General features: G+C 37.6%; 7 protein-coding genes across 9 annotated transcripts; 3 read left to right on the top strand and 4 right to left on the bottom strand.

Annotated features, from left to right (window-relative positions):
• The first annotated feature begins 4,444 nt into the window (after positions 1–4,444).
• Positions 4,445–8,985, top strand: LOC126793615 (probable glycosyltransferase At5g03795). Its single transcript, XM_050520188.1, has 3 exons — positions 4,445–4,679; positions 4,862–5,420; positions 8,463–8,985. The coding sequence occupies exons 1-3, from the start codon at positions 4,451–4,453 to the stop codon at positions 8,983–8,985; spliced, it is 1,311 nt and encodes a 436-aa protein (XP_050376145.1). The 5' UTR covers positions 4,445–4,450.
• Positions 8,986–18,148: 9,163 nt separating this feature from the next.
• LOC126782388 (lysine-specific demethylase JMJ25-like) lies at positions 18,149–26,293 on the top strand. Its single transcript, XM_050507627.1, has 13 exons — positions 18,149–18,814; positions 18,903–19,018; positions 19,344–19,443; positions 19,539–19,680; positions 19,974–20,037; positions 20,127–20,892; positions 21,839–22,168; positions 22,946–23,305; positions 23,521–23,593; positions 23,710–23,795; positions 24,541–24,660; positions 25,167–25,226; positions 26,242–26,293. Exons 1-13 carry the CDS (start codon positions 18,242–18,244, stop codon positions 26,245–26,247), a joined length of 2,796 nt encoding a protein of 931 aa, XP_050363584.1. The 5' UTR covers positions 18,149–18,241; the 3' UTR covers positions 26,248–26,293.
• A 2,712-nt stretch (positions 26,294–29,005) lies between these two features.
• Positions 29,006–36,255, bottom strand: LOC126788451 (protein EMBRYO SAC DEVELOPMENT ARREST 30). The gene is made up of 11 exons (XM_050514450.1): positions 36,243–36,255; positions 35,956–36,145; positions 35,798–35,882; positions 35,652–35,722; positions 35,476–35,564; positions 35,124–35,367; positions 34,234–34,346; positions 32,610–32,700; positions 32,414–32,542; positions 30,897–31,450; positions 29,006–29,913 (listed from the first exon to the last, which is right to left on the bottom strand). The coding sequence occupies exons 2-11, from the start codon at positions 36,124–36,126 to the stop codon at positions 29,466–29,468; spliced, it is 1,995 nt and encodes a 664-aa protein (XP_050370407.1). The 5' UTR covers positions 36,127–36,145; positions 36,243–36,255; the 3' UTR covers positions 29,006–29,465.
• A 1,321-nt stretch (positions 36,256–37,576) lies between these two features.
• On the bottom strand, positions 37,577–39,889 carry LOC126788575 (uncharacterized). Of its 2 annotated transcripts, none has more exons than XM_050514580.1 (2): positions 39,775–39,889; positions 37,577–39,244 (listed from the first exon to the last, which is right to left on the bottom strand). In XM_050514580.1, exon 2 carries the CDS (start codon positions 39,202–39,204, stop codon positions 37,798–37,800), a length of 1,407 nt encoding a protein of 468 aa, XP_050370537.1. In that variant the 5' UTR covers positions 39,205–39,244; positions 39,775–39,889; the 3' UTR covers positions 37,577–37,797. The 2 variants fall into 2 exon arrangements, with proteins under 2 accessions (XP_050370537.1, XP_050370545.1); XM_050514588.1 differs by having other exon boundaries at positions 37,577–39,234; positions 39,775–39,888.
• A 3,206-nt stretch (positions 39,890–43,095) lies between these two features.
• LOC126788730 (syntaxin-132) lies at positions 43,096–48,743 on the top strand. The gene is made up of 13 exons (XM_050514748.1): positions 43,096–43,404; positions 43,987–44,097; positions 44,206–44,262; positions 44,876–44,924; positions 45,686–45,774; positions 45,851–45,924; positions 46,522–46,564; positions 46,650–46,710; positions 46,802–46,827; positions 46,909–46,986; positions 47,211–47,291; positions 47,965–48,030; positions 48,157–48,743. The coding sequence occupies exons 1-13, from the start codon at positions 43,387–43,389 to the stop codon at positions 48,328–48,330; spliced, it is 927 nt and encodes a 308-aa protein (XP_050370705.1). The 5' UTR covers positions 43,096–43,386; the 3' UTR covers positions 48,331–48,743.
• A 2,128-nt stretch (positions 48,744–50,871) lies between these two features.
• On the bottom strand, positions 50,872–54,533 carry LOC126788459 (uncharacterized). Its single transcript, XM_050514459.1, has 10 exons — positions 54,395–54,533; positions 54,007–54,259; positions 53,721–53,925; positions 53,516–53,606; positions 53,251–53,399; positions 52,370–52,613; positions 52,188–52,292; positions 51,848–52,030; positions 51,551–51,755; positions 50,872–51,459 (listed from the first exon to the last, which is right to left on the bottom strand). The coding sequence occupies exons 2-10, from the start codon at positions 54,254–54,256 to the stop codon at positions 50,972–50,974; spliced, it is 1,920 nt and encodes a 639-aa protein (XP_050370416.1). The 5' UTR covers positions 54,257–54,259; positions 54,395–54,533; the 3' UTR covers positions 50,872–50,971.
• A 1,678-nt stretch (positions 54,534–56,211) lies between these two features.
• On the bottom strand, positions 56,212–64,922 carry LOC126788363 (uncharacterized). Of its 2 annotated transcripts, none has more exons than XM_050514339.1 (11): positions 64,761–64,922; positions 63,775–64,326; positions 62,885–63,062; positions 62,527–62,755; positions 61,921–62,060; positions 60,831–61,120; positions 60,450–60,662; positions 59,884–60,369; positions 57,888–58,535; positions 56,984–57,517; positions 56,212–56,772 (listed from the first exon to the last, which is right to left on the bottom strand). In XM_050514339.1, exons 2-11 carry the CDS (start codon positions 64,042–64,044, stop codon positions 56,542–56,544), a joined length of 3,219 nt encoding a protein of 1,072 aa, XP_050370296.1. In that variant the 5' UTR covers positions 64,045–64,326; positions 64,761–64,922; the 3' UTR covers positions 56,212–56,541. The 2 variants fall into 2 exon arrangements, with proteins under 2 accessions (XP_050370296.1, XP_050370307.1); XM_050514350.1 differs by having other exon boundaries at positions 56,212–56,769.
• Positions 64,923–69,921: the final 4,999 nt, after the last annotated feature.

The following is a 69,921-nucleotide window of genomic DNA, read 5'->3' as shown; positions in this document are numbered from 1 at the left end:
CAAAGCTGAGTTATTTTTTTTGATGACATTTTGATTTATAGTCCGGATTTTGAGTTACATGTAATACTCCTTGATAAGGTTTTACACATATTACAATCTCACCGGCTTTATGTCAAGCTCTCCAAATGTCAATTTGCTCAGCCCTTTGTCCAGTATTTGGGCCATGTTGTTTCAGCCCAAGTAGTTGCGATGGACCGGGAGAAAGTGAGCTTTATTGTTCAATGGCCCAAGCCCAAAACCATCAAAGCCTTACGAGGATTTCTGGGACTCACTGGGTATTACAGATGTTTTGTGCGTAACATCGGTATTATTTCTCGGCCTCTCACCGATTTACTCAAGAAAGATGGTTTCTCTTGGTCTACGGCAGCCGACGATGCCTTTCTTGCTCTAAAGACTGCAATTACTTCTGCCCCTGTCCTAGCACTCCCCAATTTCGAAGATGAGTTTTACATTGAGACTGACGCCAATGGTCAAGGCATCGGCGCCGTTCTTTCACAGAGCAAGCACCCCATTGAGTTTCTCAGTAAGACTCTCTCTCCTCGCAATCAATTGCTTTCCACCTATGAGAAAGAGATGCTCGCTGTCCTTCAGGCAACCTCAAAGTGGCGACAATATCTGTTGGGTCATCACTTCACCATTGTTACCGACCACCAGCCGTTGGTTCACATGTTCCAACAATGAATCAATACACTTGCGCAACAAAAATGGATTGCCAAACTCTTGGGCTTTGACTTCACACTGAAGTACCGCGCTGGGCAATTGAACACCGTGATCGACACTTTGTCCAGGTATCATGAATTTTTGAGAATTCAAGGTGTTTCTTCCCCAATTTTTTATTCTCTTGATGCAATAGATCGAGCTTGTCGCTCGAACCCGGATTCCAGTGATGTTCTTGATGCTATAGCTAACGGGGGTATTGTTAAGAATGGATTTTCGGTCTAAGATGGTCGGCTTCTGTACAAAGGCCGCATCTTTGTGCCTGCAACTTTGGATTAGCGCTCTAAAATTCTATTTGAGTTCCATTCCTCTCTCCTTGCTGGTCATTTTGGTTTCCTTCGAACCCTCAAACGCCTTACTCGCAATTTTGCGTGGCCGGGTGTTCATCACGATGTCAAGAGATATGTTGCTTCATGTGATTACTGTCAGCGGGTTAACTATGAGACTACACAGCCCCTTGGCTTGTTACAGCCGCTCCCTGTTCCCGATCGTCCTTGGCTTGACATTGCAATGGATTTTATAGATGGGCTACCCTCCTTCGATGGCAAGACTTCGATTTTGGTCGTGGTTGATCGACTCTCGAAGTATGGACATTTCATTGCGGTCACTCATCCCTACACAGCTGCTCAAATTGCTGAGGTGTTCACTAGAGAGGTCTTTCGTCTCCATGGAATGCCTAAGTCCATTGTAAGTGACCGCGACCGAGTATTCATTTCGAATTTCTGGGAGAATTTCTTCAAATTGCAGGGTACCAAGCTTTGTCGCAGCTCGGCTTATCACCCACAAACCGATGGTCAGTCGGAGGTGTTGAATCTGACACTTGAGCACTACTTACATTGCTTCATTAGTGACAAGCCTGCGACATGGTCCACCTTGCTGCATTGGGCCGAATAGTGGTATAATTCCACCTTCCATTCTGCTCAAATGACCCCATTCCAAGTTGTGTACGGTTTTCCTCCTCCCTGTATTTCCAACTACATGCCAGGCACTACTACCAACAATGCAGTTGATGAAGCACTCAAGGATCGTGACTCTTTGTTGAAGGACCTCAAGGACCATTTGGTTTTGGCACAAAACCGTATGAAATAGCAAGCAGACAAGGGTCGCACTGAACGCACCTTTGAGGTTGATGATTGGGTGTTTCTCAAACTTCACCCATACCGACAACAATCCTTGGTTCGTCGGCCTTCTCAGAAACTTGCTCCTCGTTTCTATGGTCCATTCCACATTGCTGCCAAGATTGGAAAAGTGGCTTACAAACTTCATCTTCCAGCCAAGTGCAGGCTGCATCCCATCTTTTCATGTCTCGCTGCTTAAACGCCGTGTAGGTACTCATGAGCCTATCACTGCCACACTACCCCAATATGATCAAGATGGTATCCTGGAACTGCTCCCGGACCGTGTGCTGGACATGGCCGTTTTCAGAGAGCGTCATCGAGACATTACCAAATGGCTTATTGCTTGGCAAGGCCTGCCTGTGGACGACGCTACTTGGGAAGAGGCTGCAGCTATTGTGCGTCGCTTTCCTGACTTCCAAGCTTGAGGGCAAGCTTGTTCTCTAGGAGGGGATGACTTGTTAATACCAACCAATTTACCTCAGCCCATATCCTCTATCAGCCCACTAATCTCAGCCACAGGCATCATCTGCAAATCTGCACCGGAAGTACAATTACTCAACACACCCATGGCTCTTATCCGACCAGTGCTATTGTCCTCATCTCCATCATTCAGTTGCTGCAGTTTGTCTCCTTTGTTAGTTACTGTTAGCTTGTCATTTTCTCTTCAGGGCGGTCCCAAGATCCTTGCTCCCACTTTCCCTTGTATGGTTGAGCAGTAGTAGTATATATTGTAATTCCAAGACCTCATTTGGGGCATGAATGAATTCAGTAGTGTTTTAATTCCTATTTCTCTAGCCTAGCTTAGTGTTGGTACCTATTACATAGGCACTCCAATGGGATTGGTCAAGGCTCGACCTCGTCCTTGAAGATACTCCATAGAGAAGTAGTAATCAAAACAACCATCATAACCTAACGCCGTCCACTGGGGTTTACAAAAAAAGTCTACCGCTTTGTCCACACAGCAGTTTCAAAGGTCACGATACCCCGAGTATAAACAATAAGTTTCGGCGTCATTGTTATCAATGTTATGTAACACATTATGTGCCGATTTTTTAGAGTTATTTATTGTGAAATTATCGATGAAATGAGATTTGTTTACTCAAAGTTTTATTTTCTCTTGTAACAAAAAAAAATTGTATTTTCTCTTAGTATCATACTATCAAATGATATATACCATGAATAGACAGAAAAAAAAAGTCATTTTGTTTTAGAGAGAAGTAGTTAGAGAATCGTGCATGGAGCAATGGAAGGTAAAATGCGAGAGCGCTTCTTAGAGTCTAGGGGGCCGATCTTTGTTGTGTCGATCGTGGTTGTAGTAGAGGTAGAAGGAGATCCTATTTAGGGCTCAATCCAGTTGATAACTACATCTTGGAGAAAAAAAACTTATCTGACCAATAAAAAATGGGTGTTGAAATTTGCATACCTTTTTTTACATTCCACACACCCTCTTCTTTTTATAATTATTTTTTTGGTCTCTTTATATTTGTTTCCCACATTACCCTTGTCAAATCTTGAACTAGTTTGAAAGAGGAACAACCCAGAATAATCAACACTATAATCCAAATGGGTATGACTACACCAGTTAACCAAACAAAGTCAAGGCAGGACAAATCGGGAAGTTCATACCTTGAAAAGAAATGAACTGGAATTTACAGTACTAGAGATCATGAAACAGAGATAAAATTTCTTACATATAATTATTCAATTTCTACTGGAAAGTTGCTAATTAAACCCTAAACCCTACTGAAGTTAAACATCTATATCCAAATTTTGGCCATATGTCTGGGTTCTAATCTATCGAGTTCCATAGAGAGATTAGAGAGCTGGGAAAGTAAAGTAACCGACTAGGGTAAAAGAGGAGAGATGAGGACAGTCACTTATGATGAGATAATGTGGGAAACAAACATTAGGGGAATAAAAGAAATCATTAAATGAAGAAAAGGGTATGTGGAATGTAAACAAGGGTGTGCAAATTTCAGCACCCTAAAAAATTTGACATGCATGTCTTCTCCTCATAGGCTTGTGTTTAGCTCTAGCTAACCAACATAGGTCAGCCAAGTTCTTCTTGTCTTTCTTGCTGCTTGGCGGATCTGGTTACAATGTGATGAGCCCGAGTCTAGCTCGATTATATTGGGCCCAAGACTAATGGGCCGCATGATGAGCCTGGTGATCTGTTCGGGTTATAGACTTGCAGATCTTTTTAAAACCTCTGATTAAGGAATCCTCCCTTTTTATTCCCTTCTGAGTATTATTTAGCTGTACACTAGATGAGGTAAAAGACAACTCTGATCATACCTTCACTGGTAATACCTTCTAATAAGATGCGCTGTTTAGGGTTGTAATCAGTAATTTGCAAATTTTTTATCAGTAATTTAGTTGCTTAATTGTCATCATCTTTGATTATTGGCCTCAAGGCATTATAAATTGCCACGCGTCCTCTATTCATGGATAAATCAATAAAAATGGAGTAATTATGTAATAGGAATTTGTAGCAATATTTGACGAAGATTCCAAAGTCAGAGCTATTTCTTGTTCCCCTGTTCTCTTATCTTCTACTAGTTCACTTGTGCACTTCTTCTTCTTCTTCTGATCTTCTTCGAGAGAGACCCACTTCCATGGCTTCAATGGTGTTCTTCTATTTGTCTCGGTGGCGTCTTCCCAGAAGCTTTTTCTTCATACCCACCACCTTAGCCCTCGCCACCTCTCTTCTCATTCTCTTCTACATTTCCATAACCTCCAATCTCTTCCCTCACCACCCTCCTCAATCCAATCTCTCTTCCTTTTCTCATCATCTTTTCCACCCATCTCTAAGTCAACGCTCACTCCCAGCTACCTCCGCCCCAAGTAAAAATGGTACTTCTCTTTCTTTACTGCTATAAAATAATATAATGCTGTTAATTAATTAGTTACAACTTGTTCTTGATGTATTATATGCAATCCAATCCCTCAACATTGATGCATTTCTAGGCATTGGCTTAAACATTTGGTACGTATCTGTGCTTGTTTTAATTCTGATGGTTCATCAGGAAACAATGACGAGGTTTTCCATGACGCGCAGATCTTCGTTCAAGACTATAAGGAAATGAAAAGGAGCTTCAAGATATATGTTTACCCTCACCGGAAAGATGATCCTTTTGCAAATGCACTTCTGCCTGTGGATTCCGAACCTGGCGGTAATTACGCCAGTGAAAGTTACTTCAAGAAGGTCCTAATGGAAAGTCATTTCATCACGAATGATCCAGCCAAGGCACATCTTTTCTTTCTACCTTTCTCTATTGCGAGGTTGCGGCACGACCCCAGAGTTGGTGTGGGAGGCATCCCAGATTTTATTAGGGACTACATCTTCAATGTTAGTCACAAGTATGAGTATTGGAACCGGACTGGTGGAGCAGATCATTTTTATGTTGCTTGTCATTCGATTGGAAGATCAGCCATGGAGAAAGCAACCCAAGTCAAGTTCAATGCTATTCAAGTTGTGTGTTCTTCAAGTTACTTCCTATCTGGGTACATTGCGCACAAGGACGCTTGTCTGCCTCAAGTATGGCCAAGAAAAGATGAGCCCCCTAATCTTCTGTCATCAAATAGGTGAGTCCACATCCTTCATTTGCTAATTTTAATTTGTTATACTAAGCATACATACACTCAAATTGGAAATGTTATGTGTTCTTTTAGAGGCTTATCTTGAGTTGTTCAATAGATTGTGGGCTATTAAATTTAACTTATACGAACGTGCTTACTTTTTCTCTGTATACAACGTCTTTAGGTTGACATTTTGTAATGGAATAGTCAAGAATATCTTGCTTGCTTTTGCATCTCCATGATAGTCTTCAGATATCCAGCACTTGATGCATTCCTTAACTTCCAGGATGTCTTTTAACATCTTTTACTTATCTTTTATGCTGTTCAGTTTCACTATGATTTTTGTTTACTTTTACTTTTCTAAATGGATGTAATTCAATCAATTAGTGATTATAATTACTTAGAAATTAGAATGCATCCCTTATGTTTCATTAAAGATTGTGAACTGATGTAATGTTGTTGCCGCACCAATCTAAATCAGACCAATATTAGTCAGTAGTACTCAGTACGGATACTAACCGTAACCATCAACCAAAAGGTTGAATCTATATATTCTATAAGGTGTTGGTTGAATCACTTAAGTATGATTATGTGTATTTATGTGTGAAACTACCTACTCCCAAGTATAGGAGGTCAAGTTTTAGTAAGGGAAAGTGTAGAGTATCGTACCCAAAGGATTGAGGGAAACTGAACTCTAACTAGATTTCCGCAAGAAAAACTAGAAAAACATGCATTCTAACTTTTTACAAGTTCACAACATTAGCCCTTTGGAAGCTAAGAATCATGAAGATTGTATTAACAAGTGGTAGTGAATCGACTTTGTTGATTTTAGAATTAAGCTAAGCAAACTAATTATTGCACAAAAACAACAAGGAAATGTAAATGTAAAGATAGAATCAAAAGAGGTGTAGAGACTTAGGCATTGCACCTAACCTTACTCATGCACAAACGTAAATCAAGATTAATGCATAACATGTTTGACAAACTTCCCCCTAGTGCTTTGGTGAAGCTACCAAGAAACCAACTAATCATGCAATTTAACAAAGTCTTTTGGAGCCAAATTAAATCACAAAACCTTAGTCCCAATTATATTACCTTATAATACAAGTGTGCTATGTACCACAAGCATAACACCCTCTTAGAGTAATTACACTCATGGCACAAGCATTAAGTTCAAGGTAAGAAATTCAAGCAACTTAATATTTCCCGTAAGAAACACTAAGCCACCACCTAAAGGCTACCCATGCTCACGGATTCAAGAAGTTGTCAAGTTCAAGTTCTGATTCATTAATTACCTAAACATGTTTCTAGGTGACAAAACTAGCAACACATTTAGTAAGCAATTTAAATGTAGAAGCCCATAAATTCAACATGCATCAACATCAATTAAAAGTAAAATGAATTCATTAGCACATGAGTTTGGCTAGGGCTAACATGAGTTTGGCTAGGGCTAGCCTAGCCTCAAACTCAACTACTCACAACCCATTAAATACAACAAACCCTTGAAAATGAAATACATCAAAAGAGAAGTAGAGTAAAGGGAGAAGAGATTACCAAGGGTTTGGTACAAATGATACCAAACCGTACCTCTAAAAGTTTACTACCCACAAAGATGTAATAAGAAAGAAAATACTTCTAAGTATGGTATTAATGGTATCTAACAAAAGAAGAACTCCATGAACACCATACTTTATCCACACAATCTAGGAACAAAGAACAAGGGTTGAGAAAGAGTATGAGTAGAGGATGAAGAGAGTGAAGTGAACCAAATCTATGAAACAAGTTTGTGATTGATCAAGGGTGTAAAGGATCTTTTTATTTTTGGTGAAAACTCAAGACACTTTACACTTTTCTTTGCACAACTTGATATCTATGACTTAGACCTAAGAAAACTATGTTAAAACTATGGAAAATATGAAGTTTTGATAGAGTTTTAGTGTGGTGAAGGAGAATGCATGAATTTGGGAAGAATGAGGGTATTTAAAGGCCTTAAGGTTACAAATGAATGGTGGAGATGTAAGGGGATGAATGGCTAGATATGGTGGACAAATGTGGAAGCACAAATTGTGGATCTTGTTCTTGAAATTGTCCCCTTCATTTGTTTTCTTCTATTTTAAATTTAAATCTCCAATTCATAGAGCATAAATTGTGGATCTTGTTTTTGAAATTGTCTCCTTCATTTGTTTTCTTCTATTTTGAATTTAAAATTTACAATTCATAATTCACCAATATGCATCATTGACTTATTGACTTTAACCACCACCATTTCCGGCAACCACCTTCACATCGCCGGAGTTTAACCGGCATTTTCCGGTGTTGACTTTTGTTTTTTTGTGAAATCTCCACATTTGCTCTTTTTGGCTTGAAACTTTCACCCGAATCTATAATATGCGCTAAATCCACTATTTTTGACGTGTTTCCGATCATTTGCACATTTTCCTAACATGAGTAGGAAACGTAATAAGAAATAAATAAATATACAAAAATATAAAGAAAAAGAATAAAAATAAGGCAAACATTACTAGGTTAATATTAAACTAACATAAGGTCCACTCGCCTAATATGTCACTTAACCTTATGGGTGACGTACTGATGCTAACATGGTGGTAAAGGGTATATGGAGTCACTTTCATTGTCCTTCCGAACTCATTTTTACCAACTCATCTAGGCACGCTGTTTACTTTTTTACATTCCTGTATAGAAGACAAGTATTTATGTATAAGAAGGAAACTGCAATTTGAAGTCGACTTCCATATACAGAACCTTTCTAAGGCTAGGTTAGTAAATAGTCAATGTCAATATTCTTTTCTTCTTCATTGGAAAAGGGGCAGATTTTTTATTTTTTTTAAAGGGGCAGATTTGATGATAGCCTTGAGTTGTTACATATTGTAGCATTCATAGAGCACACACTTTTAAATTTTAATGGTACTGATATGTCACAAGAGATTTATTAAAAATATACTTCATTGTATAAATTTTCTTATTTTTGATTATGTATTGAGGTGATCTTCAAGTTAACTAGAACTCTGCCTTTTCCTATTGACACAGAACAAGACTTGCATTTTTTGCTGGAGGAATAAACTCCCCAGTACGGGAAAGGCTTCTTCAAGTTTGGAGAAATGACTCTGAGATTTTTGTGCACTTTGGTCGGCTCAACACATCTTATGCTGATGCGCTGCTTGGTAGCATGTTCTGTCTCCACGTTAAAGGATTTGAAGTAAATACGGCTCGTATTGCAGATTCATTGTATTATGGCTGTGTCCCAGTCATAATTGCCAACTACTACGATTTACCATTTGCAGACATACTAAACTGGAAGAGCTTCTCAGTCATTGTTGCCACTCTTGATATTCCATTGCTTAAGAAGACCCTTAAAGGAATTGGCCCCGACGAATACATGAGGTTGAAAAACAATGTGTTGAAGGTTCGCAGACAGTTCCAGTGGCACCTTTCACCTATTGATTACGATGCTTTTAACATGGTTATGTATGAGTTGTGGCTCCGACGTAGTTTTTCAACATTTTCCATGAGCACATTTGAATACTCTAAATCAACATCTTATTTTTCATGACCTTGATCCAGTTCATTTTGTACCTAAGTTAAATCAAGTAAGGTTCTTTTATAGTAAAGGTAGCTTGCATATTCTAATTTTGACAATTTTTCTGCTTTGTAATTTACAATAGAATAAAACTAGAGACATGTTTGTCACATATCGATCTCACTGCATTAGAGCTTTCCTTCACCTCAGAGCATCTGATAAATTTGTAAGGGGAATTAGCTAAGTGATAACAAGAAGCCGAAGAAGAATCAGTTACAAGCTATCAAACTGAGGCATTCCTAGTTCACTGAGTTCGTTACATTCCTTCGAGGATATAATTATAGGTAACACAAAATCAAACACATTACAAACTACACAGGGATATGTGGATGTCATGTCTATCTTTTTTAAGCCCTCTGTAGCTCCTAGCTCCACCTGAGATCACCGTCCATTTCTGGAACTTGGAATGCAGCATCAAGATAAACTAATTAAGCTATCAATCATTGATTGATTCTAGTAAGAGATAAACTAATAAAAATGAAACTCCAAAACCAAAAGCATCGTGGACTTGCTGTGTGCCATACTAGGAATAGGGTACGTACGAGACCGAAGGCGCCATTATTCCAAGGGTGGATAGGTTTATACGGCGGAGGGCTCTACTATTAAGTTGTTTAGTTGGTCACATGAAGGATTGTAATCTAATCGATCTCCTCTCTTCTCTTTCTACAGTGCGTCCGAGTGGTTCTTGGCTACAGAGGTCCGGACCGTCCGGATTCACCGTTTTCGGCGACAGCAGACCGCAACGGTGAGGCGGACCACACTAGCCACCTCCCGGCGATGTTATTTATGCCGGCCGGAGCTCCATCGGCGACCCAGGACGGCTGGAATCTTAAAAAAAATCAAGTTTTTGGGCAGATTCCGACTATTTCGCCATTCCGGCCGCTGTGGGTCGCTGATGGAACTTCGGCACAGATGGGATCGCCAAGAGGAGGGAGCACGGCTGACACCATCCGCACCGTCGTTGCGCGTCGCCAGTGGCCGGAATAGCCAAATCCAGACAGTCCAGACCTCCGGACCTTGAGAAGATATATATATATATATATATATATATATATATATATATATATATATTCGATTGCTTTATCATTTGGAGTTTGTTCGTTCACTCCTTTGTAATTGTTTGTGTGCTCTTTTTCTTTGAATATTAGCTTCAACTCTAAGTTTAAGCCGATGGCTGATATAGTGAGATATAGATCATACATTGGATAGGTCTTTTATCTTTAATCTTACACTTTTGCTAATTTTTTGAAAATACTAGATGGAACGGTTAAGAGATAAACAGCGGAATTTATCAAATAAACTTTATTTTACTATTAAATAAAATATTACAATGACAACGTATGATCAATCATAATTATAATTTTCAAAAGTAAAAATTACTTCACACTTAAATAACACGGTCAAGTGTATTACAAAGCCACGGAGGTCTTTGTTGCCACAAATGTCTTCAATGGAGCCACGAAGGTCTCTTGCCACACATGACAATATTAATCCAATATTTGTTCACTCAATACACCTATAGAGCTAAACCTCACCGAGAGCAATTTCTCTCGGACTATGCTAGATCTCACACAATGAAAAATTATTTTTGTCTTTTCTTCTCTATGCATGCATGCGGCCTCTACCCTAGCACCCTTAATCACACATATATATATGCCACTAGATCCGGATGTGGTCCTCGCCCAATAGCTACCTTTCTAAAATCACAATTATCTAGATAAGGAATATATCTTATTTAAAAACCAAATCGTAAATAAAAGAGGAATGTCTTCCTAATTAATGAAATCAAACTCCTCCTTTAAAACAAATACTAGCCAAAACTAATCTCTTAATAAATCTGAAAATATATTTGAAAACACCCTTTCAAATATATCTAGATCTACCAAATTAAAAGATAAAAAATAAAGAAAGAAATCCCAACCTAATATGGCAAGAAACCTTGGGCATGAAGTTTTCCTAGTCGGATTAGAAAACTTCAATTTCTCCACTTAAACCGACCAATTTTTTTCGTTGTCACAAGTTAGGAAGTCTTTGAACTGCATCAACTCATGAGGCCAATATAATTTCATTTTTCTATTTTTTTCAGATAGGACTAGGTTTATTGTGGTACACGGAGACTGAAAAGAAGAGAAATCAAGATTAGTGTAGGATAAACAGTGTTGGAGTCTAGAGATAGAAATATGTTTAACATTGTTTCAGTTTTGTAGATCCTTGGCTTTAGATTGACACTGACCAATAGTTGATGTCTCCCCTCTGCAATTGTTCTTTATTTATATGTTATATGAAAGAAAAAAAAAACATAATCGGCTTAGGACTGCCATTAAATTGCGTGGATATTGATCCCTCAATACTTTCACAAGGAGGATATCAATGTCGTTATTACTTTCAAGATCGAATACTCAATTGAAACTCTTACGACATAATATAACAATAAAAATTAAATGCACGTGCGAGCACGGCTAATATTAATTAAGATCGAAGCTATATCAATAAACAGAATTTGGAACCCCTTTCGACGACTTCTTCTTACGTAATATTTTAGGATATTCACTCATAGTGTGCCTTGGTCTATTCCATATAGAATAAGGAATTAATATTCCATGTAGTGATAGGTTTATCATTACTACTAGTGATAGGATTCATGCTTTATTATGTTATGTCTATGTAATCCTCTATAAATAAAGGCTTCTATCAATGAATAAGATGATCTCAGTTTATCTCTCCATTATCTCTATTGTTATATTACTGTTTCTCCTTAAGCACGCTATCAACACGGAGACGGGTTAATTTTGAAGACTCGAAGGTTTGAAGACTCAAAGCTTGAAGATCCATGATTGACGTTGGAGACTTGGGTTTATTTTTGGGTTGGGGTTTTTGGGACTCCGTCCCCTCTAAAAGTTTATATATCACATTTCTGAACGTGATATTTTGGGCAAATCGATCTAGCGTGGTTTGGAATCATGTGGTATGATCGTCGACATATAGTGTAACTTGATATTATTACACAGCACAGTTGAAACAAGAGAACAAACTATTTGTGATTTGGAATCACAATGACAGACATAAAAAAACCGTATCTTCAAAGGTTTTTGACGTAAATGAAATTTCATCCTCCTCTACCGCTATGAGTGACCAACTGATCCGCCATGAGTTTGACATATTAGACTCTCATAGTTGAGAGATCTAGCACTATATTGAAGTTAATAAGTTCTCATATGTTTGAGACGCCATATTGCTCCCATTCTACATTGGTAATACGTAAATAAGAGTGATCCTAGAGGATTCTATGTTGGCAATACATAGTACAAAGTGATCCTTCAGGATTATGGGACGCACTGAGCAAACGTTATGGTAACATTCATACAATCTCTCCAATGGGAGAAGGTTTGCTCACTTGACTACAAACAGTCACCGACTTCAATTGTGATATGCTTAATCTCTATTAGAAATTATAATTATGTGGTGTTGTCATAAGTGCTGACAGCATGGTCGAGAAACGATGTCTAGCTACATTCCCTAATGCAACCACGATTCTTGTGAATCAATATAGGCTCATGTGTAGTAACAAGAACTATATAGATCGTCAGCGCACTCATATTATTGTTTCAAGACGATAGAGCGGCATGAGAGAATCTTCTTAATATCAATGCCAGAACGGTTGGAACACAGAAGATTTACAAAACTTAGTTCAACACGGCAAGAGGTGGAAAACACCAAAATGGCAAAGGGAAAGTGCATGCTGCACCACAAAACCGTGGGAATTGTTTCCAGCGGGGTGGTGGCAGCAAGGGACATGGTTAGGGCCCTAGGGGCCGTGCCAACTTGTGGACACGCCAGGGATACGTCCCTGACAAGGGTAGCCACACCACACATGGGACATATCCCTCAATCAAACATAAACTTGGAAATAATGCACATTGCATTTAGTTAGACTGAACACTGAAATCCGGGACCGCAGTGCAAGCAATAGAGGTACAAAGATTTAATGTCTTTAGAGACTAATCTTTCGGATGAAGTTGAGATAGAAGCTTGGATTCTAATCTCATAATTGCGGATTCGGTAGCAACAAGGGCATTGCTAGAGACATGGACACTTTGAATTCGACGTTCTAGCCGAAAACAACATCAATTTCCTATTTATAAAGGCACGGTGCCTTAGTTATTATTTTGACTGGGTCATTATAAATTAGATCAAATCATAAACCTTGATGAAAATCTTGGCAGATTAATAAATTTTCGATATGTGTTTTTAGTAAGTCATTCAATTATTCTTCCTTAGTTGCAAATTTTGGTTTGAATTTTTAAGGCATATCATAAAGTCTGGGACTATATATGATCTAGAATTTATTCTGGCACGAACTCGCCAAACTCCTACGCAAGTAGACGAAGACAAAACAGGCCTCGGGGAGGCGCGACACTCCATGCCGACCTTCTTAGATAAGGTGTGGCTTTGCTCTTCCTTTTCTATTTTCTACAATTGGATTTTATGTGTTTTGGCGGAATCTATCATAAATCGATTCATAACTAGACTCATCCAAACTATATGTGGTGTTCATGTCATGAAGGTAATTAAGGGGTTTAGACCTAGTCTAGCTGTTTTGAGTGTATTCCCCCCCCCCCCCCCCCCCCGCTTGCCCACTTCTTGGACAAGTCCGCAGGTTTGGTCTCGATTTTTGGTTAAGTAACGCATGCTCCATCTTTTGTTGGCGGATTGAATCATAGTTTTTAACTTTGATTTGCATAACATGTCCATCAAAAGAGGCTGAGTATGCGTGTTGCACGATCTCAAGGAGGTCAACATGCCATTGATTGCTTCTGGGATCTAATTTTTACACAAATTAAGAGCATTCATGTGCCATGTTTTCTACTTTTGCGCTCATGTGAGATTGAGTGTTTAAGCCGCCTGTGAGATTACTCACGCAATTTTATAAGGAATTAACAACTATTCTGGGATTAGTGTCATAAAATTCCTCTGTGACTATGATGATTGGATCATCACAAGTGAGCAAGTAATTGCTCGACTTATCTTGCATATTGGCATTATATTTCATGTCACAAAAGCTCTCTCGAGACAGAGAAGCAATCAAACCTTGCAATGTTCTATGGACATTTTACGTCAATGATTTATGAGAATGATCATAATTCTTATGTATTATATCTAATGAGTGCAAAAACGAATGCCTATTAGAAAATTTTATGAGTCAACTTCGTGAATTAGATTCACTACACTTAGGATTATTGATTCCTACGATGTCGCCAACAAAGATAGTTGGGACACCGACTCATATCGGATTTAACATGATCACTTGGGTGATCTAGAACGAGATTGATGATCCGAATTCTTTGAAATTCACATAGACATCCATTCTTTCTGGGAAAGAACACAAATTTGGTGAAAGCATCATCATCATCATGGTGATGGCGCCACAAGGAAGAATGGTGCACATAATGTGACAATCACGTCACAAGCTGTTGGCTCCGAGACTTTGGAGGCTTTCAAGACGTCAACTAAGGCTAGTGTGACACACCTAATTTCCCGAAGAAGCATCTTTACAACCAATTAATTTGTGGTTATCGTGTTAAATAAATATGGCAAGAATCAAGTTAAATAACCAAAACGATCAATCCTATTTTGATCGTGAACATACGTGGTCATGGCATATAGAACAACCTCATTATCAATTAAGTGGTTGTTTGATTCTTTAAGGACCAGTACGTGTTGCTTTCTAAAACTTGGTTTGATTCTTGCAAAATCCAATATGCTAATCTATTATCTATGTGTATTACATATCGGCACCCTAAGACGTCAACTAAAAATTTTAAAATTAGTGTGATGCACCGGCCTTCCATGATGCTTCATTGGCAATTCTTAATGTTATCTCTCGTTCTATAAAACCTATTTTTTAGCTAAATAAGAAGAAAGAGTCTCCTACGCTAAAGATACAAAAGAAAATATTTCATTCTTACATTGAATCTAATGGGGATTATGTGGATTGATTCAACCATCTTGCGGGCACCTTATTTTTTTTTCTGGTGTTGGTTGTTTTAGTAACATGCTGGTTACGTGTTATACCATCATCCATTACTTATGTTGTTTATGCTATAGAATCACAACACATAGTCCGGGTTTAATTTCCGTAGGTGGCGATGATTTGGAGCATATTATATGGGATCTATGATGAGCTTCATATCGCAATATAACAACCCGATCGGTCTTATGATAGTTGACTATGTGGATAGTCTTGATATTTAGTCATGCCCTCCAAATTTTCATATTAAGGGTTATGCAATTTTTTGCATGCAACATTACTTATTCAACTATGCCCACCATCATTGAATTTTTTTTTTCACTAAAGTGTAGTGAATATATGTGAGAATTGAATAGCACTTGCAATCCTTGAGCGCGACAAAGATTGAAGCGGATCTACAATCTTTGAGCTAGATGTGCCATATTGCGCTGCCATAGCGCACAATGATGGATTCTTCGGTTAGTTTGATATATGAATAAGTATTTTTGTGTTGGGTAGAAACTTCCAACTACATCTGCTAATGTTAGTAACCTTGACATGTGATCTATTTTTCCGTTATAGTTACAGATTGTCACTTTGCTGAGACAGTCTTCATGTCATTAGGGGAAGATAAGAATAAAGGTGTTCATGTGTAACGACTTGGAATTGTCGTAGTTTGTCTCCACTATGTCTCATCATGATCCCCAAATCTCAGTTAAAGTGATGAGATCGTATAGTTGCGATCTTCAAATGTTAATGTCTCATTAAGAAGACATAGCGCTACCCATAATTGGGTGACCAAGAAAGAACTTAACATTGCGTTGCCGCCATAGGATGGTGGCATGGTAATGCCATAAACATGGTAACATGGCATCATAGGTCGTGGCTCCTCAAGGAATGAAGGAGGCTACTCCATTCGATCACTCGCTCAAGGGAGAAAGCGAGTATGGCACAAACTTGATCCATTGATAATAAAAAAAATACTCATCCGTCTCGTGAGAATTTCTGGATTATCTTTCATTAGGAGATGCGTTAATGACATAGCTTATCCATATATAAATCTCTACAAAGAGAATTTATACTACTGTACATGAGGACGTGGGATAATGAGTTAGACATCGAACTATACATCGTTGAAAGTATCAACGTAGTAACTTTGGCATAAATGGAAAGGAATGATCCAGTTTAAACAAAGAGATAGGCCTATGTATAGGTGAAGCTGACACTGCAAGTATAAATCCTATCAAATTTGTTAGAAAGCGTAGTGAGACATAAAGTTTAGACTCACGGTGTGTTATCACTTACCTTATGGTGCAACATCTCTCACGGAACGCCTTGGAATCAATTACGATGAGATTTGCTCTCGTAAATGGATGTCATTGCACTCCATTGCCTTGTTAGTTAGACACTTTCTGAAAAACTAACCAAGCAGCTTTGGAATGTGGTCATTACATATCTCTATGGGATCAAAATCAAGAGATACGAATGAAGGTTCTTAAATGAAATTCATTCACCCAAATCAAGTAGCTCTAGATCACAGAGTGCGTTTGCAAAAGGATTTTGAAACGCTCACTAAATAACATCTTCATTAGGAAGAGATATGGTAAATTATGCTCGTGCGTGTTTATTTTGGATTAACATAGACATGCTACTATGTATCGAAAATCTGAGGTTAAGAAAGTAAAAGGTTTAGGAAAGACACAGTCTCGAAAAGGTAGTCGAGGGCTGTAATATTGGTGATTATTCATCAATCGGCTTAGGCACTCTTAATGTATAACTGAGGTCTACCTATACTCCCATGATCAGTCAAAGTCTTTACTCTAAACAGAGAGATCCATTTCGTCAAAGGAAAAGATGATGAAGTGTTGGGATTAGAAATTCCCTATATAAGTACACTAGTGCATTGTAGTACTTATCAAGATATAAGACTTAACTTCTCATTCATTGAGCTAAATGTTGCTCGGCGCCCACACAATGCCTATGGAATGGCACAAAGACATCCTTTTCATACCTAAGGGTATAGGCTTGTTCAATCCCTACATTGAGAAGAAAGACACAATCTGTCAAGATTTGTAGGTCGACTTCAACGTGATCTATATGACATTATAATCAATGAAAAATTGTGAAACTGGTATCATTGGAAATGTATATGTGTCTACTTTCCATAGAAACTAACCATTCAATCATATCTATCATATTGAGCGAGATATGGCTATTTGGCAAAGTAGGACAATTCTGTTCGAGAACTTACATACTAGTCAACTTCCGTCAAGATTTATTATCATCTCCGAACGAACTAGATTATGAATCATATATCATTGTAAAGATACATATGTATACTTTCCAGAACATTCAATGGTTTGTTCTATTTCCTAGAAGAAGATATGACTGATAAGCAATAAAAAATCATGTTGTGCGAGAATCTGTTTTTCATCGCGAACTTAAGTTTTAAGTTCTCAAGCAGTCTTCTCCTCACGATCAAAGTGAAATTGATCATATTTGAGGATAATATGACAGATTTATTTACTAAGTCTTTGCCTAAGTGTACTTTTGAGAAGCATGTAAGAAATATAGGCATGTAGAAGTTATCTGAACTTCCACAATGATTTTTGAAAGTGATTTTTGCCTTGGTCTATTCCATAAAATAAGGAATTGGTATTCCATGTAGTGATAGGTTTGTCATTACTACTAGTGATAATATTCCTACTTTATTATGTTATGTTTATGTAATCCTCTATAAATAGAGGCTCATATTAATGAATAAGATGATCCTAATTTATCTCTCCATTCTATCTATTGTTATATTACCGTTTCTCCTTAAACACGTAATACCATTTTTGACAAATATTACAAAAATTCCCGTCGAGTTTTGTTCCAAAATCCCCAACCCACATCTCAAATAATTAAACCTAACTTGAGAGAATTGAGATAGGTATAGGCCCTAAAAAGTAAAAACCACCATTAATTTTGAACTTAAAAATGGCGCGCCTTTTTCAAACACTCCCCCGCAGTTTCTCACCCACCCACAGTTTCACACTTTCCAACTCTCTTGTCTCGACTCTCGAGCTTCTTACTTTTCAACCCACACTCTCCACTTTCCCACTTCTCTCCTATACAAACGCACTACTTCTCACCTTCCTTGATCACTTTCCTTGTAACACTTCTCACAGAAACACAGAAGAGTGACACAAAGACACAAACTTGAGAACCCAACTGGTTCTAATGGCGAGAGGCAGAGGGGGAAAGAGGAAGAGGGAACAAGACCCACGAACCCATCGAACTGAACATGTTGTTGTCCGAGTTGGTGATGTTGTTCTTGCTGAGATGAAGGGTGATGACAGTTTGGGGAATACTATAAAAGAAGAAGCAGAGGGGGTTGTGAGTGTGAAGCAGAAGAAGAGGAAGATGCCTGTGAGGGATTGCAAGAAGGGTTTGGTGGGAAATGGTGACGAGGTACTAAAGGGGGTTGCTTTGGGAGGGGAAGAGGTTGCTGTGAGGACTCTGAGGAAAAGATCTGAACCGAATAAGAGAGTTGAGGGTGTGGAGGCAGAGAATAAGGGTGGGAGGAAAGGTAAGGAGAATGGTGCTAATGGTGCGAACAAGCGTGGTGGGAAAGGTAGGAAAATAGAGGTGTTAGTGAAGGAAGAGGGGAAGAAAGGTGTATTGGAAGTGAAGGGTGACATGAAACGCGGTGGGAAGCCTGCGAAAACTGAGGAGGAAGGTGGGAAGAGGGTACAGCATTCGTTTAGGCGTCTGAGGGATCAGGGACATCTATCGACGAAGGAGCGTAAAAAGGTGCGGGTTATTATGATTCTCTGGTTTTGTTTTGTGTTGTTACCATTGTGGTTTTATGTTGTTAATTTCAGATTTTGGATCTTTACAGTGGATTGAGGAGGTGTCCATGATGTGCCACCAATGTCAAAGGAGTGATAAGGGAAGTGTTGTTCGATGCAAAAAGTGCAAGACAAAGCGATATTGTGTCCCTTGTATAGAGAATTGGTATGCGTTTATGTACTCCATGTACTTTAGATATGGTTACTTAGATGCAAAATATGTTGGAGCAGTTGATATGTTTACTTACTACTTATTTGAAGTGAGTTTGTCTTACACTTCGGATATATGAACGCGTATTTCAGATAACATGATTCTGTTTATTGGTGTTGGGTGATGTTCATTACACAATCTGCTTGTTTGATTCTCAGTGTAGTTGAGTTGTATGCATTCAACTTTGATGAACTGCCACCAAACCATTTTTGGATTAATATACGAGCTTGTCTTGTATTACATAGTTTTATGAGTATTCACTATCAAGCTGTATCTTTAGGTACCCACATACATCACAGGATGCCATTGCTGAGGCCTGTCCTGTATGCTGTGGAAATTGCAATTGCAAAGCATGCTTGCGCTTAGACATACCTGTTAAGGTCAGTTTCTTGTGCTCACTTATGTTGAACTTGGCCGTGTTTTTTTAATTTCATTCTGTATCTAGATTTTGACAAAATCGTGGTTTATATGGCAGAATTTGAAAAACCAAGATTTAGTTCTTGACAAAGGTGCAAGGGTTGAGCACTCTAAGTACTTAATTCATGCACTGCTTCCATCCTTAAAAAGAATTCATGATGAACAAGAGACTGAGATGGAAATTGAGGCAAGGAGAAAAGGTATCTCCTTTCTTATAAACTTTTGTCTTGCTCACATAGGTCTGCAACTAATAGCTGTCCTCACCATTTCATTTCTTGATTTTGAGGCAAGAAAGTAACTTAAAGTAAAACTTCTGCTTGTTTCTATTGGTTTATTTATTCATTTATTTGAGTTATTTCAGAATTCCGATAAGTATATTAAATACAAATTTCTCTAGTACATCAAAGAAGTGATTGGCATTCCATATAGACCTAAGAAAGAAACCTTGAATATACAATTTTCAATGTCTCATCCTCTTTTCCACATTGGGCAGGATTATCCAACTTGGAGCTCCAGATAGCAAAGTCTGATTGTGCTGCTGATGTTCGCGTGTATTGGTAGATGCCATACTAGAAATAGATTCTTTGTTTGATATATTGCATTCCCAAAAATATTTAACAGTTATTTTGTTGCTTTTATTTGCCAGCAACAACTGCAGAACTTCTATTTTTGATTACCACAGAAGCTGTCCTAAATGTTCATATGACCTTTGCCTCATTTGTTGTCGGGAGATTCGAGAAGGAAAAATGCAGCTAGGCAGAGGGGAAGTTATTTTGGAGTATGCTTCTCGGGGCCTGCCATATTTGCATGGTGGAGAGGAAGTGGACAACAAAAAAAGAAAGGGAAAGAGAGATAGGAATGTGCTGGAGCCGCCCATTGAATCTAGTCCCAAAAGTTCTGGAAAGCAAACATTTGAGTGGAATTCATATGATGATGGACTAATTATTTGCCCCCCAGAGGACATGGGAGGCTGTGGCAGTGCTAATTTAGAACTGAGATGCTTATTTTCCAAAAATTACATCAAAGAGTTGGTAAAGAAAGCAGAAAAAATAGATGAAACTTCCAAAATATTGCATTCAAGTGGAACTTCTGGAGAGAGGTGTTCATGTCTCAACTCTTTGGATGATGCCAATTTAAGCATCAATACATCAAGGAAAGCAGCTTCTCGTGAAAATTATGAGGACAACTATCTGTACTGTGCAAGGGCTGGAGATATCCAAGTAGAGGATCTAAAGCATTTCCAGAAGCATTGGAGTAAGGGTGAGCCTGTCATTGTTAGCAATGCACTTGATACTGCATCTGGTTTAAGCTGGGAACCATTGGTCATGTGGCGTGCTTGTCGTCAGATGCAACATATTAAGCACGGTCAACATTTGGACGTCAAAGCAATAGATTGCCTGGATTGGTGTGAGGTCAATTATATTCCGGCTTTTAATTGTGACAATCATTTAGCGTTATACTTACAATTGCTTACTACCAGCTGCAATAGTGTTCTATATATATTCCACTACGTAGAGTTCTGATATGTTAATGTTAATACGAATACAGGTGGTAATAATACTGCGATAGAAACTAGCCATAGACTTCTTATTTGTCACAAATGATTATATCCTGTGATGCATATTTCTTTGAAGTTCTAACTACTGGTAATAATACTACAAGGGAAACTAGCCATAGACATCTTGTCACAAATGATTATATCCTGTGATGCATAGGAGTTCTAACTACTGGTAAATTCTATGTTAAACAAAAAAAATCAGCTCTGATAGTTCAGAATTTATAAACAGAACTTTGGCATAGCTGGGAACTTGTTCTTAATATGATCTCAGGTTGAATTATCAATCTGACCTCAGGTTCAATCAAATTCTCTTTGTAGAAGGCTGAAAGAAGCAATTTTTAAAACAATTTGACATTGTCAGAACTTAAAAGTACATCCACCTTTAATCGGAAATGCTCATCATCCAAAAATATGGCAAGATATCTAAGGTGTTATTTCTCATTTTCTCATGTTTTGTTCAACTTAACATATATAATAATCCAAGCCAATGTTACCATAGATTGTTTAGGGTGTTGATCTTAACTTCTCATTGGGTTTGTCATTGTGATGTGGTTACCACGTTTTCTTGCAAACCGAGATTTGCATGGTCTTGGTTGCTTGGTATTGATAACTAATACAATGATATGATGAAATCTAGGAGGAAATTTTAATAACTCTGATCACTTTTATTTTATTCCATTTTTTTAGAGGTAGATTGTTTAGGAAAATCTTCATTTCTTTAGTTTTTGCCCCCTGATATAGTAAACCATTTTCTTTGTAACTGAAATTGATCAGATTTTTGATATTTGGATGGTATGCAGGCTGATATCAATATCCATTGGTTTTTTGATGGATACTCAAAAGGGCGGTTTGATCAAGAGAATTGGCCGCAGATATTGAAACTGAAAGATTGGCCACCAACTAATTTATTTGAAGAGCGCCTTCCTCGTCACGGTGCCGAGTTCATTTGTTGTCTGCCTTATAAGGAATATACTCATCCTCGCAATGGTCCTCTGAACCTTTTTGCCAAATTACCTTCAGCATGTGTGAAACCAGACATGGGACCAAAGACATATATTGCGTATGGTTTTTCTCAGGAGCTTGGACGTGGAGATTCTGTAACCAAGCTTCATTGTGATATGTCCGATGCAGTATGTTCACTATCTTGGATTCTACTACTGTGCTTGTTTTGGTGTCTTTTTCTTTCATTCTATTTGGATGGTGCAAGGTTGACAGAGGTGGGTTTGGTTAGAGGGCCTACAGACCAAATTTTGTATGCATTGGAGTCTTTACTTTAATATGTTTAGATTTCTAGCATGATCTTTGGTTAAAGGTTGATGTACTCATTTTTACAGAGCAACTAAGTAGGTTCAGTTTGATGTTGTGTTCTCCTTTCTAAGACAAATAAAATATTTGATTGTCATTTTGAAGAACCTGAAGGGCAACTATAACTGATTCAGTTATACATTGACTTTAAATTAGTTTGTGCAGTTGCACCAGTTGAAACATTAAGTGTATATCAGTACAGCATTCCCATGTTTTACGGCTTGTAATGGCATGGGAAATGGGCCTAGCCCCAGCCTCTTATGTCATGCAAATCAACCAATAGAGGGAAAGTGATGAGGGAAACTAAGTTTACAGGCTAAGAGAACAAAATTTAATCATATCAGAGATATTATAATAAATTCAATACCAGTCTAGTTTATTTGTGTCATTCATGTCACTGCTAATTGCAAACATATGCCCTACATGTTTGATACTTGTGCTTGGGTTCCTCTTGAATTTTCTGAAAGGTGTGTGCTCTTTAGATTTTTAACATTGTTAATAGGTACCTCAGTTGTGCTTTTCTTAAATTTGCTCCAAATTTGAGTTCCTGGATTCCCCCCCTCCCTCTTGTTAAAACTAACTTTTACTATATTATATGTCAGGTGAATGTTCTGACACATACTACTGAAGTGAAACTTACTCCTGAGAAACTTACTGTCATCGAAATGTTGAAAAAGAAACATGCTCTGCAAGACCGAAGAGAAATTTTTGGCAATAGTGACAAGGCTGGTGGTGATTCTTGTTTCAGTACTGCTGATGAGAAACAATTTCTTAATAAAGTTGGAGATGCTTCAATGGGATCTGAATCTAAAAAGAATGAAGAAGCAGAATTAGAAGGTGATGTCACTGAGGGAGGTGCATTATGGGACATATTCCGTAGACAAGATGTCCCTAAGCTGCAGGAGTATCTCATGAAGCATTTCAAGGAATTCAGGCACACATACTGTTGTCCATTGCAGCAGGTAAACTGATCATAAATGTCCAGATTTTTCATGTAAACATAGCACAGTAGTTAGCTTTTACATACATGATTACGGTGGTTGTATGACACTTTTGCCTTATATTTTAACTGTTTGGCCTCTAGTTTTGTGAAGTTAAAATTTCAAAATGGACCGCAAGTGGTAAAGTGGAGTGCCAAAATCTCTCTCATGTAATGTTTTCTAATGGTGGTATATAGGTTGTCCATCCCATACACGATCAGACATTTTATCTTACGGTGGATCACAAAAAGAAGCTCAAGGAGGAATATGGTTAAGTTGCTACTATTTTGTGTGATTAGTTTCACATTTAGAATTCACTCATATTCAACTATCTACTTTTATTTTTTGTTGAAGCCATCTATCTTGTGTTTTGATGTATTGAATAGGAATTGAACCGTGGACCTTCATTCAAAAACTTGGAGATGCTGTCTTTATTCCTGCAGGATGTCCACATCAAGTCAGGAACTTGAAGGTAACTAGTTAGCAATCAAATGGTTTCATTTTCTTTAATTTTGGATTTCAGGTGGATATATTTTGTTAGTTGGTGCATCTTCCTGGGATAGTATCACATGAAAGTCACGCAAATGCAAATTATGTTGTATGGAATTTCTCAAAAAAAAAAAAAGTTGTATTGAAGGATCTATTAGGTATCCATAAAATTTCTTTCTTTTTACTTTGTTATCCGCCCATCAGTTTCTCTTTTGGCACTGTAAATTCTTAGTGGCCAGCCGCTGCCATTGCCATATAACTCTTTTTTGTTAGAAAAATATTTTTTCTATATCTGGAAGTGGGATCAGAACTTTCTGTGTTAAGACAAGTATAGGGTTTTGGTGCTTTGCATTTATTATTTTAATTTTATTTATTCTATATCTTCTCCTTGTGAGCCGGCATAATTTGACAGCTGTTTTTTTAGGGAGATACCACTGTTTTATTTTTTGTTTAAAAAACCTTACTGGCATATTTTGGTTCTCAGCTTGTGTCTATCAATGCATGTAAGCCAACAGAAAGCTGACTCTAAGTGAGTAAAGTTTTTTCCATCACCATAAGATGCCTTTATGGCTCAAAATTTTTGTTGTGTGCAAGCAATGATGCTTGCCGACTCATTTGGTGGATGTATTGTAACGAAAGTATCTAACTTATTAACTTGCATTTATTCTTCATAATTAGATCTTTTTTTTTTCATGACACTTCATAACCGGTTCTTTTTCTTTTTCCAGTCATGCATCAAAGTTGCAATGGACTTTGTCTCACCTGAAAATGTGGGTGAGTGCTTTCACTTGACAGAAGTCTTCCGCACACTTCCAGAAGGTCATAGGGCTAAAGAGGACAAATTGGAGGTATGCCATGTTTCATATTACGAGACTGATAGTGTGTTAATCAGCCTTTTGTTTTTCTTCTGGATACAGTATTATCAGTTAAGCAACCAACATAACAACAGCAGGCATTCACATTCAGATGTCCGTTAACATGTACCTTTCTGAGTTTCCAGTTTCTTGCCGCAGTTTCTTCATAAGCAGTTTCTTATGTGTAAAAAAAAAAGGCAGCCTTTTCATGTTGTATTCTTTTGTTCTTGGGATTTTGAGATACTTGCTAGATTGGTGTCTCCATTTCTGTTGATTTTACCTACGTGTATAAATGTATTTATGTGTCTACATGTGGGTTATTAGTACAATGTTAACCTGTGTCATGAAATCTTGTATACAAGGTTTTATGTAGAGACAAAAGTAGTTGAAGCTTTTATAATCATTTTGTAATAGTGCAAGGAGATAATGACATTGACAAATGAGTATCTTCTGTGAAACACTTTGGTCTAAATAACTCTAATATTTGTCTCTTGAATTAGGTAAAGAAAATGATTGTTCATTCTGTCACTAGTGCTCTGAAGGAACTTGATCAGACTGAGGTTAGTCAAATATTTCACTTAGATATTTGGTTACAACTTATGATACAATATTATAAGGTTTATCTTAATGTTATGACATTGCATGTAGTTAATATTTAGTTGAGATTTGAGATCTTATGAATAAATTAGTTGAGGTTGACTTTCCTTCCTCATTTCTCAATATATATGGCATCTAAACTGCCTTAGTTTCCCTTAGTGCTTTGTTATTATCCAGATTCAGTAAAACTACTTATCGTACTCGTATTCAATGCCAAAATTATATGATTTAGCATTGGGAAATTACAATTGTTTTGTTGCCTGATCTCATTTAAGCATATGAATTGCAAAACTGAAAGTTTGTTTTCTTTTTGTTTATATCTCCAAACACATAATTCCTACTACTCATCATTAAACAATGGTATACATAAATTCTTACTCTACTGTGAGGACAGAAAGTTATACTCGGTAATCACTGTATCAAAATCTATAAATTATGACTTGTTCTTTTCTAAAGAAGTTCATCAAAATCTAATCAGTTCAAAATTCAACTAGTGAATTAATGTCTTCTGTATTGAAGGTAACAGACTATTAGTGTCTCTGTTTTGGGGAGTGTTCCACAACTCTGTGTATGTATTGAATTCTAGTGGTTCTAAAAGCTTGAGTGAAATCAGCAGAAGTTGCATCTTAGCAAATATCATAAGGATTAAGGAGCATAGGCCCTGAGTTTAACTTTGTCATTATATTATCCTATGTTTCAAGTGATGCTAGAAAGTGATAAAAGATTGTTAAATTAGTCGTGTGCATTTGCCACTGGTGATTTTGTTTCCCTTTCTACAGATCTTGTAAGTTTTTAGTGTTTCACATGGAGGAGATCTAACTGAGTTACAGAGAAATAATAGTTTATCGAGAAAGTTGAGCTTGAAATTGATTCAATTAAGCTTAGAAAAATAGGAGAAAGTTACTTCATTACTGCTATTAGATAGCAAATAGTTTTCTAACTTACATCTCTGGCTTTTTTTAATGATTTGTTTTCCAGGTCTGAGGAAGACATTAATCCATCTGCTTAAGTGACAAGATCCAGGATACAAGTTCTATTGGCTTAGATTATCTATTAATATATTACAACATAGCCAAAGATTATCTATTGGGCTATTGGCTTAGAATTTCATCTACCATTTTCTGATGCTTTTGTTTCATTGTCCTTTAAGTGGTTCTTATAATAGCATCTTAAGACTAAAATTTATCTAATTTCTAACTTTAGGCTCACTCCTCTTGAGCATAGTGCTAAAGACTGATATTTCATATTGGTGTGGATTCTGATTTACTGTAGAGTTTGTTGGTAGAGAATTAGAGTTTAACTCTTTAGATTACAAACTGAAGGGCAATAGAAATAGTCAACCAAAATGTTGAAGTCCTACAATTTTTAAGATTTTACTAAATGACCTATCAAAAGACTAGCAAGCATCTCTAACCGATTAGTCATAAGACCGTCAAATTTGAATTCGACTTCTCATGTGGAATTGTCGAATTTAATAAATTTCTATTCCAACCCAAATGTTAATTTCAAATATTATGTAAAATAGTATATTTACTAACAAATTCATTTGAAAGAGGGAGCAAGATGAGTAGAAAAGAGGGAGGAGAGAGAAATGATAAAAAAAGAGAGAGTGAAATTAGCCTTGGCTTGATAGAGTGTTAATTAAAACGTCTATAATAAATCCTGTAAAATGTCATCGTTAGTATAGAATAAACATAGATCATTCTTTCCGGGAAATTGAAGGGAATTCTAAACTTTTAGTGTTAACAAATAATGAGGGTTTTGAGATTGATTATTAACTACTAAAATAAAACTTAAATTACTATTTACACTACATAATTACAAGTTTGAACCTATCATGTATTCTAATTTGACCAATTACATATTTTTTAGACACCAATACAATTAGAGCCTTAGGGGATCATCTAATCATGCAAGATTTCAATTAACATTTAGATTGACTTGGGGCTTAATCTAAATTTGCATGTAATCGAATTCAATAACACTTAAGAGTAGAAATCAAACAAGATTACATTTAAGCATCAAATTTTTGTTGGAGACATGTTTCATGTGTAGCGTCACCCACCATGGTTTCACATGCAAATTTTCAGAATTTTTACCACTTTTAATCAACACAAACCGAACCTACTTAGGGCATGATTCGATTTGTGTCAATATGGTTGATGAATCTAGTACTCAAACACAATCTTAGGTACTGCATCCAAGCACTAAATTCATATGCACATATCTGAAAATTATCTAGAAATATGAGAAAAATGATTAGAACATAACAATATAAATACAAACTTCAATAATTATAAGAACATAAATTCGGTATAGTCTAAAAATATATCAAATACAATCTGAAAATTCTAAAACAAATACAAAACCAATATTTCCACATAAACAACAACTTACAATCTTCATAGACAGAATTGTATATTAACACAAATAGACAAAGCCATGGAGATGAGTTGCGAGAATCACACATTGTAGGAACCTTAGATGTACGGCTGCAATAAGTGAAACTCGGTGGAGATGATGATGGTTTTGGGGTGGACGGCTTGGCTAATTTGTGAGGGAAGTTTATGGTGGTGTTTTGGTAGAGTTTTGACTCTTGAATGCAAATGAGAAGCCATGTATATATAGAGGAAAGATGGAGGGTTTGAAATTGCTTCTTTCTTCCTATAATAATGTCATGCTTTAATCCCTTAAATCATGTCATGTTTTATTTGCTAAAACATGTCATGCTTTAATCCCTAAAACATGTCATGCTTTAATCCGTACAACATGTCATGTTGTATTCCCTAAAACATGTCATGTTTTATGCATTTAATGATTATCTTCTATTTAGTTGTTGCATGACTTGGCTCCATCTTTTTTTTCTTTAATTATCTCTTCAAATCTAATCTGAAAATAAGAAAATAAAATCATAAGTAAGAGATAATTAGTTTCAAAACCTAACAAGGATTCTTAGTCAAACTAGGACTCTAAACCAATTATGTGTTTTTAGCTCATGTAAGCACAAAAATGCATCCAATAACGCTCAAGACTCTTACTACGACTCAATAACTCAATAGTACAACAATAATGGCTAAGAAAAGTACAAATTGAGGTAAAAACATGTTAAGAACGTCGCACAAAGTGCTCATATCATGACTCATATCAAGTTTGACATGAAGAGGCTCCACATCAGCCTTTCCTCATTGGTCAGAAAGGTCTTCTTAGTCATTCGTCACCATTTATGTTGAGATGACTAAATGTTTAATAAGTTGGAGCTGCTCTTATGCGAGTAAATTTTGGCTGGTTCAATGTTATGAATAATAGTTGATGATCTTGTCGGTCGTTTGAAAATTGGGATACAAACAATTTGGAGGCCAAATATATCAATTTTACGCACACAGAGATAGGTCAAGGGGGTGAAGACACTTCTTTGCACTTGAAACCAAGGGGCAGACCGCAGACTACAGTATGCAATGTACTTTTTTTTAGCATTTATTTTATTTCCTTCTATAAATAAAGCTTTGGATGTTCCATAATCATATCATTATGAATTTCGTTATCCATAATTTCCTCTCCCTCTTCATGTTTAGTTTACAAGTAAATCTGAAGACGAGGCTTTTTTGACAAGCATCAAATAACAGTAGTGTTCATTTGAAGCGTCTTTTACAACTTATCTGCACCCAACTGAAGCGTTCATATTTTTCATTTTTACTCTTTTTCTTTTCAGTTTCCTTGACTCAAATCAATGCAAGAATTTCAATGAAAATCAATATCAACAGATGGTTTTATTAGTAAAGAATGAAAGCTGAACAAAGTAATGAACAAAAATTTGCAATGGCTGTTTCAATGTAGTCTCTCTCTTGTTCTGTATAGAAAAATTACAGAGGTGGCTGATCTAGCACGTAGGACTTTTCCTATGACTAAATAAACAAAAAAAAAGGTAAAGAGCAAGGTGTACATACTCTGATATGCTAACCACAGTGCATTGATCTAGTCCCACTCCTCGTTTGTATGAAGTAACTCCTTTCTGCTGTTGCTATAGAAAACCCAAGAATTGACCCAAAGAATATATATGAATACCAGTGTCACATAAACGAAAAAAAAAAAAAAACAAAGGAACCAGGATGCTATTCTCTATCTCCAAAACTCCCCATTTTAGAAAATTCTGTGCGCTGCTATGTAGTCTTATGATCGAAGCTATATCATCTGTAACTACAAATTTAGTCATTTGGATCCATTTCTTCATCCTGATTGAAAACTAAATTCACATCTTTTCTGTCACTGTCATTTGATTCTGGCACTTCAACCACAGTATTTCCATAGTCTGATGATTCATTGTCATCAGAGTTACCAACCTCTTCCCCAGTTGACTGTGCTTGAACATCTTGACCATGCTGCATCCATTTGGGACACTCTTCTTCACCTCCATATACAATTCGGCCATCATTCCCTTTTACATGACCAGGAGAATCGGCAGAAGATATTCTACAAGTGCATTCTGGGAGTGGGTGTGAAATAAATGATGCTGGTTTTGAGAACACCGATTGCCTAATTAAGCCCTCCTCACCCAAGCTTTTGTTAAGATGTTCCTGTACCGACAGTATCCAATTATGCTTGTGGTGGTAAATATTGTCCCTGGTCATGTTGAAAAGTTCGGCTACAACTTTCCTGTTTGAAAAGAGCACACCAGTGTAATTATTTATCATGCAGGCCAAGTAATCATAAACCAAATGCTACTTAGTTGGGAGAAAAAAAAAACTAAAATGTTAGACAGGTTTCCCCGAAAGCAATAAATTAGAGTTATAAATGATAGATGTCTGAAACATATGTTAGTTCTGAGTTCTCTCATCAGCCAAAGAAAATAATACCGACTGTGTATCTACTTAATTTACTTTCGATTCTTAATTTTGTTTTCTTTTGTAAAGTTAGACTTCACAGCATTGCATGTGCAATGCTCCTCACCTTAATCTGGTTCCGCAAAAATTTAATTTGCTTTTATAAAATGAAATAAATTGAACTTTTGCAGAGACCAGTATAGCTTGTTTTCTAAAATTTGAAGGCATTTCCCAGCCCCTCCTTAACCCGCCCCCGCACAAAGTGTTCATCTATATAATTAAACATATATATATATATATATATTTATATATATCCATGTAATAAATAATACAAGACAAGAACATGAATATTGATTTCACAGGATAATTGTATACACAGTATTTTTTGAAGAGGTGGAAATACTATCAAGTAATTGAACCTTCAATGCCTCAGAAGTACTTATCAGAAAAGATGAAATAAAGATTCATGATCACGAAAGCATAAATGTACATTATTAACCACATCACTGTCAAAGCGCTGTCGCATTCTTTAGTTAAACAATTTATCTAAGTATTCACATGCTACCTGAGACATATTACAGATTCATTTTCAATGATTCATTCTATAATTTATATAAGATCACATATGTATGTGTGTGTATACTCCTACCAGAACACTATTAAAGCAAGGTGATAGTTTTTAATTGAGTTTAAACGTAAGTCTTCAAATTTTGTCAAATTTAACTAAATAGTTCATTCAGCAAGATAGAATGGATACAGTTAAATATATAAGCATGAAAGAAAGCCAATACTTATTAAAATATTGAATTGTCTTACCTGTCTGGTCGGTACGTCCTCGAGGAAGCCATTTCATATAAACGGTGTCCCATTACCAAGCTTGAAAAGTCAGGCCATCCACTGCCATCATTGTGAAAACCAGGAAAGAATGCGTTTGACTCCACTGAAACAATATAATCAAGAGCATCCCAAAGTAGTCTATGAGCTTGCATCCTTAGGTACAACATTGAAGGTTCTGGTTCAGTGTCTCTCTCAGTGATCCAACCATACCAACCTTCTTTTTCATGCTGATAGATAGGTCTACTTGGAGGTGGAGGAAGAGGCCGAGGCCTAGGACCAGCTCTCTTCCATTCTTCTTTCAGCTGCTCCTCACTTTTTGCTGGAGGTGGTTGAAAAGGATTGAGAGGAAGAGGTGTTTCGGGCCCCAGTAAATCAGAGAGTTCTTTATTCGTGCACAAAGAAGTGCGATCTACTAGGTTGGCAAACATAGCACGCAGAGGAACTAGTACACGTTGACCACCAAATGTTTCAGAACCAGTCAAATATATTATTGTCTTAGGAGGATATCCCATAGCACGAAGTAGAATACCAACCTGTGAAAGTCTCAACAAATAAGTAGGTAATATACCACCATTAGAAATTATGAAAACTTAAGACACCTGATGATAGATACCAAAAAGTCCCAACATAATTTTCAAGGAATAATTATTCACTACTGTCAAGCCAAATTAATACATTTATCAAACGTTGAAGTTTGAGATCTTGTGGCAAGCTGAAGATTATCAAGCAGAAACTTGATGTTCCAAGTCGGTTGAAGTTTTTTAACACCAAATGTCATATTTACTTCTTTTTAGCTCCTATCAAGTAAATACTGAATTTTGGAGTTTCATACACTTACTCAATCTAGATAGTTCTACTGTCACAAGCTTCTAGATATGCACTACGGGTGTACACCGAGAGGCTTTTTCAAATTGTAGAAAAAACAAGTCTTTTTCATACGCTTTATCTGAAATGTGTTTTTCATGGGCATAATTGAATACTGAAGATAAGCTTGTTTATATCAGCCAACCCAACTGAGGGATATGAGCTGGCTTCACAATTATACAAAGATATAGCAGGCTGATTTCAAGTGGGGTCTCTTCATGAGGAACAACCTTATTTCCATTCAAAATGGAAATAGTGCGTTAGCCAGTAGGAGGCCTAGCCCCTTTGATCTATTTAGGTAAACACATACATTCATTCTATCCTAAGCCCCAAATCCTAAATCATTATATGCACTACTTAGAACAATGAGCCCAAAATAATTATGATTCCAAACTATAAAGCACAATTAACAAAGTGAGGCTTTGCCAAATTCCTGCAATCGATTAGAATATGATATCTGTAGAAAACATGCAATCATTAGTTCAATAATTCAATTCAATATTCGCAAAAAATTCAATTATACCAGTGTGAAAATTCAGAGGCCAAAAAAATAAAAAAACCAGTGAGGGTAGAAGCCACAGCGAAGTCCCACATTACACTAATATAGATATGAAATTGATTCCTACGCATACCTCTTCAGGCATAAGCGGGCAAGAACCATTTAATCTGCGAAGGTGTGAATTTACACTCAATTCTTCCTTAATAATTCCCCGCTTAATCATTTGAGCCCTTCGATATTGTATTAGTTCAGTGTGAACATCCTACAAAAAAGTACCAAGTTCAAATTGAACCTTCGCTGAATTCAACATTAAGTTTAATTTATCTTACCTGAAAAAGTTCACCACAACCATGATATGCCAATGTTTCTCTCAATAAACCAGGATTATATGCTAGGAAAGGTTGGCCCCATGCACGTAATCTGTGTAAAGATGGCACAAAACCCACAGTATTCAATTGCTGGCAAACATTCTAGATGAAGTAATACAAGAACAGAAACACATTACAATATATTAGATCTACACATGACTACTTTGATCTGCATTGGAATCGAAATTGAACTAACTGATACCAATATTTCTTTTTGTTTTTTTTTTAATAAAACCCTTACTCATCCACTTCCCTTTTACTCTAACTCCTTGAACAGAGAATTTAATGATCATTTGACAACTAGGCAAAGAGGCTGGAACCATATCACTAATTACCATCCAGCTATTCGGCACTCAGTTCAATATAGAGTTGAGACAAATCCACAGGAACCATTATTAGACCTTCAGGTTCGTAATGCCTACCAAAGAGGAACTTATCATGAAAGCCCCAATGAAGCCTAACGAGACAAGAGTTACGGCGTCTAGGGCTGCTAGTGTATTACCAGACAAAGAAGAGACTTATTAACAGCATTCTATCTTGTATTTTCTTTTGTGCAATCAAGGTGGAGTTGGCCATGGTTAGAAGTTGTGGTATGGCTCAAAATTCGTACTCGGAGATTTTTCAATAAGAATGACTATGAAGAAAACTTTCTAATTTTCAAGAGGCTCAAATTAGATTCTAACAAATATTTATTTGGAAATTAACTGCCATGCTTCAGAAACAAGAAGCAGTGAAAGACAGACATATGTGACATCGTTAAACATCCATACAGATCATGGATGTCTTGTTTGATGAAGAAAATTCTTAGAACATTCTACTTCTTAATAATTGTGTCACAATTTAAAAGCTGACTGAGGCTGTGGTCTCGACAAGAAGTAGCCCTATCCTACTAAAGTACTTCTATTTGACTTTCTTCCTTGTAAATTCATTTTTTCTACAGTATTGTTCCTTTTAGCACTACATTTACCTTTCACTCTTACCTCCACTAACTATATAACTTCAGTCTTACCATTACCATTTTCAGCAAGTCAAGCTTAACATTCATGTTATTGAATGTATCAATTACCATGGATATAATTTAACAAATTGGACCACTGAGTTCAAGGAGCCTACACAACACTACGTACACTGCAGTCTGCTAATATGTTCAGGCATAAATAAAGAACATGACAAACAGAAAATGGTTACCATTAACTAAGTCTCTTTGAGATAATGTGACCACCTTTTTCTTAAGTTTGATTGCTACAATCCTAGGTTTATGTGTCTGTTATAACCTATCATTTCCAAATCTAACTTTTCACACATAACTATATTTGATAGCCCTGAAAACTAAACCTATATCAACAAGTAAAAGTTCTTTACCAGCATACCTTAATATTTATCTTACTCATTAACTGTAAAATGTGTCTAATTCTTTAAAATTGAGTTAAGAAATTCATTTTGCTACACTGATCATCCATTAAGTATGGGCCACATGGCCTAATATACTGCATCTCTCCATTTCTTAAAAACACTATTGTTGCTCAAATGACGGAAATCTTGAATACATACAAGAAAAAGAAAGAGAGTTTTCACAGATTCATACCTCTCCACCATCCGTCGTCCAAGAATTTGAATTTCTTGCCTAAATTGAAGTGAGTGGAATGCAACCCTGCATCTAAGCCTTTGAAGCTCGACCATGCTTGGCGGAAGTATTGACTGAAAAGAAAATTCAAATTGCATCAGGAAGATGAATAGCTAAATGATCGTAAATGCATGTACTTGCATGGCTAGAATGCAAAATTCAGTTAAAGCAACAAAAAGCAAATACAACAACAAAAATTTATACAGAGATTTGAATTCAAGCTATGTATACTCCAATCAAACGATTGATGACATGAAATTATGTTTTTAATAAATGAGAGGGTAGACAGGAGGCTACAGTTTCAAGCACTTGTCAACAAAACAAGTTTTGGGTACTAATAATAATGGATGACCACGACAGATAGAATTGAAGGGATCCTGTTAACCACAAGCAAAGCATGTTTCCCTCTGGCCAATAGAGGAAAATAAATAGATCATTCCATGAGATCAACTAAGGAGACAAAGTCCTACAAAAATCACATAAACAACTTCTGAACACCAATATCTGAATTCCGCAGGGTGATACAAGTAAGCATATACTACACACTATAATACTCTTACCCAGAAGATAGATTTACAGCCAAGTAAGCTGCATAGGCTGTCGTGTTCTGTTATTTAACATTATATTGAAGTAGTGTGATTAACAGCTACACATGTCTGATCAATGGCATTCTAAGTAACTGCATTTGCATTGGTTCTTTTCATGATCCTAAATGATTCAACCATAGTACAAAGACAAAAAAAAAGAGAGAGAGTGGGGACTAATGTTAACAGTAAACTTTTGTTCTATTATAGTGATGAATCTGTAATTAATTGCTACGTATATAATGGTAAGAGTGAAGCAGCATGTACCTGCAGACATCCGCCATCAGCAAGAATGAGGCCGACAACCTTGGCTTTCTTCAGCATTGGTAGGACTTCTTTGATATAATACTCAGGAGAAGCTGAATTCTTGGGTTTAAAAGTTTTGAATTCATTCCTTTTCCTGGCAGCCTTGAGACTATCCGGCAGGCTCTTGACAACAATGATGTCATTCTTGAGAGACGCGATAAATTGCTCCTCGTCATAGAGATACGAGAAACTCTTGAAACGATTGCTGCGAAAGCAGATACACAACACATTGGTAAGACTAAGACGCAATGAAGCGAGTAGTTGAGTAGAAAAAAAGTAGGGAAATGGAGATAAAAAAATAAATAAAAAGAACCTGATGCCTTTGGAGCGAATGGTTTGTTGAATCTCTGGGACGACAAGAGTAGCATTTAGAAGCCTGGATACGATGACCAGATCACAGATCTATAAAAATTAACAGAGTCTGATGAACACCACCTCACACAAACAACAACAACAAAACCAATCATAACGAGCTGAATGCAATCGTACCGAAGATCTTATCCTTGCGAAATCACCGAAAATCTTAGCGTAAATGAAGCGAGTGCTGTGTTGATTAGGAGCTGTAAATGAATGAATGAAAATGAGCGCAGTGAGTGAGTGAAGCAATTGAGAGTTGAAAATGAAAGCCAAGAGACCTGGATAGTTGGTTCGAGGATTGGCATAGGGCTGCAGAGACTGTAAGGGCTTGACAGCGGCCCAGAGCTTCCTGCTGGGAGTTCTCTGCGAAATTCACAAACCCTAAAAATGAATCAATGAATCAATCAGAGGAAGGAAATGGAGAAATGGAAAGTACCAGAGTGCCCAAGGCGGAATCGAAGTCGTTGTGGAAGGCGGTGAGGGCGCTGTAGTGGACTAAATCGAGAGACGAGTACTTGGCGATGGAGAGGTGACGGAGGAGAGAAGCGAAAGATAAAAGGAGGACGAAGAGAGCCACCCATTTTATCTTGGATTTGAACAACACCATCTTCCCCACACCATCACACTCCCCCAATTTCAATCTGAATCAAACTAAGAGAGAGAGAGAGAGAGGAGTTGAGAGTCAAATGAGACTGGGAATGAAATTCAAATCCCAAGAAACAAGGATTCTTCTTCTTCTTCTCTTTTATTTTTATTTGTTTTTTTTTTAATTTCTGGAGAAAATTCTACCGACTCTGTACTCGCTCTCTACTCCTCAACATCCTCGCTTTAGTTTTTTCTGTCCTCTCCCCCCTACTCACTCTAGTGACTACTTTTTCACTTTTCATAATAAAACAATTTATTTATTTTCGGGCTACTCTCGTGTGTCTTAGCTTATTTAAATTTTTTATTAGAATATATTATGTTTTAATATAGTAAATATGAATTTCTAGTTCATCGGAATACTCCGTATGTAATGCCTATATATATGTCTCATTATCAATTAATAAATGGTTCGGTTATGTTCCATTACGTTATTATTATTCTTGTTCTATTATCCTGCAACATGTTATCACGTACTTTATTCTAAAGTATTTGAGTGACGACGCCACAAGAAAAATTAACATAAGCCTTAAATCTTTTTTTCCGGCAACCTCCTTTTCTTAGCATCGCCGGGATCTAGAGAAGACACTGACAAAATTGTTGTTAGAAGAGAAAAAAGAGAGAGAAATCCAAAATCGCAATTACTATGGGCATCCAAACTTCTTCTCCGATCGATCTGCTATCCTTCATGGCTACGAACCCGAGTTTGTAGCCCCGACCTGATTGCTTGACGCCACTCCGAGCAAGCACGGTAACATTTCAATGGTAAGTTGGTAGCGGAAATCGCATATGGCTCCCCTTATCCTCAACACATTTCAAAGTTCAAACGAGCACTTCAAGCAAAAGAGCCAAGGAGGCAATAATATGTTATATATTGCATAGATCAAATATAAGGACCTTATGGTAAATAAAGAATCCTCTGTTGTGGGTCTTAATGAATTCTTTTATTTTTGAGTTTCAAGCATGGGATTTGAAAAACCTTGTGACTATAGTCAAGTTCATTTATTTGAAGCCATAAGGTTAGTACAATGGGATTCTGGCTAGGATTTTAGATGATGTTTAGAACTAACAATTTAATATAATAATTGTACATAGCCAACTGAGAGAAAGAGAGCCTATGTAGTATGGGTTTTATAACATGACAAGAGTGAATATTCAACACCTACAGTATTTTAACTTGCAGCATAATTTCTGCTACAAAACAGTTTTGTTATACATGAACTAAATTCAGCAACTCAACTTGGCCAGTCAAAAATGGCAATCTAAAGTGCCAAAATGCACTTATCTTGAGCCAACCATCATCCCAACCAAGACTAGGTACACCCTTACTAGTAGTGCACAACAGATAGCTCGTCCACATATAAGTTCATAGTTCCATTAGATTGATGTCAAATGCAGGCATATAAAATAAGTCAATAGCAAACATTCTAAATTTTTCACAAGTAAAAGACGGAACAGAAAATTGTTATCACAAACAGCCAACAACCTCACAAGGCCATAGTAACTTATCCCAATCGTACAAGAAGGAAAATCTGATCAACAATGACCAGAGTAACTTATCCCATAAGTATTTAAGCATAAGTACATTATTACAACATAGGTACAGTATTTAAGTATGGACTACTGAGGGTGAAGATCAAGATGCCGCCACTGCTGCATTTGAGGGAGTCTCTGTTCCTTGAGCTTCTTTAATCTGCCTCATGATATCTGCCTTGTTTGCAACAAGTGCTTCTATCTTGCCATCAATCTTCTCTAGCTTCTGTTTCAGCTTTCCAACATCATTGCACTTGTCTTTCTTATCAACCTTCCGCTTCTTCTCGCATTTCTCCTTTTTCTCTTTACTTTCCTTGACCACATCTTTCTGCTTCTCCTCCTCCTCCGACTCTTTGACATCTTCTATTTCAACCTCCCTCGAAACTTCAGCCTTCATCTTCTCCACATCCTCGACATTTTTGTGCTTCTCCTTCATCTCCTCCTCATCCGTCTTCTCTTCTTTCTCATCATTATCCCCGTCTTTCTTCTTTTTCTCATCCTTGCCTTGCTTCTTATTCTTCTTCTTCTTCCCCTCTTTTTCGTTGTCATCAGATTTTCCTGTATCCTTTTTCTTCTTCTTTTTCCCCTCTTTTTCGTTGTCATCAGATTTTCCCTTATCCTTTTTCTTCTTCTTCTTTTTCCCTTCTTTTTCTTCATCGTCTTCCTCTATTTCAACTTCCCTTGAAGTAACTTCAGCCTTCATCTTCTCCACATCCTCGACATTTTTGTGTTTCTCCTTCACCTCCTCCTCATCCGTCTTCTCTTCTTTCTCATCATTATCCCTGTCTTTCTTCTTTTTTTCGTCCTTGCCTTTCTTATCCTTCTTCTTCTTCTTCCCCTCTTTTTCGTTGTCATCAGATTTTCCCTTATCCTTTTTCTTCTTCTTTTTCCCTTCTTTTTCTTCATCGTCTTCCTCATCATCCCCATCATCCTTTTCCTTATATATACCCTTCTGTTTCTCTTCTTTCTGCTCCTTCTTATCTTTAATCTTCTTATTTATCTTCTTCTTCTTCTTCTCATCGTTTTTGTCCTCTGTGTGCTTAGAATCATCCTTGACACTCAATTTTTCGTCTTTGCATTCTATCTCTTCTTCTTCTCCATCACTTAACCCTTTGCCGCTGCCTTTGCTCTTCTTTTCTTTTTTGTCTATCTTTTTCTCTTTCTGATCACTCTCTCCATGATTCTCTGAGCCCCCACTATCTTTGCTCTTCTTCTTCTTCTTCCCTTGTTTATCCTTGTCCTTCTTCTTATCTTTCTTCTCTGTCTCCTTCAACTCTTCCTCATCTTCTCCTTTCTCCTTTTCCTTGTTTGATTTCGTGTCTTTCTCCTCTTCCATCTTATTCTTTGGCTTCAGTTTTTCCACAGACTTGGTCTTTATTTCAAGCTCCGTCTGAGTCTTTTCCTCCTTGGAGTCACCTGGTTCAAGTTCGACATCCTTGGTTTTGATTACTAAATGGAATTCTTCTTTCTTAACCTTTTCTTCTCCTATCCATTCAACTTTGTCTTCCATCTCTAGATGCCGAAAGTCCTTTTTTACTATCTGAGAATTCCTAAAAACAAACATAAAAATGGTAAATTGAGTAGCACGCATATGCTAGGACTAAATGAATCATGATATTGCAGACATTGACAAGATTACAAGGCACCTAATCTGTTTGCTTCTGAAAATATTAAGTTGATCCCAGGATACAAACATGACCAGATACAAGTATAATATCACATTCCATCATAAGTGAACGAGTGATATATCATCATCCAATTTCCATATGAGGGGAGAACAGCAACCAAGATGAAGAGATGAACTCATGAACAGAAATACAGAATGCTCAGACCAAAAAAAGGAAAGAAAAATACAGAATGCTTTGCAGATCCAAACATAACTAAGAGCCGAAAGAAATCAAATTGCTCAACCCATCTAAATTTGAAACAAAACCCAACTAGTATAACTCCCAAACCGATCATTGATCTATGAAACTGAAACTGAACAAAGATTATTATTATTATGATTACCAAAACAACATAAATTTCATTTCATAATCAGAATCCGAAGGACAGAGGCAAAGAGATGAGTGTGATTTACCTTGAGAGAGATTTGCTGAAAGAAACTGGGGATCGTCTGGGGGTTGCTCGATCAGTAAAGGAGTTGGGTTGCTGTTTATATATAGACTGGGGGGGGGGGGGGATTTGTATCAATGCCCCCCAGCTGGCAGCCACGTGTCCATCTTTGGATCTGGACGCGGCACCAACGGAAATCGAACACGGCGCATACCGGTGGGCTCCGACGTTAAGTCTTTACAGCAGTCGTATGTAACAGAGTCTTGGTTGATTTTGGAGTTCTGTGCTGTGTATGAAATATGAGGAAATTCTAGAAATGGGAGAAAACTGATCAGAAAACAAATGTAGCGCACACAGATGATTCGGGAAGGAGATGAGCATGTATAATCAGCCAGCTTTGTCAAGGACATTATCAGATTTTCTATACATGGGACGGATAATAATCATATATTCAATCAGTCACTTAAACAAGCCTAATAACAATTATGAGTCACCTTCCACTATCTCTATTAAGAAATTTATTTTTTAAAAATTTATTTAAGGATAGAGATATTTGTTAAAGGATGAAAGAGTAAAAGAACAATAAAAACCCCTGCGGGATAACAAAAATCTCTACTATTCACTCTTGTAATCATTAACACTATTTACAAAAAATCAAACCAAACTTACAATATTGCACAACAAATTTGTCAAGGTACGGTTATAGGTACATTGTGTTAATACCGTTAAAAGAATTAAGATTACAAAAATATATTGGAGGCAACATTACCTGATATCTGGAATTGTCACAAAATAATGTGATTTTCACAATATTTCCTATATTATGATTTTTTTAATACTTTTGGTTTCCTAATATGTGGTTGTCACAAATGACTTCTGACACCTAAAATTAGAGATTTGGAGTAGTGTGAATTCACTAAATTGGACAATAAGTTTGCAAAGCAAATTTCGCAAGACGAATTTTGCGAGATCCCCTTTTACAATTGTGAAATTCACACATACATTTTGTAGATCATCTTTCTCTTTAGTTTATTAATAGAGATCATATAAAAGTTTGAGGGTAGCTGCGCAAGTCCTTCATTCGAATTCAATACACACATACTAAGAGCATATAAAAGAAGTTACAGAATTGCACATTTTTGGAAGAAATTTTCATACAGTCATTAAATATGGCAAAGAATCCTATAGTTAGTTAATAGAGGCATAAAAATGAAACACCGTGGTTTTTAACAGATTTCTTTCTTCATACCAAATAATGATAGCATTTCTAGAGATGGCAAAGGAATCACCCTATAAATTAACCCTTGAGGTTAGCTTTCAATTCATCCATCAACAAAGTAAACAAGCCAGCTAGCATAACCAAAACCAACAAATTAAAAGAGAGGAAATCGAGTTAGCAATGGAGTCTACTGTGAATACTGTGCTGAGATGTGTGGCCTTGCTAAGCATGCTTCTGCTTTCATTAGCAGCAGAAGCCCCATCTCCACGAAAGTCTGTAGTTGTCGTTCCGGAAACGAGTAAACTAGTATGTGCTGAAAAGTGTGCAGTTTCTTGCGCTCTGGACTTGATAAATCCTGCAAAATTTGCAGCGTGCTTCGGCCTTTGCATGACTGCCTGCGGGATTGGGCCAACTTCCGACGTTGCCTATGGTTGCACTCGTAGTTGTGTGAGCTCTATGAGCAAAGCCATGACAGCTTCTACTGCCAAACCCTCCATTTCTGGTACGTAGACTCTTCTACTTAAACTCTCGATCGTCTTCTTTCTCATTTCGATATTGAATGTGATTTGAAATTCATTGGGATATTATTATTTGACATGCAGATCTTACAAGCTACGCGAAAGGCTATGTTGCTTCTTGCAACCAGAGCTGCTCCAAGAACAATAAACTTTTTAGATGATTCATCTACTGCTACCAGCATCTCAGATTTAATCACGAATAAATTAAATGTAATGGATAATACTCAATAATGTACGTATATCTTGCATATATATGATGATATGTACTTGTTCCAATCAAGAAAACAATAACATTCAGTTTATTTCGACTCAACATATCTCTTTCTTTTTATTTTCTCTTGGTTCATTATGAACTTACTGTTAGTAATTAGTCTATCAAAGTCGTCATGTGACATATGATCCTCCAGGCTTCAAACCTACACCATAGGTGGCCTAGATTACATGTATATCCTCCTTAGTTTTTTTGTTCCTGTTTTTTTTGGCCCATTTGGCAATTTGCTTAACCAAAGGAGATAGTAAAAGGAAGTGATGAGCTATTCAAAGTTAACGACATCGATCAAAATGATTTATCTGTGATTCTTCTCAAGAAGGTTGATCATACTGAATTATTTGTAGCTTTAAGCCCAAAAAATTTAGTTTGTTTAGGTGCTAAAGAATGTGAGCTTCATTATTTATAAAATCCGCAGGCTCAATCTCGACCTCGATCGATCTGGTTCTTTTAGCTTGATTACTTTTTATTTTGTTGCGAATCCTAGATATTTGAGGGGTCTATTTGAGAGTGCAATTGGGTTGAAATTGAGGCTGGTGAGTTTCGTGCCTGATAGAATGTTTTCAATATTGGAACCGTTTTTTAATTTTCGTTCCAGGTAAAATAAAACCAATGTGAGATAGATTGGGACCATATCATGGTATTAAAGTGTGTTACGCATGTCCCAAGTGACTTCACATCATTTTAATGTTGTCTAAGTGTATGCCTTAAAAATTCACACGTGTGATGGTGTATGGAGAACATACACCCACATTATGAATTAAGACCTCTGGGTAAATAAAGATTTGAGCCACCCTATTTGAATGTGCTATCATATATCACTTTATTAGGGTCACTTGTTAATATGGAAATACATATTTCATAGTAGTAGGCCCTGTTTAAACCTGCCCCTAGAGCCAGACAACCAGCTCACATCAGGTTGTTGGCGTTGCTAGATGCTCCGCCAGGAAGCTAGCAACCTGGATCCCGAATAGATTAGATGCAGAGGTGGCCAAAGAAACATTTGATATATGTGATTGTTTTCTACCGTTGCACCATAGTTGTTGCGTAATAGAATGTAATGTACCACTTTTTTTGTTATTGGATTTCCTCTATGTATCTTCAATCAGTGCCCTCTTTTTTACAATATTGAAAGCAAAATATATGTTAGTGTGTCTTGGTCCTGGAGAATAAAGAAGGTAGACATTGAACCTAAAAGCGATAACGTGATGCTAACCTACACTTAAATATTCAAGTTTGGAAATTTGGATGTGTATTTGTCCATCAAAATCAAATTAAGTGCGTAATAAGGAAAATGAAAAAAGTGATCCATGGCTTCACGTTCGGTCTGTCGCTGATCTGTCTCTCTCTCTTTCTCTGTTACAAGTTTTCCGAACATAAACAACAAACCACATTCCATTGTGGTCTGTTTTGTTTGGTTTGGTTGGGTGTTTCTCTGTTGCGGTGCTCCTTCCATCTGAGTCTCTTCTCCTTCAAAACCCCAAGTAAGGGACCTGGTGGTCTCTTCTCACTAACCAGGCCCCTCTCGACGGGAACAAGAGGAGATAGAGATAGAGAGACTGCTACATTCTTCCTTTCACTTCTTCTTCTTCTTCTTCTTCTTCAGCTTCAGCTTCAGCTTCATTCTCCAAAATGAACGACCTCCTCACGGTAATCAACCCTGTATTCCCTCCTTGTTTTTGATTTGCTTTTTTCCTCATTCGGGGATCTGCGTTTTTATATTGGATCACAGTTTTGGATTCTTTTGTTTTGTTTCTGTTGATTTGAATTGTGATGGAATTGGTGTGGGTTTCCTTTCAATGCTGTTATATTTCGAAACCGGATGAGTTCACATGATTAAAGACACACGAATGAATGTTCGAAACTGGATGAGTCCAAATGATTTAAGACATACACGAATGAAAGTTCTTAACAAGAAATATAAGACTTGAAGTAAGAGCACTGATCTAAATGAGAACCCATCTGTACTGAGATCCAGGCTCAGTCCATCTCTGGGGTAGATTCGTAGATACATTACTCGTCTACTCGGATCAATTCTTATATAGTATTCTTGACAATGCGTTATACAATATCAAGTTGTAGTTATTGGTCCTTCTGGTTTTGTTCTATTTTTATGTATATTTTCAAAGAGTTCTGAGAAGGGTCAAGGTAATAGGAATTAGATAATCTACATTGATGGTTTTGACACTTGAGTGTTCTGTTTGTATGATTTGACTTGATAACTACTTGCAGGATTCTTTCGAGATCCCTCGGGGTCAACCTCCTAGAGATGGAGATATTGAACTAGGAACAAATGTCTCAATGAATTCTGGAGAACTTGGTTTGGAATTTTTTTTTAAGAAGGTACTTGGTGATCTTTCTCTTTTTTCCATTTTTCCCAGATATAATGATTATAAATGACTAGTTCATATCGAGCTTAAGTTTTGTGGATCACGTAATGTTTTCTTGCAGGTTCAAGAAATTGAGAAACAAAATGAGAAGCTAGATAAGCTTCTGAGAAAGCTCCAGGTATATATTGCTTTTCCTCACATTTTTTAATTAAGTTTGTGTAGTAGCTCAAACTTCCGACCTGTCTGATTATTCGCTAAACCATGTCCTGATCATGGTTTCTCACACGTCTGCACTAGCAGTTTTTGAACTTATAACTCCAAATTAGGAGTACTAAGGTAGCACTCTTTGACACTGCTTTGAAACTGGATTATGGTCGATTAATTTTCAAGCTTGAAACTTGTTGTCATTCCATTGTTTTGTAATTTACTGTTATTGGAATTTTGGATGTTTTTGATGCCAAAATATAGGGTTGTCAATGATATCTAGGAAAGCTCTTCATGATACTGAGAATACAAATGATAAAGTGATACACATTGTGTAAAGAACTTAAAACTCATATTAATGCCCATCTAGTATAGCAATCAGTTTATCTGCATTACTATTCACCATCCGCCCTGTCAATTTTGGCATTTGAAACTATTTAAAATTCTGTACAAATTTTGTTTATCGTAATTTTAAGGATTTTGGTTGCCATACACGGTAACACGACAGCCAGAGCAATTACAGTGTTATATCTGTAAAAGACGTTGAGATACCTTAGTTATCATCATTGTGTGACATTTGAATGCAGGATGCACATGAGGAGACCAAGGCAGTGACTAAGGCTCCTTCCATGAAAGGTAATGTCAAACCTTTTGTCTTTTTATTTTGCAAACGGTACATGCATATACATTTTTGTGTTAGTATTCATAAATAATGCCAATTATTGAATTCGGGTGAAGTGAAGAGAAGTTAATATAATTTTCATTACATAAGGCGGTGGAAAGTCTGAATTTGCTCTAGTATTGCAAATAATCTTTAATTATATGCTGCCAGATATAATTTTTGATTTGCCGTACGAAAGAATTGCAGCCCTTGATACTTGATAAGTCATAGGTTTTGGACATGGTAATTCCATTCATGGTCGATAATTCATTTGTCGCATTTATGCGCCTTTATTTATTTTATTTTTGTGGTCTCCTTTTTCAAGTACACGGCATTGTAGCCCTTGATACTTGATAAGTCGTAGGGTTTGGACATGGTAATTCCACTCTTGGTTAATAAATGAAACTAGTCTTGAATAAAATGTTTGTCGCATCTATGCGCCGTTATTTCTTTTATTCTCCTGTCAAAAAAAATGCCCCACGTACAGGGGTTTGTTTATGATGTACACAGCCTGTGCATGTAACCAGATGAATGTACTGATGTACTCAAATTTATGATTTATCTGCTAAGAAGTGTGCCTGATAATTCAATAAGCATTACTGCATCAAGAAAGGGATAAAACCCACCTCTATTTTTTGTTTCATCCGCTGCACTGTCTGTTCTGTTTATATTCAGCAAAGTAAGTTTCCATTTGATATCATAATAACTCAACAATGGATTCCTTTTCCATGTTCAGCCATTAAAAAGCGGATGGAGAAAGATGTAGATGAAGTTGGAAAAATTGCCCGCTTTATAAAATCAAAAATTGAAGAACTTGACAGAGAGGTAAATTCCAACTTATAGCTTCTTCAATCTCTATATTAGCTGGACTGTGGATCTGAGCGATCTTTTGTCATCACAGAATTTAGCAAATAGACAGAAACCTGGATGCGGGAAAGGAACTGGTGTAGATCGATCGCGAACAGCAACGACTCTGTAAGTTGCATTCTGCAGTTGCCTTCGGAGTGTCTTTTGGTTTCACCCTCTAATTTTGGTCTCTACTATATGGACATTGCTCTTTTTTTTTTTTCACCTAAACATGCGTGCTGGACAAAACTTATCAACTTAGGTAATAGGTTCAAGTGATTGAAAAAAAAAAATTGATATTTATTTTTGCATACTACTATTTTATTATTTTAAAATGGTATTAGATGTGAGGCTTGTAAGCCAAGATTGATCAGAACCGGGTTTTCGTTTATCTAAGCTATGCCAAAGAGTACTCTGCGCACTTCCATTCAATCATACATACTAGAATTTTCCTATTGTCACTTTATACGATCTAATGAAACTTCGCGCAACCTTATAACAGAGAATAAAATGTTGCCGTGATTGTTCTATCATCTGGCCTGTATTTTACTTCTTTTTATATAAATTGCTGTATTATGAGATTTCCATGATGTTCATCTGGACCAAAATAACTAGGTTCAGCAATTTGCCTTCCAGTATTTTTCTTTCCAAATGGTCTTTATATTCCATTAGTATATATATGCCAACTCAATCGAATCTTCCTTCGCCAAATTTCTTCTTTTGCAGTGCTTTGAAAAAGAAACTTAAGGACAAGATGGCTGAGTTTCAGGTAGGTCACATGCATACATTTAGCTTTAGGTTTGTTTCTGTTGTCTGAGATATTGTTATCACAACTTATATATTCTAACATGCAGACTCTAAGAGAAACCATTCATCAAGAGTATCGGGAGGTTGTCGAGAGGCGAGTGTTTACAGGTTTGAGCATATTATTGTTACTTATTTGTTGCTGTATAACTGTTTCTGATCTAAATATAAGTGCAACTTTTTTTTTTTGGGTGATTTTCAGTAACGGGCACAAGAGCGGATGAAGAGGTGAAACTTAATGCCCTATGCAAGTTGTGGTTTATTTATGCCGTTGTGAAAGGCCCTGTGCTAATTATTTGAAATGTACAGACAATTGAGAGATTAATTGAGACCGGAGACAGCGAACAAATTTTTCAAAAGGCAATCCACGAACAAGGGCGAGGCCAGGTTTCCATTTTAATTTTCTTGCTCCTGTCCCCTTGACTTCTGACCGCATTTAAACTTGGGATGAATTTTTTACATGCTGAACAATTTAGTTTGAGCTGTTAGATTTAGTAAATTTTGAAGTTTCTTTATATATAAAAAAAATATTATTGTCTGATGTCCTCCACTAGTCAATGGTGATTAAGATGTTTGCTCTCTTTTTCACTAGTTTTCTTATGCATCTGTAGATAATGGACACTCTAGCTGAAATTCAAGAGCGCCATGATGCTGTTAGAGACCTTGAGAAGAAGCTGCTTGATTTACAGCAGGTATCTTTTTGATTGTGGATCATGGTATCTATATCAGTAAGACGTCAAGGTGCTAAATAGTTCACTTCCAGCCTATTTCATAATTTAGGATTTTGCGTGCAGTGTCATTAAAATAAAGAAATGTTCTGAACCATGCCATATGTGATCTGCATACGTGTGAAGGTTGCACTTGATCGTGAGGTTTTGATTGCCTGCATAGTTGTGGGGTTCAGTAATCCATGTATTTATACTTTTGCAATGCCACTCGGTTCTAGAAAATCCTAACTGACACTAGCGAAATAGCCATGAAAGGATTGACATGCCAATTCAGTTTTCAAACAAATGATAGCTGCAGGGCAAGTGTCCTGATATCCAATAGGTTATGTCTTTTTTTTTTTCCCAAATTTTTCCTTTTCTCTTGAAATTTGTTCTGAACCTGTTGTATTTGTTGAGCCTGTGCTTTTACATTGCTCTTAGAGCCTTGTGTTTGCTTTACCTGCCATAAATGGGGGTTTGTGGTTTCAATACGAGTCTTAGTATATGACGTACCAGGAGCATGTCTACAGATAGTTGGAATGTGTAAAATTAAAATGAGAAAGCATTCCTGTTTTTGTATTTCCTACTTTTCACTTGTGCGTAATTTACGGTATGTGATATAGTTTGAAATTAATGTTAAACGTCACCTCTTCTGCAGATATTTCTTGATATGGCGGTGTTGGTGGATGCACAAGGGGAATTGCTCGATAACATTGAAACCCAGGTAAGTACCACAACAATCTCATGATAATGTTGAAATCCGACAATATGTAAAGGAAAAACATAACATTGAAAGATGGCATGTCCAGTCAAATTTAGAGATAATCATGTAGTTTTGTTCTTGCCCTAGGTATCAAGTGCAGTTGATCATGTACAGCAGGGGAATACCGCTCTGCATAAGGCCAAGAAGCTACAGAAGAATTCCAGGAAATGGATGTGCATCGCGATCCTCATTCTTCTTATCATTGTCGTAATCATTGTGGTTGCCGTGTTGAAGCCATGGAGTAGCAACAATGGTGCTTAAGTCCTCTTACCAATTTATGATTGATGGATTGAATATAGCGAAAATACGGCAGACATCACTGAGACTCAGGCCGCAAACTCCTCGGATCATGTGAATCATTCTATTATTTTTATTGTCTTGTGACGCACTCATCCTAATATTATTAAGAGTTAATTTCGCCATCGGTACCCAAATTATTGTGGCAAGGTCAATGTAGTACCCCAACTCTGAGTTGTACCAATGTAGTACCCAAACTTGTAATTCGCTATCAACGAAGAGTCTGAGCCCAATTTCCGTTACGGCTTCGTTATCTCGGTCACGTGTCCCGCACGTGACCACAAAAAAAATTTCAACATCGGTACTCAAACTCTTGTGGTAAGATCAATGTAGTACCTCAACTTTGAGTTGTACCAATGTAGTACCCAAACTCGTTTTTCTCTATCAACGAGGGGTCTGAAGTCAATTTCTATTACAACTCCATCTTCTGGGTCACGTGTCATAACTTCTTGTCTTTTCTCATTTTCTTCTCATTCTCTTTCACTCTCACTCATTCCACACTGTATTTCTGAGCTCAGATTTTAAGGCAAAACAACACTACAGGTTGTGTTTCTTTCAAACTCTTCAATCACGATGACGACTTCTCCGAGCTCGGCAGCTCTGCCTTGAGCCACAACATCGTCTCCCTCACATCCTCCACATACGACATTCGAGGCATGTAAAGCGGTGCGGTGGGCGGTCGAGAATCTCAGAGTAAAGGTCTGCGATCGTGACGTGTCGATGGATCGGGGGTTCCAAGGAGAGGTGGAGGAGCTCGAAGATGGTGTTGGTGGTGAAGGAGGAGGCAGTGGGGATGAGAGGAGGTGGAGCTCCTCGATGCCACACTGTAGTGGTGAGGTGTCTGGAGCATAATGAGAATGAGTTGGTGTTTTGCCCAATTTGTAAGTTATTTCTTAATTCTAAATATATACTGTAGGAGTTTCTTATTTAGGGTCTTAGAACCCACATAGAGTTATTTAGGTAAATACCCTTTTTATTTTGATCCATAAGATGAAATCGTGACGTAAATTGGCATCAGACCCCTCATTGATAGCGAAAAACGAGTTTGGGTGTTACATTGGTACAACTCAGAGTTTGGGTACTACATTAACTTTGCCACAAGAGTTTGGGTACCGCTGTTGAATTTTTTGTGTGGTCACGTGCATGACACGTGACCGAGATAACGGAGCCGTAACGGAAATTGGGTTCAGACCCTTCGTTGATAGTGAATTACAAGTTTGGGTACTACATTGGTACAACTCAGAGTTGGGGTACTACATTGACCTTGCCACAATAGTTTTGGTACCGATGGTGAACTTTTTTCTATTATTAATTGGAAGGAACAGTCAACTACAACTTATAGTTAGCAAGAAGTAAGAACCACCCAACTGGCAATAAACCGTTTTAAATATAGTTTACAGCATTGAGGTGCCATGGAAGATGCTCAGCTGCACAGTGGCTACTAGGAATGGCAATGGGCAGGGATGGGTCAGGAGATCGAAATAACATACTCATACCCAATTTCAATTATGTCCACATACCCGCCTCGTCCGTTAGAAAATAATGGGTATTCTCCGTCCCCATACCCGTTGGGGATCCGTTTCCATACCCGACTTAATACCCGTTAATGATATTTTATTATATTATATAAAAATTCATATGAAGTATAGAAAAACGTAAAAATTTAAAATGAAAACTAAATATCATGATGAAATCAGTTTTTTTTACATTAATCCAACTTAAACCAATACAAGTCTAGTTCAAAATAAAATAATAACTATAAAAAAGTTTTTATTTACATAAATATTAATTAATTAAATAATATTGATTTATATATAATATCTATTTTATTCTTATTGGGTGGGGATAGAGATGAGGATCAAAATGTTGTTTCCGCCCGTTACCCGATTCCATATTTCGAATATAGGGGATCCTCGTACCCGTCCCCTGTTTTTACCCCATTACACAGCCCCATTAGGGTCGAATACCTATGAATACCCAACCCGATGGGTAATATTGACATCCCTAGTGGCTACCACGTCCTTGACATTATCCTCTATTAAGTACGAAGCTTCATCCTCCTCCAATTCGTACCAGGCTGATTTCGATGTTTTATGGGGGGTGAATTCAACCAGGGTGACCAATGTAACAAATCGTAGCTTACTCGAGGAAGGAAATCATAGTTGTTGAAGGCACCTGATGAAGATAAGCGCTCCTTCAGAAAAAAAGTCTTGATTTGTTCTGTGTTGCTTTGAAAACCTGATGTGTTGAGATTCAAAAATGGGATCGAGGAAACAAAAATTTATCCGATGAGTCTGTTTAAGTCTTAAGCTGGACTCAAACTCTGGCATACGTAAACTTCAATCTAGTCCTCCCTAGGTCAGATTCATTATCTTGTGTTATTAACACAAGATATATACTGGTTTGACCATAAGGTCTTTATCTGATTAAATCTCATGTGTGAATGAAATCTCTGTTGATTAAAATATGTGTAGATCAGATGCTTCTCTCGCCAAGATTAAAAAGTATGCGTATATATCATTGTTTTATTAAACGGTATTCAAATCAGTGACATTATTAGCTCATCTATATCCATAAAATCCTTGATGAGTAGCAAAATGATTTCCTAGTTGGCTTTGGTTGGTGTTGTTGTGAGGCCAAATCCAAAGGGGAAGAGAGGATCATAATGCGGATCTCCAACATTCATAGGTAGCTGATCAACTGTTTTAAACCAAGTGCGAGAAAGCTTGCCGCTGAAACCATAGTCACCAAACAGAACATCAGCAACACCTTGGCCTTCACTTCCCGGAAGCCATGCCGCGACCAGCGCATCAAGCAGGGGAACATATGGTTGCATTACAACAGGACGACCGGAGATGACAATGACAACGCACTTCACAGCTCCACAAACGTTTGTAATGGTTTTTGGTCCAGCTTCAGGGAGAGTCAAATTTAAGCTGTCACCAAATGTCTCTGCATATGGTGGCTCTCCTACGACAACAATGGCATAAGAGAAATCATTTGACTTCACGTAATCAGCATCCGGATTCTCCTTGTACACTACTTTGGTCCTTGGATCAACTGTGTTCTTTATAGCGGTTAGAATTGTGGTACCTACAGCCATGTTGAACAGGATACAAAGGTTATAAAGATGATGGAAAAAATTTACCACAATTTGCAGGCCGTGATTAACTTATGAAATTACCATCAGTGAGGTTGTTGCCACTCAATCCTTGCCACTCAATGGTCCAACCACCACACTGATAACCAAGATTGTCTGCATGACTTCCAACTACAAGTATTTTTGATGTCTTCTTTGGAAGGGGTAGCAATGGCTCGTCTGCAGATGCGCCATTTTTTAGAAGCACTAGCGATCGCCTCACAGCTTCACGAGCCAACTCTCTGTGTTCCTGTTACATTTTATCCGAAATGCCATCTAGTTAGTTTAAGATATAAGCTCCCTAGTTCTTGTAGAATGGTAGTGCATCTTAAGTACTTTTACCTGACTGCCAAGCTGTTTGACGAGGCTGAGATCAGCCAACGGATACTCAAACAGGCCCATTGTAAACTTGACCCTTAAAATTCGTCTCACTGCATCGTCAATTCTGCTCATGGGGATTATTTTCGTCTTCACCTGGAATGTTAGACCTTCAATGAATTCTGTATAGTTGTATGGAACCATTATCTGTAGGTAACAAACAGTCAAAACAGACGAACATGTTAGAAAAAATCCAGATAACATTGACAATCATTAATCATGCTAAGCTATTTTATATATACCAAGTAAAGATACAAATACATTTAACCAATTAATTTCCAGATAAAAGATTGACCAAAATTACCATGTCAATGCCAGCATTGATCCCTGTTGAAATCGAGTATGAGTAATTGGCATGAGGTGGTGAGGTAATTCTGTCAATACCCTCCCAATCTGAGATGACAAAACCCTGGAAAACAATGCAATGAGAAAAAATGCAATGGATGAAAAGGGCTGCTGCTGGAATTGTAAAACGATTAGGATTACCCTGAAACGGAGAGTATTCTTAAGAAATCCGGTGACAAGATCACGGTTGGCATGCATTTTGACTCCATTCCAGCTAGAGTAAGATACCATAATGGTTGCAACACCTTCAATAATTGAGTTATAGTAGGCTGGCATGTGAATACTGAGCAATCCATGCCTGTCTATCACAGTGTTATTCTCATTGATGCCTTTGGTTGTTCCACCATCACCCACATAATGCTTTGCACAAGCTGCAACCTTTTTACTACAAACATACAAGAATAATCAAGCTGTAAATATTTGCTGTTCAATTGAAAACATCAAGCTGTGGAATATTATATAACTATGCTTTCTCTTAGTCACAATTGGTGTGCAGAAGTTTCTGTTTGGATTGGATTCACTTGTGAGATGTTGGACTTTAAACAGAATTAGTGGAAAACAGCATAAGCCCTCAATCAGATACATAAATCCAATCTGTAGCTATCACACTATGATAAATGATCAATCTTCTAGATATAGAGTATGTATAACCAAATATGTCCATGTCAACCTTATCAGTATATGTAGCAAGCAATATACGACCTTTCTGCTTTTCAATAGCTCAAGTGGACTGAGTGACAACAACTTAACTCAATGAGTTGAGGCTGGTTTCAAACACTGATTAATTGAAGAGAAAAAAGTGTTCGCAAATCTCATCTCTCACATCAGATGCGGAAAATCAGATATAGATAAGGCTGATTGGGGCGTACAAATACTAGAAAACAAAAACAATAACCTCAATGGCTCAAAGGTGAAAGTTCATGTAATGCTACTTTTACCATGAAGTAAACTTGAATTATTATTTTTTGTTGAAGAATGTTAGGTAATTAACAAGGAAACAAATAAAATAATTAGTTTCTTACTTTCCAGGTTCTACATAGGGAACACCCTTTCTAGAGTTAGGTGGTAAGTCTCCTTGTAATCCAGGTATGATCTGAGTCATGGCTTGAACAACCTTATGATCTTCGCTGTAGCTTTCGTAACAGCGTCCCCATCTTGGATCTCTACAAACCTGCACGCATGAACATATCGGATTAAGTAGTGAATTTTATTCAAAATGATCAAGCATTATAATTTATAGGTAGTTATTTTCATTCTGCAGCACGAATGTTCAGTTGCAATTATTACCGCTATGCAAGGTGCAAAGACATATGGAATGCCTGTGGCTCTAACTTCAAGCGCAGTTGCAGCTCCAATCTTCTTAACAAGTTCAGGGTCCCTGCAGAGCATGATCCACCCATATTATGTGGCATCAATGAGGACTGGCTAGCAGATTTACATTATTTAGCTGGTAATATATGGATAATGGATTGGATATAGCACTAGTACCCACCTGGTAGCTCCGAGGCCGACATTGTGAGGGAAGATTGTTGCCTTATAGACATTATTGTGGCCATGAACAGCATCAATACCATAAATCATTGGAATACCGAGGCGAGTCGATAGAGAACCCTTTTGAAAATCATTCACCATTGCAATCCAAGTCTCTGCAGAAGCTTGCTTTGATGGCACACTCCCACCGCCGCTCAAGATACTCCCTGCAGACCAAGCCATGCACCCCCAATTGTGAATTACGGGACATATTAATGGATGCAGTATGAAAAAGCTTGTTTATTTACCAATGTAGTACTTCTTCATGACCTCAGCTGAAGCAACACTGCGATCTATCTGCGTCATCTGGCCAATCTTTTCCTCTAAACTCATCCGGCTCAGTAGGTCCTTGATTCTGGTATTCAAGGGCTGTTTCGGGTCCTTGTATTTCATGTATCCTCCTCCACCTGCCGCTTCTGCTGTTCTCGTCGTCGCCGCTGCTATACACAAGCATAGCAGAAGAAGCATTCTTGTCATGGAGACGGGCATCCTAGCCATTCCCTGTCACAAAATACATGTATAGGTGAATTCAAAAAACCAATGATGAATATATGCAAACAGAAGTAGTTGAACTTGAACTAAAGCCTAAAACATAACACGTCTAGAATGAAAGAAGTTACAAAAGTTGGCAATTACCGATCAATCTCTGCTCTGTTAGAAGAAGAGAGTCTTCAGAGGTAGGGAGACTTGGAGAGGGAGAGGAGGCTCAACTACGTGTGAAATACTAATAATGTGAAGTTGAGATTTCAAATCAACCGTAGTGGACTTTATAGAATTTAATTGGCGTATAAAATATTATCCATGGACGAATCTGTCACGAGGACTATTCCCTTGTTTCAGTTGTTTGTTTTAATGCTACACGAACGGACTCAAATATTATCAGCTTCTGATGATCTTTTAAACACAACAAAGAGAAGGAAACAAAACCGAAGAAAGTTCAAATACTACAATGAAAAGAAAACACAATTTAACATAAACACCAATAGATGGTTGCATCATAAGAGTTCTACATTTTACAAACTTGATGTCTGCCAGAGGATTATTTTGTTGATATAAAAAGATTTCAAACGTTTGCAAGTTCTTGAACCCGCTATTTTGTCGGTCAGATTTGTGAAATGTAGACTTTAAAAAGATAATGATTAAGATGACTTAAAGTATCAAATTTTGCAAATCAATTAGATACGAGAATCAAATTTCCCAGCCTTACAGGTCTTGGCCACTTTTGACTATGGCGGTACAATTGATCATGTGTTCACAAAGAGTGTTACGGAGATACAATACTTATGCTACAGTCTCTAACAGTTAAAGTCAAAATGACGTTTTAACTATTTTGGCTAGAGTCTAACTGCAAATAGACTAGCTGGTAGCCTGGTATTGCTAAAATGCTCTCTTCATATTAAGTCTTTAGGGCTCATTGTCGGATCTAATTTTGGAACAAGGGCTAGCTCGTTCACTTGGTTGTTGCCCTTTAGTACTCATATAGAGTAAATTTATTTGTCAACCCTGTGGTGTATTCTTTGTACTGTTTATTGAGCAACGTCATTTTTCACTATGATGACGAAAAAGACTTTGTCACCTAAGTTGGCCTAAGATGACAAAACAGTTATCTAAGTGATGAAATTAATTTCGTTGTCATTTTGTTGTCTAAATATGACTTTAGGTGTCGTAATTATCCCCCCCCCCCACACACACAGACATTAGCGTGATTTGTGTGCAACTCATTTTTTCTTCTCTTGACGGAATCAACGTGTTTCGGGGTCCGATGTTGCCTAGTGTAATGTAAATAGTTCACGCCTAAGGGCGAAGAGAAATTCTTCGGTGCACTAAGCACACAACGTGTCATGTTGGTTCCAAGTTTTGGAGACAGTGTGGTAGACATGGCTTGTCGAGTCCTTTCTCATAGAATGACTTGGTGGCTGTTAGTTGGAACGAGACGGGATATAAATTATTCGTCCCACGTCTCATTCCACTATTATGAAACGGGACGGGACGAACGTTTTTAAACCTCCTTCCGTCCCATCCCTATAAATTTCGGGATGAGATCGGAATTTCCGTTTTTTATGCCCACCCATAGTTGGTCGACTATTATTGTACTTGGATGTCGAGAATCACCTTTGATTTTTAAGTGAAAAAATGCCCTCATTTCAATGGCGAGTGGTTTTTTATCATTTGTGCATCGGAATTGAATGGGTAGTCACATAACTGACATAAGTGACTAAGCTGTTCACGGGTTGCAAATTTAGCATAAAAAATAGTCGCTTTCTGCTATCGATTCATTTCGATGTACTCCCAATACATTTATTGCATTTCGATGTCTTGATTAAGTATTACCATTCAATCACTGCGATTTTTTATAAAAAAAAAATGTCTCAAACAAGAGTATGAACATTATTACAAGTCGTTTGAGTATCTGTGCAGAAATTAAGTTGGATTGGAGTATACGAGTAACAATCTTGAATCAAAGACCAGCCGCATGGCCACTTATTTATATATATCATTTGCCAGCATCACTGACATGACGAGTTTTACCGTCTCTTGAATGAGAAAAAATTGTAAGAGACCTAAAGATTAATGGTGCCAATTGCTACTACATTACATTGCAGAGCATTTACCAGGAGGGGTAAATAAAGTGCGGGAAGACTGAAGAGAATGAACTATATCCCTAAGCTAAACTATACAGTTAGATTTACAGCACTGAATTTAACCAAAACAGGATTTAAATAAATATAAAGACCAAACAGGGGCCTCGTCTTACGCCAACAAAGCCAGATCAGATGCCACCATTAAAAAGGACTATTGACAACCTTAACACTATTGTAGAAGCGCCTTAGGTCCTTCATGGCCTTTTCCTCGATCTGGATCGAACGGATTGATGAGGGAGGTGCATCCACTTCGGGTTTGAACCACCGGTTCAATCCAGAGGAGTCCAGTGGCGAACCCTGACCATTAGTGACTGAGAATCCAGCTGTTTTTGTCTTTGGACTGTGAGACACATTAAGCTGCTGTTTTCCCTTCTATTACAGACAAACAAAAGCAGATATGAGCAACTGAAAGATCTCAATATTGTAGCATGTGGCAACAAACACAAATCGAAGCGACACAGAATTTCTAACACGGGAAAAAGAAAAAGATAGTAGCTCATTATGTGTGTGAGTGTTGTGTATACTTGTCCAAATTCAACGTTCCAAACCAAAATTAGAAAAAGAGAGGGTTCTATTCATATACCTGCTGCATTTGGATGTCCCTAAGAGATGGACGAGAAAGAAGCGGAGGAGTTCCTGAAGCAGTCCAGGGAGGTGTACATCTTTCACCTTCATTTGCCACTGAAGCAGGGGTTGAGACAACGGAGCCCACTGGAATTGGTTTAGAAGGCAAAAATGAGCTCAATAGGAACTTCCCATCACCTTTGGCGATAACGGGGTCTTCCGAGGGAACTTTATTTTTAGTTGGTTGATGCTCCTTAATCTTAATTTGCTCATCTTGAATGTCACGAAGAGACGCATATCCTTTAGAAATTTTAGCCCCGCCCCATGCAGGACCCTCAGTTCTTGGGGTTGGTGGAGGAGCAATATATTTAGGGGAGTCATCAAGTGCACCACTCAAGAACATTGAAAGCCCACCCTTTTTACTTTTCTTCTTGGAAACTGTTGGAGATGACATAGTGTTCTTTGCTGAGTCTAGCTTCTGCTTTGGGGCACATAAAGCTGACTCTGTAGTAGTTTCGGTGGTCATAATCTCCCCAATCGTGGACTCATCATCCTACGAGACATAACACTTCAACAAATCAGAAAAAAATGATAATGATGGTGGTCCGTCTCCAGAACTTTATATTCCACCTACACATTGGTCTTCAAACAAATCAGAGGATGTAGATAAATATCATGGTGGGTCTTCAAAACAATTCTGTTAGAAAATGTTACAGGAAACAACTATGCACGTGTTGAAAAAGCTCCTAAATCATTCTCGCAAAAGAAATTATAATATCTCACACCCCATTCTAACTACTCAAAATTTAAAGACCATCTGACGGTTGACAGAACACAAATCAAATCAAATCAAGAACTATCAGTCAGTGAAATCCTTCTAAAAACAAAACTTGAATAGTGCATTGTGTTATTAGTGTGCTTACCTTATTTACCGAGTTTTGAGAGATTTCACTACTCAAGAAACCTTTTATTGAATTAGGTTCTATTTCACTTCCAGTAAACCAAGTCACTTGCGTAGAATTTTGTTTGTTCTTTCTCCTCTGTTTTCTTGAAAGCTCAACTTTTTTACTGCTTTTTCCATCTGGTGCCTTCAACTCTGTTGTCTCCATTGGAACCCCGAGATCAGCAAGCAAACTCTCCACAGCTGACCTAGTTTGAAGCTTTTTAATTTGCTGGTCATCCAGAAGATACCCATTAGATTGTTTTTCTTCAAGCATCTCAATCTGCTGCAGCTTTTTCCGCAGGGCTCGAACTTCCTTGCCAATACCTAAATTTGGATCATCTTTGGGTTGTAGAAAGGAATCTGGTCTGTGGTGCATTTCCTTTTTGGAGGTAGATTTCTTGGTATGGTTGTCACGTGTTCTTTGAACCTCGCTTTCACTATCTTCGTCCTCGCTATAAATAACAGCAGGGAAAGTAGCTGTTGGAGTTGGGAGACGACGGTAGCTCCATGGTTCAGATGACTTCAAATCCAATGATTTTTCGAGGTTACATAGAATCTCTGGTGAAGCTCCAGCAACAGCTTGCGATGATACAGTAAAAATATAGTCAAGATTTCTAATGGCAACATCCTGCATTTAAAAATATAAAAACAGCTTGAGCAATTGAAGTTCATATGAAATGTACAATGCTATGCATAAGTTGCATTAGAAGTCACAGGAACAGATACAGAGGTGAAACAAAATGATGCACCAGTATGACCAAACGAATTTAATACTGTAGCCTTCTTACTAAATTAAATATAAAAAGCACCAGACATTCAGAAATGCAACATGGACTACATTGTCTACATAACATGGAAGAGTGGTAATAGACAGGTGACCACTTCACACATGGAAGAGCAGTAACAGACAGATACATGAGAGAGAGAGAGAGAGAGAGAGAGAGAGGGAGATCAACAATCGTGACATTTCCATAAACCGTTCAGGTAATAATAATAATGATGGAAAGAAATAAAGACAGTGGCAAAACACAAGCAGCCAAATAGGATGATCGACCAGACATCGATAGGAAAACAGATAACAGAAAAGAAAAATACAAACCAAATCAATTAGCAAGAGGTCTTTAAATTATGGATGGTAGAAAAACTGTCTAATAAAAACGAATGACTTAAAAAGGTTCAGTTTTGAGTCAGCTACTAATTTTTCTGTACCATGATAACCTGTCTTAACTGCTTAGCTCATTTTAGAAGCATAGGAATGTACTATGTAGGCAGTACATGTAGAAAAGGAATGAACTGGCCAGGAAAATGTTAAAGTCTCATAAAATGCTCGAGAGTCCGCAACTGGTGTAGTACAACGCAACACCAGGTGAGATTATGATTGTAAACTATACATGTCATTTAGAGAACACAAGAATTTGAGATATAAGAGAGGTTTTAAGGCTGTAGAGAGGAAATAATGGGAGTTTAGGGGACATAACTCAGGCACCACACCTTTCTTAAAACTCAACTTCTCTTCATTCCACTCTGATTTGGAATAGAATAGGTAGCCATATATATAGGCTTAATTACATCACATTTGGGGTGCCAGATAAATAACTATAGATCCATGAAATGCCTAATGCATCACTCTTGTACCCACCCTCAGACTTAAATAGACGCTTAAAAGCACTAGACTTGTATACACTCTCTATATATGATTTTATAGATCCATGGAATGCAAATTTACATTCTATGATTTTACTAAATCCGAATATGGAGATTTTACATTGGACCAAAAAGGGCTGGGCTCAGCCTTAAAGCTTAGGCCTTTGAAAGGGGGTATTTCTTCACTGACCAAGTCGTGGCAGATGCATTAAGAACCCTCAAAACAATTGGAAGATTGACTTGCATGTACTATAATACAAAAAACTAAAAAGAGCGGATGCAGATTTAAATCCGTATAATTCAAAACGGTGATAGCAGTCCATGAGTATTACCTCACAATACTTCCTTAAATCATCTGCAACGAGTGAATCTGCAATTTCAAGCATCTGAATAGCATTTCGTGGCTCCACTAATTTCTCTGCAGCCACTTTTTCACAAATGCTTTTTAAGCTTGGTATGGCTTTCTTGCTGGAATCATCATCTTGTATAATGGCTGAAGCATTCTCCAAGCACATATCATTAAACATAAGATCTTCATCGATCTCTTCTAGCTCATCCTTAATAATTGACTTCTGGGGATCCTTCACCTCATTGGAAGTATAGGCAGGTCGATAAAGAGAACCAATAATTAACAAATGCGTTTCACCAACTGAAACTGAAGTAGCCCTCTTTGTACCATGTAACCGAGTAGCAACTGGCAGCTTATCCTTGCCATTCTTTCCATCCCACATATAAACATCACCTGTAGATGTAACAGCTGCAGTCCAGTACTTCCCTGCAGATATGTTCACCAAATTTCTTCCACACCGCGAGTAAAGCTATAGATAAGAAAGCACACATATGAGTGGTTAGCTTTGCTCAAAAGTGACAACAGGTACACTGGTGTCATGAAGTAAACCTGTTGGCATCTAAGTTCAGGATCTGAGGAAACCCAATAAAACAAAGCACCATCATCTGTGAGTGCCATGCTATGTACCACCCCTGCAGCTACCGAAACCACATGGAGCCGTTCCTTGCGATGGAACTTCAAAGAAGTATTTCCACCCTTTTTCAAACTTCTAGAAACAACAACCCGTTTTGGCGTAACAAGTCGATGACCCCAAGTGTATACCTGCCCCATGCATGTACGATTTAGCTCAAGTACAGTACAGTTGACATGTGGAGAAGTTTTCAAGAACGAGCCCAACTAATAATTAATGTTTGTTGAACTGAATCCACAAAGCAATTAATATATAAACCAACTGGATAATATCTAATGTTTGCAATTCCAAGAAACTACCTCTCCATCAATTCCCAAGACAAGTGTGTGATATTTTGCTGCTGCAACCCCTGTAAAAACCTTGCCTTTCAAGTATTCAACTACTCTAGGAGTGTAGTTTGATGCAGAGTTGGATGTACCATAGCCAAGCTGGCCCTCTCTGTTGCCACCCCAAGTGAAAACTTCACCATTATCAGAAACAACAGCGGTGTGCTTGTTTGCTGCAGCAACAGCGACAACCTTTGACCTGAGGGAACTCACCCTACGAGGTGTAGGTTGCGTGTCCACAGAGGTGTAGCCAAGCTGACCCTCTGCATAGTGTCACTCTAATTCCTCAGTACACCAACCATAATAATTTGTTTATTCATACCAGACATTAAGTGAAAAGAAACAACTGCGACATAGTGGCACAAAAAGAAGTCTTTGTTCAGTTACTGACCATGTGAACACCACTATGAACCTATGTAGCACGGACACGGACACGAGTGTCCGTATTGGACACGATTCGATACGTAGACACGACATATAGAAATTTTTTTAGACACGGACACGTGGTGGACACGTCAATTAAAATTATTTTAATATATATATATTTATTAAAAAATTAATTTAAAATTTTGAAAGTATTTAGATGTATATATATTAAAGTGTGCATAAATATAACAAAAACTGAATCTGTTGGAATGGTTGAGGATTTGTTGGATCATTTGGATGACCAAGGTTCGAATCCCACCACAAGCATTTTTATTTTTTATCATGAGTTTATCTCCTTATATATATATTAAAGTGTGCATAAATATAACAAAAACTGAATCTGTTGGAATGGTTGAGGAGTTGTTGGGTGCCTTGGATGACCAAGGTTCGATTCTCACCATAAGCACTTTCACTTTTATTATGAGTTGGTGCGTGTCCGCGTGTCCAATTCGGATACTCGCGTGTCCAATTCGGACACTCGCGTGTCTGAACCGTGTCCAAATTGAGTTCGCGTGTCCGAGCGTGTCCGTGTCCGTGTCCGTGTCGGACACGCAATACGGACCCTTGTCCGCGTGTCCGTGCTTCATAGCTATGAACAATATTCTTTCAGTAAATTTCAAACCACTACACGATTTACCTCGGTTGGATCCCCAGGTGAACACCTCCCCACTATCCGTAGCAATAATAGTGTGATGTTTAGCTGCCGCAACTGCCTTCACCCGACGGGACCCTAGACCAAATGTTACCTGCCGAGGAGTGATAACCGCAGCTTGACCACTGAAAACAATGTATAAAATGTATTCAGTCGAGGATAAAAAAATAGCCTAACATACATCAAGAGAATCATACGGTGAGAGACATCCTCGGTAGGTGATATGAGTCATATGACGACATTCAAGTCTACTTTGTTTAGAAAATTGTCCTACAGACAAAGAGAGTTCCATGCATAGTTGAGTCGTGACCACCAGAAACTACATTCTTAGTTGGCTGATTTTCATTACATAAAAAAGAACACATATCTAAATAATTCAGTGCACGGCCATCTTATGGTTGAAAAGGTTAGACTCCAATTTAGTAACACATGTTTACAGAATTGAACTAAACTGGAAAAACAAAAATAAAATAACAATTATATCCTGTGCCAAGAAATTCAGAATTCAGAAATATATGATAAAACTGAGAAATGAAAAATCAATGAAAGTTATTGATATCTAAATAATCAAGGATACAACTATGCTTTTACCTGTGTATATCAAAATCAGGGTGCCCAAGTCGCCCCCCTCTTCCAAATCCCCACGAATAGACTTCTCCTCGAGAAGTGACTGCTACACTATGGAATTTAGCGGCAGAAACAAACTTGATTAAAGAATCATGAAGAGCATCAACCTTGCATGGCAACTTTTGAATGTGCGCATTTCCAGTTCCAAGTTGATAGTTTGCACCACTTCCCCAACTGAAAACCTCTGTTGTTACTGAAGTCAACAACAATACTTTAGGCAATTTCATCAAAAAAAAAAAATACTTTAGGCTCCCTTTAAGTAATTTCATTCTTTAAAGTAAAACATATGACCTTCAGACATCATGTAAAAACTTGGTATTACCTGAACTCCGTTCACTACCAAGAACTTGCAACACAGGCCCAGACATCAAATCAACAGGTGTTCGGTATTTAAAGTCCTCCAGTGTAATAGAAGCACCAGACTGGAGAAGTATGCTTGCCACAGCAAGATGACCAAAATGCAGAGCTCTGTGAAGGCTACTCCATCCTGATTCCCCATCCTACAGAATAATATAAATTTACAATGAGAAACAAAGACAAGAAGATGGATCCTGAATGGAATGTATAAGTATCATAAAATTTGAGGTTCATGACCTTGAGCATAAGCTACATCCTTCAGCATTCCCTTTAGAAAAATTAATATGACCTTGATTTCTTGTCTAAATCTATGCTAATACCCAATAGATAATCACTTCATTCATATACAATTAGAAGAAAAGAAGTAAAGAAACAATATGGTTGCTGATTTAAAATTTGAGGTTTTCTGGATGTATGAGATTCAGAGAACTTCAAAAAGATGGAATTACTAGCAACATGGTAGAAGATCAGTCCAAAAATGATTGCCAGGGAGAGGTGGTACCAGAGAAACTACAACCAACACCAGTGGGATAGGTGGTGTGAATAATGCCGGAATTTGTGGTCAAAACTTTTTTCTTGCACATTATTGCTTGGATTGAGCAAGAAGACCTACCAAGTGGAATTTTAAGTTGAGATTTAGAAGCCCAATGAGGCAATTGTTAAATTCACAAACGTCTTTCTTATAAACATAAGTAAGAAAAATAGTATACAAAATTCCCTTTATTGAGTAAATTATGTGTCTAGTCTACCTTTGGAGTGTAATTACTCCCTCCATAAGAAAATTTGGAAAATATGAAAGGAAATGCTTGAAAGAACAATAATTAATGAAACTTCAAGACGAGAACAGAAACAAACCCTAGCATCTGGGTCAGCACCAGCTCCAAGAAGCCTCCTAACAATGGGAATGTGATTCCTCCAGGTTGCAATATGAAGAGGAGTGAGACCAAATATGTTTCTTGTATTGATATTACTACCACTCTTCTTCAGAAAGGCCAGTGCAGAATCCACGTCGCCCAATGTTCCTTCTTGAACAACAAGCCACAGATCTTTGTTGGCCCCCCTTGACATATTTTTACGAGCATGTGTCTGCAAATTCTGCTTCCTTCCTTGAAGTGAAACATCCATTTGTGTAATCACACGCTGACTGCCACTACTTGACACTATAGTAGCCGCCACCAGATAATATTTAGAGTCCGAATTCTTCAAATTCTCCAAAGGATGGGTACTTCAATGAGTCCTTGTTGAAGTTAATTCTAATAATAACCTAGCAACTTCCAAGTAATTGAAACTATCGCTAAATGGTACCGAGATTCACATCAGCAAAGACAAGTTACTTGTAGAAGACATCCCGGGGCAGTTCAAATGTAAGATCTAGGGAAATGATGAAAGATCTATGGAAGCCACATTCTGCATATGGAGCTTCTGTGTCAGTACAACTACAACATATGTTTGAACCAAGGAGCTTCAAATTACATAGAGTTTATAATTTGACCACGTCATTGTAAAATGTAAACTATCACTAGAAAATCCTTCAAATGTTTTAGGATTTGAAGCGAAATGTATGATTCACGCCCCCAAACTACAATGAAAGAATGACTTTCTAAAGTTGCAAACTCTAGATTTGATCTCAAATTTCAGTAATGCATAGAGAAAATTGGAGCAAGAAGCAAACTTTGACACAGATTAGCATCAAATCAAATATATGATGGACATCCATTAATTTATTTGAGCAAAAGCTCAAAACTTGCCAGAAAGAGAGCGATAAGTACAAGATATAAACAGGAGAAATGAATTGAATCCCATACAAGTCATCGAAACAACAGCAAAGAAAATAATTGTACCAGATTTTGATGTCTCAGAGAGAGAGAATTGAATCAACGCATTTGGCCGTTGCTATAAGCTTAAAGAGAAGAGGAGAGTTTGATGTTATTTCTGTTACAACTAACTCTGAGAAAGAGAGAGAGAGAGAGAGAGAGAGAGAGAGAGAGAGAGAGAGGAGAGAGAGAGAGAGAACCCACAAAAGAGAATATGCCCTCTGCTTCTTCTTCTTCCTCACAAGCAACGCAACCCAAAGCAAAGGCCATCCAGTCTTCAACTCCAAGGGTATTTTAGGGATTCCCAGACAACCTTGTGTTTGACGAACAAACGGTTGAACTCGGTCAAGTGTTGTTTTGTTCCACATCTGACACGTGGCGAACCCTCTCAATCTGATTTCAACACCACCGCTGCTCCCCTCACGTGTTCTCTATATTCACCCTGAACCATTGTCATTATTTCTTTTTCTTTTTCTTTTCTTATATTGTTTTTTTTAATGTACAATTACGATAATTAGACTAATAAATCTCTACAATATCAAAAATAAGAGCTCTAAAACAGCACATTTGGAAACCCTATTAGAGCATAATCAACAAGCCAGAAAAAATGGGTTCTTATTCGAGCAATAACATTTTATACAAAAAATCGGTCTTCTTAAAAATATGTTTGACTTGACCTGTTTTCTAAGTGAGAGGTTTATAATGCGGGTCACACGTGCGAATAGACTCTCGTGTGTCTCTCCTGAACAAACGTCGATGTCACACCAATGATGTGTTCTGGTCTGGGAGAGGATAGAAGATTGAGCCGCAAACACAAGTTTAAGGTAGAGTTGTGGTCCACGAATGGAGAAGTTGGATTGTTAGGGTAAAACCCCTAACTTGAGAAGAAGGACGAGAAATTGAGAGAGAAGAGAAGAAAATCAAATACAAGATAATTTCATAGACTACCAAAGAAGCTGCATTCAGCTACATATACTTGGGCTAACCACACAGGACACGTGCTGCTCTAATACTAGCTAATAGGTAAACAAATTAAAAAACCATAGTTAACTGCTAATTAATCACTTTTAACAACTAACTTGCTTGTGTCCTGCACGTGACTCACTTAACACATACTTAATCTCAAGCAACTAGGAAACGTAGAACATTACCCTAACATGGATGGTATCTTCTCGATTTGCTATTTTCTAGAGCAGGTAAGGAACAGAGCCGGGGTGGATCTTCATGGTGGGGGCGATGTGCATTTACATGGCATGGTTTATCTAGGTTTTGGGTAGTTGTCAGATCCCGATTACTATTTTGGTCAAGGAATGTAGCGTACATGGTGGCGACAATGTGCTCATCGACGACGTGGAGATGCATCAGAAGGAGGAAGGGCCGGCACTAGTGAGGGTTTTCTGGGAAGATGAGGTTTAAAATAAGCCCTAGTTTTGGGCTTTGTGATTGGGCTTTTGGCCCAGTTGGATAGTTTTTCATTTTCTTGTAGTTCCTTGTATTCAGCTCAATTTAGTTTTTAGATCTATATTCATATCTCAAATAACTTTGTGCTCTTTTGAGTCTGAGTTTGTCATGCATGGCATCTGATGGGTGATTGGATTTGGGTAGTTGGTTCCTTGTCACAATGACCTAGTTTTCTATCGGCATTTGGCTGTGCAATATATTATCAGCCTCTATAAGGATTTTCGAGTGATCTAGGGATAGCCCACGCAATGATTTTTCATTGTGGTCAAATCTTATCCCAGAAAATTGCTACCTATTTCAGTCAAATTAACCTGATTGGCTGGCTTTCATTAGATCCATTGACATGTCAGCCTCTCGTATTTAGAGTGAGGATAAGTAATCTTGGTTGTTTAATATTAAACACCTATAGCAATCACTCAAAACCCAAATAATGTGATCTTTCTCCCCAAGTGGGTTGTATTAAAAAAATGCTCTGACTCTAGAGGAGCAAAATAGCAAAGCCCTCCTAGGGTGTGGAGGCAGAGGAGCGCTTCTTCGGTAGGTTGACGCTCGTGATCGGCTAGGGCGTTAGTGCTCCTCCTTTGCCAGGCTGGGGCTCATTCGCGGCTCTGAAGCCAAAGAAGTGGCTAACTTTCGGATCGGATTTTCTGTGATCTGGATCTAGGTGCTCGTTGGGTCAGCGACACTTGTCTTGCTTGTGGGTGAGAGGCGATCAAGTGGTCGGTGGGAATCGGTGACCGGTGTTGGTGATTGAGGACTGCAACGAAGCTTTGCTTGCTTTTGATCGGTGGGAGTGCTTGAAGCTAATTTGGTGCAGTCAAGACTATATCGGGTTCTCTAGGTGATGACGTTGTGACCTAGGGCTTGTTCCCTGCTATGGTGGAGGGGCGGGTTTGCCCGCTGGAACTCGAGAAACTGAGGTTTTGGCCGACGGAGGCTCTCGGCCGGTCCTTATGACACGTTTGGATGGATTGTGTTGGGTTTGGGTAGTGGGCCAGATTATTGGGCTTTTCGTTAAAGCCCAGTATGTTCGGGTCGTTTCTCTCTTGACATATTTCTTTCGGGCCTTGCACGACTTTGCCACCCATGACTCTAGTTTTGGAAGCATCCAATATAGAGTACCCAATTGGTGGCATAGGCTCGAGTTTGGTGTTTTGATGATTCTAAGGTTACTGGAGTTTTATTATGCTTTGCTAACATTTGCCTTCTAGTTATGTTCGCTTGTTTTGGACTTTTTTTTCTTCAAACTTTTGGTTTATTTAATAAGCGCTACGTGCACTTTAATTTGCTATTGTAGTTAAGTAACTTAGAGTGGCCTGTCACTCTATTGCTTGATCCTTGTGGTCGTTATAGTGTTGTCGCCAATGGATTCGTTCCATTTTCCTTTAAAAAAAACCCCAAATAGTGTGGTTCAGAAACTGAATTTAATCCCTACATGAATGCTCATGAATCAGTACCTTAATGTGAGATTAGTGGCTCCTTAATTCCTGCCCTTTTGATCTGCTTCTCTTGATTTAAAATCATTGAATTCAGATTGACCTTCTCAAAATGCTATCTTTGACATTTTGGTTTTTCTAGTTGAGATGGGAAATGGACCATAGGGTTTGAATAAAGTGGTTTGTGGAATAAAACTCAACGAGTTTGGTGGAGGAATTTATTCTTTGATAAATACTGATATGATGTTAGGTTACACTATCTCCTCACAAATGTTAGATTTGAGCCTTGTTGAGGAAAAATCGACTCAAGCGATTTTCATCAAGAAACTTGATAAAACTGGATGTTGGAGAATTATTATGCATCACCCATATTTCAAAAGTACACCATTTAATCCTCAACCATGGAAGTCATATTAACACAATGCCTCAACAACGAGTCTTCAATTAACTTGGATGATGATACAGTTTAGTGACAATGAACGCAATGGAGCCAGTTGATGTTGAGGACCATACTGCACTCGACGTACAATTAGTCGGATTTACATAGAAGTTTACCATAATGCGAACCCGTTTGCCTTTGTTAAACTATCGACTGCAAGTTTGCCTTCGTTAAACTATCGACTGCATTGTTAAACTATCGACTTCAGTATCTCGCAACACTTGGAATTTCAATATAAGCCAGTCTCTGGTCAAACAAACTGATCTCTGCAGATGCAGTATCTGTTAATCCATGTTCTGCTTGTTCACTCCATTATGTCTATCCTCTGCATCTTCTAACATTTGAAGTGTACCCAAATAATTCAAAAACATCATTAACTCGGTACTACTTTCTCTGATTTCCACTTTTCCATCACAATAATGGTAAATCAGTCATTCTCCAACTGCTTCATCGTCACTATCATAATCTGAGCTCACATTTGAGACCTGATTTTTTTCTTGTTTGAAGCTGCATAGATGTATAGCAGGATGTTTCTTACTTGGCGAAATCCCAAGACTATATGCGGCCATAACAAGACGCTCCCCAACTTCAGGTTTATCATGCTTGTATCTTCTTCTTCCCCCAAAGTCAGTCGGCGATGGCGATGGCAGAGGTAACAATTTTTTTGCAGAAAACTTGGTTGAGGCAGAGGGAGTAACTTGTCCGCTAGTACAACAATCACTTCTTTTATTCTTCAATTGTTGTTTGGGGGAACTATGAACTCTTGATGTAACTGAAGTTGTAGGACTGACATCACCATCATCCTCACTGAGATTCAAAAAGTATTTCTTGATGATACCAGATACAGATATTACTGCTTCTGGTGAAGTCTCAGTGAACTCATCTCTCCTTGATATAGAAGCCAAATACTCTTCAGGTGGCTCAACTTCTTCACGACATGCACATTCATCAAGAGAAATCGTGTTCTCGTCAATGTGCATAGGAACTGCAGTATCATCTACAGTGATTTCCAGTCCAGTTTTGCTGGCAAAGAATTAGCTTTTCTTCTCCTCCTAGTCTTTGTGAACTGGAAAAATTTTCCAAGCTTTCCTAGTAAATGTTGTTGATGTCGGATTCTTTTTCCCCTCCACCTCTTATAGTTGCCTTTTGTAATACTCGTAGCAGTAGTCGTAGCAACATTTTCAGGACCAGAAGGATGAGATGCATCACTACCTTCAGATACATGATCAACCACTTTTGAGGCTAGACAATTATGCAAGCATGGTGTATCACAATCACGCAAAACTCTTGCTTCTGCATGAAGAAACCATGTTTCATCCATTCTCTGGAAAACGCTCTTTATAGTCATTGAGTCAGACATACGATACAGGAATGATCTTCGCTCTACCTAATATTAAGATACTGGCAAAAATGATTAACCATTCAACATTGCAGGCTGAAAAGATTTAAAGGGAGGTAAAAAATAAAATAAAAAAGCAATCAACGAGATAAGGTGACGAAAAAATTGCACCTTCACTGCAGAAACTTGGATCTCTCCTGATTCTGAGAAGCTTTTAAAGTGTTGTCTCTCAAACTCCCCTACACATCAGATTTGGTAACAGTCAATTTCCATTTCGTAAGTAAATAGTGGAATGCAGGTAAAATTCAGCAGCATAAAGTTCAACAACTTGAGCACATCATAAACTCATAAAAGGAATCACCACATAATTACAGGGCAAATGAAATTCAAATTGTTCGAGCTGGGAAAAAGATCTCCTCAGGGAACATTCAGCAAGTCCCGGTTTTGAACCTTAGATGGTTCTAAACTTCGTTCTCTGTTGTTGCTTGGCGTGCCAGTACCTTTGAGTTAGGT

The sequence above is a fragment of the Argentina anserina genome, chromosome 1 (genome assembly GCF_933775445.1).
Source record: "Argentina anserina chromosome 1, drPotAnse1.1, whole genome shotgun sequence".
NCBI lineage: Eukaryota > Viridiplantae > Streptophyta > Magnoliopsida > Rosales > Rosaceae > Argentina > Argentina anserina.
The sequence above is the reverse complement of the archived record's forward strand: the minus strand, read 5'-3'. Positions and strand labels throughout refer to the sequence as shown.

What these genes read in the sequence shown, in the direction of transcription:
- LOC126782388 (XM_050507627.1), top strand. Translation starts at nt 18,242, where the DNA reads ATGGCGAGAGGCAGAGGGGGAAAGAGGAAGAGGGAACAAGACCCACGA. An exon ending in GTCCCTTGTATAGAGAATTG is followed by an intron (nt 19,019 to 19,343) that starts GTATGCGTTTAT and finishes CTGTATCTTTAG; the next exon opens with GTACCCACATACATCACAGG. An exon ending in ATTGCCTGGATTGGTGTGAG is followed by an intron (nt 20,893 to 21,838) that starts GTCAATTATATT and finishes GATGGTATGCAG; the next exon opens with GCTGATATCAATATCCATTG.
- LOC126793615 (XM_050520188.1), top strand. Translation starts at nt 4,451, where the DNA reads ATGGCTTCAATGGTGTTCTTCTATTTGTCTCGGTGGCGTCTTCCCAGA. An exon ending in CCCAGCTACCTCCGCCCCAA is followed by an intron (nt 4,680 to 4,861) that starts GTAAAAATGGTA and finishes ATGGTTCATCAG; the next exon opens with GAAACAATGACGAGGTTTTC. An exon ending in AATCTTCTGTCATCAAATAG is followed by an intron (nt 5,421 to 8,462) that starts GTGAGTCCACAT and finishes CTATTGACACAG; the next exon opens with AACAAGACTTGCATTTTTTG.
- LOC126788363 (XM_050514339.1), bottom strand. Translation starts at nt 64,044, where the DNA reads ATGGATGTTTCACTTCAAGGAAGGAAGCAGAATTTGCAGACACATGCT. An exon ending in CACCTGGGGATCCAACCGAG is followed by an intron (nt 61,121 to 61,920) that starts GTAAATCGTGTA and finishes GACACTATGCAG; the next exon opens with AGGGTCAGCTTGGCTACACC. An exon ending in CTCAAAACTCGGTAAATAAG is followed by an intron (nt 57,518 to 57,887) that starts GTAAGCACACTA and finishes TATGTCTCGTAG; the next exon opens with GATGATGAGTCCACGATTGG.
- LOC126788459 (XM_050514459.1), bottom strand. Translation starts at nt 54,256, where the DNA reads ATGGCTAGGATGCCCGTCTCCATGACAAGAATGCTTCTTCTGCTATGC. An exon ending in CCCTATGTAGAACCTGGAAA is followed by an intron (nt 52,614 to 53,250) that starts GTAAGAAACTAA and finishes GTATGTTTGTAG; the next exon opens with TAAAAAGGTTGCAGCTTGTG. An exon ending in AGAATACTCTCCGTTTCAGG is followed by an intron (nt 52,293 to 52,369) that starts GTAATCCTAATC and finishes ATTGTTTTCCAG; the next exon opens with GGTTTTGTCATCTCAGATTG.
- LOC126788451 (XM_050514450.1), bottom strand. Translation starts at nt 36,126, where the DNA reads ATGGTGTTGTTCAAATCCAAGATAAAATGGGTGGCTCTCTTCGTCCTC. An exon ending in ATTCGCTCCAAAGGCATCAG is followed by an intron (nt 35,368 to 35,475) that starts GTTCTTTTTATT and finishes CTGCTTTCGCAG; the next exon opens with CAATCGTTTCAAGAGTTTCT. An exon ending in CTGATGGCGGATGTCTGCAG is followed by an intron (nt 34,347 to 35,123) that starts GTACATGCTGCT and finishes TTTTCTTTTCAG; the next exon opens with TCAATACTTCCGCCAAGCAT.
- LOC126788575 (XM_050514580.1), bottom strand. Translation starts at nt 39,204, where the DNA reads ATGGAAGACAAAGTTGAATGGATAGGAGAAGAAAAGGTTAAGAAAGAA.
- LOC126788730 (XM_050514748.1), top strand. An exon ending in GCACAAGAGCGGATGAAGAG is followed by an intron (nt 46,828 to 46,908) that starts GTGAAACTTAAT and finishes TGAAATGTACAG; the next exon opens with ACAATTGAGAGATTAATTGA. An exon ending in AGCTGCTTGATTTACAGCAG is followed by an intron (nt 47,292 to 47,964) that starts GTATCTTTTTGA and finishes CCTCTTCTGCAG; the next exon opens with ATATTTCTTGATATGGCGGT.